This window comes from Sebastes umbrosus, chromosome 1 (genome assembly GCF_015220745.1).
Source record: "Sebastes umbrosus isolate fSebUmb1 chromosome 1, fSebUmb1.pri, whole genome shotgun sequence".
In the NCBI taxonomy this organism is placed as follows: Eukaryota; Metazoa; Chordata; class Actinopteri; order Perciformes; family Sebastidae; genus Sebastes; species Sebastes umbrosus.
Genome location: NC_051269.1, coordinates 5,060,690 through 5,132,778, shown reverse-complemented (window position 1 = coordinate 5,132,778; position 72,089 = coordinate 5,060,690). Strand labels below are relative to the sequence as shown.

General features: G+C 40.1%; 1 protein-coding gene across 1 annotated transcript; it reads right to left on the bottom strand.

Annotated features, from left to right (window-relative positions):
- Positions 1-43,378: 43,378 nt before the first annotated feature.
- On the bottom strand, positions 43,379-48,807 carry LOC119484635 (ribonuclease inhibitor-like). The gene is made up of 5 exons (XM_037763610.1): positions 48,788-48,807; positions 48,302-48,478; positions 45,178-45,351; positions 44,359-44,532; positions 43,379-43,607 (listed from the first exon to the last, which is right to left on the bottom strand). The coding sequence occupies exons 1-5, from the start codon at positions 48,805-48,807 to the stop codon at positions 43,592-43,594; spliced, it is 561 nt and encodes a 186-aa protein (XP_037619538.1). The 3' UTR covers positions 43,379-43,591.
- Positions 48,808-72,089: the final 23,282 nt, after the last annotated feature.

Sequence of the window (72,089 nt, the reverse complement as noted above, 5' to 3'; positions counted from 1 at the left end):
GATGCTTCTGGGCGTCTGCAAACAGCCTGTATACAAGTCTATGAGAAAATGAGCCTACTTCTCACTTGATTTATTACCTCAGTAAACATTGTAAACATGAGTTTATGGTCTCAATCGCTAGTTTCAAGTCTTCTTCAATACAGCATGATGTTCATTTAGTAAATTATGATCCCATTTAGAGTCAGATAGACCATAAAGCAGGGGATGCTTTAGGGCGGGGCTACCTTGTGATTGACAGGTCACTACCACGGCATTGTAGTATTTTTGTCGCCTATAAATGTCTTATTCAGCGTTCGGTTGTACTGCACCCTCTCGCGTTACTTCTGGTTACAAAAACCAAGGTGGCAACAGCCAAAATCAAAATCAATCAAAGTCATGATAATGTAATGTAAAAGTATGGCTTAAAACTGGATAAAATGTCAAATTTTTGAGAGCTGCTGACGGAAGCTGACATTCACCACTGCCACCACTGTAGGATGAGTAGAATAAAGAGTAAAGGGTAAAGAGAAGCTGTAAACGTAGAAGTGCAGTGTGTGAAGAAATGCAGTATCTTTCATGTGGACTGGAATACCAGAATGAATGGATGCATGTACACCAACATTTCGTGCTGAGTGGATGGCCTTTACAAAATCCTCTGGGACTATCTGTTGCTCCACTCGGTCAATGCAAACAGTATCTGGCACGTGTATCATATTGGTCTCTTCAATATATTAGCTGCTGTTGAACACCTGTGAAATCACCAATTGCTTTGGATTCTGATGGTCGATATCAACGATCAATCATTTCAGTCCACGAGCAACTTTGAATACAACCCGCTGGTCCTGTTTTTCTCAAGTAATGAAATCAACCTTTGTGGGGAGAAAGTGTGTGTGTGTGTGCGTGCGTGTGTGTGTGCGTGTGCGTGAATTTCTAACATTTTCTAACCAAGAAATTCCCTGCAGAATCTGACCTCTGAGGTTTGGACTGTGTAAATGTTTAATTAAAACAAGAGAGAAGTAAAATAGAGCGGGGAACATTACACTAGATCCTGTGATTTTAATTTGCTGTGATCTCATTCATGGGGTTGGGGTGGGGGGGTGGAGTGGGGGGCTTGCACTAATTAAAAACTACACTGATTCATCTAAGAGACTGATACATTTGATGGAGAAGTAATTTACATCATACAAGATGTCTCCATACAGAATGCATAAAAATGTATACTCAGATCCATCAGGGAGCTGGCGTAATTTAAGTTTTCTAATTTAATATTTGTCCTTACCTAATAATAACCTTACCTGAAAATGTATCCAATCACCTCAACTTTTCCGCAAATTTGACCAATTATAGCAGTCCCCCCGCACCCCACTTGTCACCAAACTCACTTCCTCCTTCTTTCTGGTTGTGAAGATCGGTCATATATCCAATTTGTTGCCGCTCTCATTTACATACATGTGCCATCACCTCAAGATAGTTAACGTCGGCACACGACGGCACCGATAGCAACGTCACAGCCACACACACACACACACACAGGTCGTCAGTGTGAAAGTTCTTCAGCGTGAGTGAAGAAGACCTAAAGCTCGCAATAACTGCAATATAAGGAACAACTTATTATATTGTAATTAGTTCCTATGATGCTGCTCAAAGTCGTTACAGTGACCGACTCGTCTGCCGGCAGCACGGAGCTGAGAAATTCCGTTAAGGTAGGGTCAATTGAGGTACATTATGATGCATTCAAGCTCTGCTAAGTAAAAATGAGTATTGAGCGAAGGTAAATAATAACACTTTCATGATGTATTGAAATGTAGTCTTGTAAAATGTAGTTTTTTGCGAGAAACTTGAATAAATCCAGTTGTTTGAAGATGTTTTCACAGCAATAATAAGTAGATAATAGAGAGAGAATATGACCTGTTTAACACATAATAGCGTATATAATCAAAGCAAGTATTTAAATAAAAATACAATAATTTATTTCCTCACCATTTAAATTGTGTATTTTATGCAAATAACTACGATAGATTACAATAACAAAGTTAAAGGCTAATTTAATATTTCTGACGGTTTACACTGACTGTGGGACGATTGGCATTATTTTTCGCGAAGTTCTGGGGGCAGTGGTGAAAAAAGTTATTTTGTTGCCTTGCGGTCAGTTATAGTTCTTAGAAAAACAATCGGCAGGTCAGACTCTTAATATATCGGACATCAGAATATCGCAATCGATGCATCTCTACTTTGAGGTACATTTAAGCTTTTGAACAGGCTCAATGTTTTAGGTTCGTAATTATTATTGACAAATATTATTGTTCTGTGCACTTTAATATCTTATACTGTTTTGACTGTGGAATACCCCCAGCTGCACTTCTTCATTTACAATAAAGCATTTTTTTTTTTGGTAAGGTTACTTAGAACACTCAAAACAATGCGGTTTTATTCTCACTGGAACAAGTTGCCTTTGATTTTTAATGAATTATACAAAAATAATAAAAAAAAAAAGAAATTGCAACTATTTGTGCAATTTTCACTAGCTCTTGTAATTTGATTGCAAAAAATGCTTAAAAACTTTGCAACATGCATTTTAGGCCACAGCAATCCTGAAAAAAACCCTGTGAAATCCTGGAGGGACTGATAAGCTCAGAATTGGCAAAAATATCAAACTATATCCAGGCGTTTCTTGTGCTCTGATCAGGGTTATTTCCAGCAGCAGCAGCAGGCAGCTGTTGTCAGTGAAAAAGCTCTGATAAAAACCACTGTACACCAACAGCCGAGCACCATGGCAGACTGACAGAGTCTGAGAGAGAACATAGTGGAGCGTTAAGAAGCTAAAGAGCCACATATTGTAATATTGAACTTTTTGGACATTTGTAAGGTGGTTTCAAGCATGACTCTGCATGAAAGATAATGATAGTGTCTGCGGGCTGTGTAAACAGGCAACTGTAAATAATAAGGCAACTGATTGCTGACACTTTCACAACAACAATAATGTGATAAAATGTCAGTGTTGTGTTTACAGCTTGCTGTGCTGCTTCCAGGTGACTAAAAATCAGTTCATGCAGGTTTAAAGAGTAACCTATGTCAAGCTGAAAAGCAATGTTTGGTGTTGTGGCCATAGTCGGTAGTCACATGACACCCACTGGCCCAAAAATAATTTTTCATAAACACTCTGTGTGCCTCTATAACCTCTGGTGCTCCTAATGGCATCTGCATGATTTCACAGACTGAAGGAAAACAACCAATCAGAGCTGATCTGGAGTCTGCCGTCTCTGAGCAGCTGTCAATCACTCGCAAACTCCAATCAAACGGTCAAACTAGGCAGCGCTGATCAAATATGAATCAATATCCTGTTACTGTAATGGTTATTTCTCTCCTCAAATGTTTTCAGAAACATCTTGTAGTGTACTGTTTAGCTGTAAAATGAGAAAGTTTGTGACCCAGCAGCCATGTTGAGATCAGTTGAGGAAATACCAAGCACCGCCCACCAGCCGGAGCAAACTTTCTCGTTTCAGGTGCTTTGGAGGACTTTTGTAAGTTATTTCAGGGTACAATGAATGAGAATAGTAACATCATTCAATAGCTGTTTGGGGCCCTTTTATTAGGGGGCCCCAGGCAGTTGCCTTCCTACGGTAAAATCTGCTCCTGGTGCTTTTACCTGTGAACCAGAGTGTTTTTCAGCAGTGTTTCTGACTGTGAATAGGGTGTGTGATGCAACCATGACCTGGCAGTTGTATTGCTCAGGACCAAAGGAATGTGAAGTTGTTTGTATGAGCGGTTCTCCAGAAAGCTGCAAGTAGCAACACCACAGGCCAAGAATTCAGCCCGTTCTGAACAGGCATGTTTTGAACGTGCACTGCACTTGTATGGGAAATGTGGCAATTTGAACGTGTAGGAGGGATACATAGTATTATCCATTATATTATATATACTGGAAAAACAAAGTTCGGAAACTTGTGTTTGGTGGATTATTTCTCTGATGTTACAATGCTAATGGTCATTGTATTTTACATCGTTGGAAAGCCTGTTTATTTACCTTCACAATGATGTCCAACTTGTAAGGATCATGCACAGCTGATTATGTGGGTAGCGCCCAAGAAAAAATTGCCAAAATGCTCTGCCAATGGTAAACAGTGTATTCTCATAAGGCTACCAGGAAGCATGCAATGACTGCCCTTCACCGTCAGGCCCGTTTGCGCTGGTGTCGACAACACAGACAATGGAACCTGAACATGTTGGGGAATGACATGTTTAGTGATGAGTCCAGGTTCTGTCTGCGGAAGTTGGATGGCAGGGTCAAAGTATGGAGACGACGCGGAGAACGCTATGCTGATTGTTGCACCGAGGGAGTAACAGCTTTTGGTGGAGGCTGTGTCATGGTGTGGGGCGGCATCTCCCTCACTGGCAAAACAAGGCTCGTCATCATTGAAGGCCATCTCAATGCAGTGAGATATCAGGATGAGATTCTGCAGCCAGTGGCGATCCCATATCTCCACAATCTGGGGCATAACTTCATCCTCGAAGATGAAAACGCTCGCCCCCACAGAACCAGGGTTATCACAGACTACCTCCAAAATGTGGGAGTAGAGAGAATGGAACGGCCTGCCAAGAGTCCAGGCCTCAACCCAATTCAACACTTGTAGGATCAGCTTGGGCATGCTGTACGTGTTAGAGTGACCAACACAACCACGCTGGCTGACCTGCAATGAATCCTGGTTGAGGAATGGAACGCCATCCCACAGCAACATGTGACCAGGTTGGTGACCAGCATGAGGAGGAGGTGCCAGGCTGTTGTGGCTGCGTATGGATCTTCTACCGCTACTGAGGCTCCTGACATATTGTATTAAATGAATAAAGTGTAAAATAGCCAATATGTCTTGTTTATTCCTTGTTACTGATAGAGAGTTCAATCATCCAATCCACCAAACAACTCAAAACAAAAGTCAATTCCAACAGGAGAATACACTGTTTACCATTGGCAGAGCATTTTGGCAAATTTTTCTTGGGCGTTACCCACATAATCAGCTGTGCTGCTCATCCCACAAATGCGTGATCCTTACAAGTTGGACATCATTGCGAAGGTAAATAAACAGGCTTTCCAACCATGTAAAATACAATGCCAATTAGCATTGTAACAACAGAGAAATAATCCATCAAACACAAGTTTCCGAACTTTGTTTTTCCAGTTTAGTATTATAATACTATTATCTATCTATCTATCTAAGATCTAAAAGTCTAATGCAATCATTATCTGCCATAAAGCCTACATTTATGTGGTTCTTGTTGACACTGTCATTGAGTTGATTTATGTTTTAGCAGTGAGGTCTTAGAGGTGGTGTTTTACTGGACTCCATTCTATTGACAGGTGTTTTTAAAGGTCCCATATTGTAAAAAGTGAGATTTTCATGCCTTTTATATTATAAAGCAGGTTTAAGTTTAAGTAAGTCCTGTTAAACTATCAAAACACTCAACATACAGAGAAATACACACAGCCCGTATTCAGAAATTGTGCGTTTGAAACAGGCCGTTGGGATTTCTGTCCATTTGTGATGTCACAAATATACAATATATAGATCATTACACGGTTTTAAACATAAATGTTCTAAATGTGTCCCAGTTTATTTCCTGTTGCAGTGTATGTAAATAACATCAGCTGACAGGAAGTAAACATGGACCCAAACTGTTGCCTAGCAACGCAATTCCGATGCAATTCTGTTGAAATGCACTAAAACGGAGCGTTTCAAACAGAGGGTGAATACAGGTATATTCAGGCAGACAGTATGAGTAAGATAAAGTTTATTTTTAACATTGCAGCATGTAAACATGTTCTAGTAGAAACACGAAATACAAGTATGAACCTGAAAATGAGCATGACATGGGACCTTTAATATTCTGCCCTCCTCGTGTGTAAATGAAAATAATAATAAAATAATGTATTAATGTAATGTAGTCCACAAAACACAACCTTTACCTGTGACCTAAATGATAAACATATCCAGTAATTGTGTTCATACAGTACATACATACTGTATAAGTAGGCGGCATGCTATTTAGCGGCAGGAACTGGATGCTATATACTGTACTAAACAAATTGGTTATTTTATGAAAAAATTTTGCAATTATTTCACAGTAAACAGAATAATCCTGAGCTGCAGACAGTGGACAGTCCCCTCACTAATGCACCATCAAAGAACAGGCAAAAGCAGGCCTGCTAACAAATACAAATGGCAAAGTAGAGCAGGGTATGAAGTGTGAGATCAGTCTCTTTACCACTGGCTGAGCATTAGGTTTCATGGTACATTTCTCCCTGTCAGGTTTGTCTCTGGCAGATGGAAATGTTATTAAATCCCCCCTGCTCTGCAGCACTGATTGATCTGATCAACAAATAAGACATTACTCAGACGCCATTCATCATCGCACGCCTGCACACACAGCAACATCTCCATTTACCACTCCAAGTAAAGAACCTGCCATGTCCCGGGTGAAAAGGGTGAGAGAATGCAAGTGTGCATACATGCATGGCTGGCTGCATGTCTTGTATATATGTATAGGAGCACTTGCACACATCCAACCTCCTGAGAATCAATGACTGATGAGTAAAACCTTACAGAGATGTGTATGTTGGTAGAGAAAAAACAGTGGTAGAAATCCCACTTTCGTAGTTTTCTATGTGTCACCTTCAGCTACTTTCCGACATCAGGCAAAGAGTCTCACAGAATGATGTCTCAGCTAATGTAAATGTTATCTATTTTGACCCTGTGATACAATAAAGTATAGGCTGTGTTAATTTGTGTGCATGTAACATAATACTGTTGGAGTAGTTTTCTAACATTGTATTCTTTGATTTGGGATTTCTGCAGGTCTGTTTTTACTTGAGAAAAGAGTGAAAAAAATATATATACATGGTCCTCTCTCTATCTATCTGGTGTGGAGAGGAGGTCGTGTTGCTTTGGCTCTACCCATCTGGTGTGGAGAGGAGGTCGTGCTGCTTTGGCTCTACCCATCTGGTGTGGAGAGGAGGTCGTGTTGCTCTGGCTCTACCTATCTGGCTTGATGAGGAGGCCGTGTTGCTCTGGCTCTACCTATCTGGCGTGGAGAGGAGGCCGTGTTGCTCTGGTTCTATCTGTTTGGCGACGCCTGGAAGCTGCTTCATATCCTCCTGGATCCACTTTCTCACATATGTTCACATTACATGTATTTTTTTTTTGTCATATGGATTGTCTATGTTGTATTTTCATTATGCTTTTACTTTGTACACACGACATCTATTGCACGTCTGTCCATCCTGGAAGGGGGATCATATCCTGTACAGATTGTAAAGCCCCCTGAGACAAATTTGTGATTTGTGATTTTGGGCTATACAAATGAAATTGACGTGACTTGACTTGAGTTGGTGCCCAATGGTTTCAATTCATTTTAAACTACCAATAGTCATTTTTTATATTACATAATGAGTGATATGCTTTGATACTGTACACATACAGAGTCATGCACATACAGTCATCCACAGTACCAAAGTACATCAATCTGCAAGTCTACAGTATTAAAGTGCATCGCCGCTGTATGTGCTCTATTTTAATGGGGCAATGACCAGCGCCAAGTGGTAAGTGTTGGGCGCACAGACTGTGTGTGGGTCTCCAAGAGCACCCGCACAGAGTCCTATTTTGAGCCCTGCTTATACGATATGATATGATATGATACAACTTTATTGTCAGTTTACACTGAAATTCATTTTGCATCCTTGGGCAGTTCCGTCGCAAGAAATTTGAATCAAACCGACCAAATTTGAAGTCGATCTGGTGATATCTCTAGGAAAAGTTTGTTAAAGTGCAGTGCCCTGGAAATGGCAATAAAATGCCCTAAATAGCACATTCAATTCAAAATTGCTGACTTCTGTTGGGTTTATGGTATACCTCCAAGAGGCTTCACATGTTACATCTGCCTCCACATACATCATCCAAACACCTTTAGCCTTTGGCACCTTTGGCAATGAAAATGTTGGGTCTCAGGTACCCTTCAATAATGCTCATTAAAAATGTATACGTAAAAAAGGAAAGTCACACAAGTTAAAGCAAAATGAGAATCAAAGACATCAAATAGTGCTAGTTAAAATATAGGGCTTAAATATTAACATAGATAAATATATAATAAGTAATGTAAATATAAATTTGTGGAAGGCAGTATTTCAAATGGTGCAGGGTTTGTAATGGCACCGCTCTTCCGACATGCAAGCAAATGGGACATGTAGTTGTACATTATACCACATTCAGGCATGAATTTGAAAAATAAATCCCCACGGTTACATCCACCGTCCTCACTGACACCCCAACAAAGAGAAGAATAAAAAGACATCAGGGCATGAACCCCCCCCCCACCCCCCTCCCGCCGTTGTCAGAATCAATATTGGCATGTATGACAAAGACGGAGGGTCTCTAAAGAAAACTGCTCGATTGAATATGGCGCTGGAAATGACAAGTGACAAGTGAGCCGCTGTCTGGGGCTGACAGATGAGCTAACGACCAGAGACCTCCATGACAGATGCTCTCCAACGCGTCAAGGAACGAGCCGGGGCTGGAGACCGAGATGACAGCACCCACAACCACATTAATTCAACTAAAAAACAAAGGACTGGCCTCTGGGAAAAGGAAACTCTCCATTCGCCCCCTCTGGCTCTACAGTTAGAGAACAAAGAGCCCTGCTGCTTTCATCTGGATTGAACCACTTTTTTAATATGACCTCAATGTCTACAGCCAGTGGCCATTCTGGGAATGTTTAACTGAGGTGGCCCAGAGGTGGCAAAGGGAATGTCCAGAAGTGGCCACAATGGGAAGCCAATGTGTGAATTTATTTGATGCATTAATGTTCTACTAATAACAGGCTAAACCATAAATTAACATGAATACATGTAACTGTTGATGGTCCTATTTTGCAGAACCTTTATAGTCAAGTAGGCTAACAATGACAAATATATAGGACATTTCTTCTGAGCTCATTGCAAAAGTAGTTAAATGCTCTAAGCAAACCATCAAACAAAATGCTTTATACAAACCCTGGGTTCCATCCAGCCCAGTTCTGTTCTGTGGACCAAAGTGGCTATTACACATTTTGATGTGACACAAGGTTGGTTCTATCTTCCTCTAAATTAACTTTCTGTTAAATTAAAAGTGAACATCATTTTCACATATCACCTGGATCATAACCCATTCCTACTGAATCGGGGCCTCATCAGTTGAAACATGTTTATATTGACAACGGGGTAAGAGTGGGAACACATAAAATAATGGATAAACCTGGTAAAGAATACGTTTCTTGTTAAAGTGTTTTGAGTTTTTGTATTATTTTGTGTTTCTGCTGCTTAGAAAGCCATTTACAAACTGCCCCAATAACAGAATCCATGCAAAGTTCTGAACCTTCTATCAGATACAAACTGCACAAAGTTACGTTTATTCTGATAAGAAATATTGTTATTGTTGTTAGTCATATAATATATCATTTTAAAGCTATTTTTGTGCTCTTTATGCTGGAACTATCCATGGGCACATCAGATCAATATGAACTTAGTTATAAGGACATATGCAGTGGCATTCAGAATTTGCCTGATTACAGCATTAGAGGTCAAAGGTCAAATGATCTTGACCTCAGTGTCATGAAAATGTGACCGATGGATAGATTACAGTCTAAGCTTTACTATGATATATAACTTCATGATATTGTGTGTTGGTTACCCTCTTTTATACTGGATCTATGTGTAAAATGGCAAAAAAAGATGGTAAAAATTGAAATGATGGAGGGATGCAAAAAGGAGTGATAGCACATAGAAAGCTACCAATGCTGCAATTCTATCATGCATTTTCCAACACTAGGGACATAGACCTTTAAAAAAAATCACCATGAGACTTGGTCCCTCCAAAGTGGCACGACCAACTGGCTCATGAACTAAATGACTAATCTGAATCATATAATTTACCATACATTGCAGTTTATACTGATAGAATAAGACAATTAGCCTGGAGGTTTTTGGATAAAGAATAAAAAACAGGTTCTGACCATATTTAAGGATGTTAAAGTCATGGACTTTATTCTGCAGAACAAACTACAAGGTGTTGAATGAATGGTACACCAACATAACAAGCAATACAGGCTTGTTTTAATCTAAGGAGACTGGCATGAAGTGACTGGATAGCTAAGTAACATGCCTCATTACAGAATTAGTGTGAATGTGATTTTTTCGGTTCATGAGCTTTATTATAACATCATAATTTATCTAATAATAAATAATGCTATGACCTGTAAACCAGTATTTATGGTCATGCATCTATAACAAGCCATTCAAAGAGCTGATGAGGCCTTTTAGCAAACTGTATAGGCTACTTTGAAATAATAGGCTAATAATAATCAACTGACTTCTTAAAAGCTATGCTATAATGCTATACCTCTGCTATAATGAAATAATGACTATTAATTAGAATCACAAAATGTTGTGTTTACTTTCAAACAAAACTAGGACAATAAATAATTAAATCATATTCTACTGTCAAACAGGACATTTGTGGAAATCTGGACGTTTCATTAATTTTGTAAAGATGTGTGTACTGGGGAATTATTGACTTCAGGGGTCTGTGGATGTTTTAGGAACAAGGCTGACAAACTAGGATCTGGCAACGTACTGTATGTCACACACAAAATGGACGGATATCCTTTGGTAGGCAGGACAGTTTTCAGTTCATTTCATGGCAATCTGCCCTCTAGATTTGATGCAGGCCTCTATGTCAAATGTAAGTGGCCTGAAATGCATGCAAGAGGACCAAAAACATTAGGACCCAACTTCTGGAAATATGTTTAGATATCTCATGGACCTTTTGCCACAGTGTCAATTTTAACTGAACAAAAGGCCAGGAATCATTTCCTGGCGATGGATAGCCAAACCTAATTTCATGGTAATCTGGCCTGTAGTCGTTGGGATATGTTGCTCTGGACCAAAGTGTTGGACAGATGGACTAAAAAGGTAGAAATAAATGGCGACATTCTGAACATTAATATCACAGTAGTAGCAATAGTTCTTAAATGTATCCTGTGAAAGAGTAAAGAGAAGTCTAAGCTGCCTTTTGCGTATACTTTTGCCACAGATGGGTTTACATTATAGTTAATGGGAAGCTCAGTGCATCTCATACCGACGCTAAAGGGTGATAACGGGTTGAGTTTCGATGATGCCCTGCCGTTAGACTGACACTGTATTTCTTTTACAAGGCTGGACGGAGCAGATTTACAGCTACTGTGAAACTTTTCTGCAAGATCTCCTTCTTTGATCATCATGCCTTCCACGTAAAAAGTGATCCTTCTCTCCAAAGACTGTGGGTCCTTTTCATTATGCTGACGTATCTCATTGATTCCTTTCCTAGCCTCCTCGCCTCGTGTCTTAGTCCTTCGCACGGGAGATGCGAGCAAGGAAGAGATGCGAGCAAGGAAGAGATGCGAGGGAAGAGGAGTTAAGACAACAGGTATTTAACAAAAATGAGGTATCCTGGCATCGGATCCGTCATTTTAGAGCGACGGCAATTAAATATAACGTGTGATAAATAATATATACACACAAACACACATATCTATATGACAACATGAAAAACAACAAATTAGTGCTGAATGTAAGAGAACGTTGTTATTGATCTAATAATTTGACGACAACAGTCGTTTGCAGCTGTAAACGTCATGTCACGATTATAGCAGTTGAATTGGGTGTAGCCTACATTTAAGATGGTAAATGGTAAATGGACTTTGCATTTTTACAGCGCCTTTTTTAGTCTTCTGACCACTAAAAGTGCTTTACACTACTTTCACCCATTCACACACATTCATACACTGATAGCAGTGGCTGCTACACAAGATGCAACCTGCCCATCAGGATCTAATCTAAATACTCATTCACACAACGATTGCTCAAGGACACTTTGACATGTTGAATGGAGGAGCTGGGGATCGAACTACCGACCTTCTGATTGGTGCTCCCACCAATCTACCTCTAAGCCACAGCCTCGATAAGGGCAAGGGTAATATCAAGGTGAAATGTCATTAAGGAATACGGTTGGAACAGCGCCTTACGAGGTGCTACACAAACGGTGAAGGGCAGAAAGTTTGATCATCTTAAAGGTCCAATATTGTAAAAAGTGAGATTTTCATGTCTTTTGTATTATAAAGCAGATTTAAGTGCTATATAAATACTGTTAAACTATCAAAACGGTCAATATACGGAAAAATACACACAGCCCGTATTCAGAAATTGTTCGTTTGAAACAAGCCAGTAGGATTTCTGTCCATTTGTGATGTCACAAATATACAATATTTACATGGTTTTAAATATAAACATTCTAAATGAGTCCCAGTTTATTCCCTGTTGCAGTGTATGTGAATAACATAAGCTGACAGGAACTAAACATGGACCCAAACTGTTGCCTAGCAACGCGATTCCGTTGCAATTGCTTTGAAATGCACTAAAACGGAGTGTTTCAGACAGAGGGTAAATATAGGTATGTTCAGACAGACAGTATTAGGAAAATATGTTTTTTTTTAACATAACAGCATGTAAACATGTTCTAGTAGAAACACAAAATATAAGTATGAACCTGAAAATAAGCATGATATAGGACCTTTAAATAACTACAATTTATGAATACAAAAGGAATAGTTATATTTGTAGAGTTCTGTGATGGTTTGAGATTATTTCAGCTGTGTTTTAGCCTCTTTAACATCGCGGCTGCTGAAAAAACTTCCAACAAAGGACACACCGGTGTTTCCTCACCCTCAGCTCCTCCAGAAGCCTCCTCTCTACTTGCTCCTCGTGTCCTCGAGGTGCATTTAAGGGTTGGAAGATCCTTTAAGATGGCGAAAGGGGAACGATTTCTGGGTCACGGGAGGAGAGAGGACGCATTACCATAATGAAAAGCACCCTGTATGGTGACTTTTTTCTATATTTTTTTGAGAGCTGGTAAACCTCTGAAATGAAATGTCTGCACACAGAAGTGTTGAGTGGCAATTACATTCAACTTGCTAAATAGTCTTCAACCTCAGAAAAGCATGATTCCCATCCAAATTCCCAATTGGCAGCACAGCAATTTCAACTCAAGGAGGAGGACTATTTTATCTAGAGTGGGCATGTTAGAGGAAAAACAACCAGTGCTCTGCTGATAACTCTGCAGATGTTTGGGTGAATATTCAATACTTAATGAAGAATAAAATGTTGTGTTTTTTTAAAAGTACTGAATATATTTCAGACAAATCAGAGTACAGCACCCTTACATTTATCTGACTAAATATGAACACAAAGTCAAACAGCTTTGTTGGACGAGAGTGTGGCTGGAGAAGCTGAAGGTATCTGTATTCAACACATTCTCATCCCAACTCATCATATACCACCGCTATACCACCCTGATTACTCTGACTACACCTTTTTTTGTAACTTGGCCTTCATTTTGATCTCAACTGCGCACCTGTAAAGACTTGTGACTGCGTCTTGAAGCTATCGCGTTGACAAAATCTGTCCACAGACAGACAGACAAACCTACTCAAAGTGCTTGTTAAGGCGAAAGCCAAAATGTTACGATAAGTGATTTTTATTTTATTTTTCATATCTAAGTTGTTCTTTAGATATCATGTGTGTATTGGTAGGTCAATAATGAAATATTGCACAAGAGGGCAGTGCTGAGCAGCTGAGTTCACCTGAGATGTAGGAGGAGATGCCAGGTTAATTGATTGCAATTCACACTTCCAGGGATCCAGGTGGGAAGCTATAAACAGGATTCAGACCTGCTGGGTCTCTTTCGTGTGTGACTCGGTAGACATTCCTGCAGGGAAAATGCGTAAAGCTGCAGGAAAATAGGGCTTGCATCAGCGTACAGATAACCTCAGAGACGCTATTGGTACGTATAGTTTTCTTGAGTGATAATGATAATTTGTAAACAACATGATATAGATGCTGATTATTTATAATCTGTTTAAGCGCTGTCGTAATGCGCAGGTTGCCGGTGATTTATTTGCGGTTGGCGATGTTTGAAAGCGCTGCGCGCTTGTATGTTATATGCGCCGATAAATTTAATTATTTAATTTATTCGGCTTGTGTGCAGTTTGGTGTTTATATTTTGATTAAGGACATTTTTATGGTGTTGGTTACTGGTTGTCTTTGACATTATTATGGCGTTTAATCAGATGGTTGATATATGAGGAATTTAGGTGATGATAGTGTGGTTTGTGGTGATTATTATCTGTATAAATTGCATGTATGCTTTTGGGGATATATTATAGTCAGGATTTATTATTTCTTAGATGAACTGATAATTGACCTGATTTATTTGAGCTTGATTAATAATGATAATGGTAATAATAATACCTATTGGTAAATTACGGTTGATTTTGGTTTGTTTGGAGGTAACAAAAGTAACAAATGTGATGATACTGAGGGAATGTGAAGCAGATAAAGGGAAAGGAAATTATCAAGCAATTGTTGTTCATAAGAACAGGATGGTTTAATTTCTCTCTCTCATTTTTGTTTTTTGTTTTCTTTAAAGGTCCCATATTGTAAAAAGTGCAATTTTCAGGTCTTGTACGTTACAAAGCAGGTTTAAGTGCTTTATAAATATTGTTAAATTATCAAAATGCTCAATATACGGAGAGATACACACAGCCCGTTTTCAGAAATTTTACGTTTGAAACAAACCGTTAGGATTTCTGTCCATTTGTGATGTCACAAATATACAATATTTAGACCATTACGTGGTTTTAAACGTAAACATTCTAAATGTGTCCCAGTTTATTTCCTGTTGCAGTTTATGTGAATGACATCAGCTGACAGGAAGTAAACATGGATCCAAACTGTTGCCTATCAATGGAATTCTGTTGCAATTCCGTTGAAATGCACTAAAACGGATCGTTTCAGACAAAGGGTGAATACAGGTATATTCAGACAGATAGTACGTGAAAAATAATGTGTTTTTTGAACATTACAGTATGTAAACATGTTCTAGTAGAAACACAAAATACAAGTATGAACCTGAAGATGAGCATGATATGGGACCTTTAAAGGTTATCAACCTAACAACCTCCTAACAACAATCTCCTAGCAATCTTCAAACGAATTTCAACATCAAAGAAACAAACTGTTTGCATTGCTATGGACTTTAATAAATGCAAGAGAAAGGAGTGAGTCTGTGGTACTCTAAGCCATTTTCGGGTTCAGCCAGATGTTGAGCAGAAGAAAAGCCCAAAGAACTCGACGGTACCCATGTGGTAGTTCCCACTACAGCATGTGTCTCCAGGACGACATTTTGCCATGATGACACACACACACACACACACACACACACACACACACACACATACACACACTGATACACAAGGTGAAAACTACAGTAACAATTTAATGTAAAAAACACTCTAAATATCCTCTAATAGCAGCAGGTTGACAGGAATCTATTACTGCATAGAATGAGTTACTAAAGCCTCCTCGATCCATCTGTGGAACATATCGAGTGTGCAGCGTTTAAACGGGGTTAAGGTGAGGCTACATCAGTGATAATGACATCCTGCAGGGCACCTAAATATTTCAAAATGTATGGAGAGACTGCAACGCTTTAGTAAGCATTATGTGCAGTGTCTTTTACAAATTCATAAATGTCTGGCCTAACTGAGTCAGGTGAGGTCACACTTGAGGAAAAAAGGGGTGACATTTTTCCCTCTCAATTTAAAGATGGAGGTCAGAGAAATGGAACATATAAAATTCACTTAGTATGCTGATTTGTCTGCATCCTTTCAGGCAAGGCCTTTAACAGTCTCCCCATAAAGGAATTCAATTCCTGGGCAAAGAGAGGCGCTGGGGGGCCGGCAAATAATCACGCTGCTTCGGAAGCCCTTAAGCTCATGTTATGATGAAGGCAAACTGTCAAGTGCTAAATAGAAAAACATTATGGTCTCTCTTTTTCGGAAATGCACCTGTCATTCCATATTGGTTGCATGCATATCCCGGAACAGGCTGGAAACATTATCTGTCACTTTTACTCTCCCAACACATATCTCTTAAAAGGCGGGGAGAAAATAAAGCAGTGCAGTTGAATGGTGTAACGGGTCACAGCTCCTCACCAGCATGGAGCGTGTTTCCCAGCCTCTCTCTCTCTCCCCTCCAGCCACTGGGAAAAGGAGGTTTTGAGTACAATCCATGATTACATGGATTAGATTGGCTGCTTAAAGCTGAATGGCAACTCTTATGCAGTTTCAAATCATACTAGATGGCCTTTCCGATGGCAAAGTGCACGAACCGGCAAAGGGAAGAAAGAACGGGTGATAAAGAGAGGCAGGGAGAATTTTTTGGCATCACATAGGAAGGATTTCGCAGCCAAGTCAACTGTGAATAATATTTGTAACTGCAGGATACACAGCGTTTGGAGTACAGCCCGAGAGCCCTGAAACACAAGCCCTGCACCGCTAGTCCCTGATGAACTTTAAAAAAACAACACACTGCAATAGTTAATGGTGCCTTTCAGCCCATAATTAGGGGCAAAGCACACTCTTCTAATTAAACAAATTTACCCAGCATTAGTTTGAGAGGATCATCACAGCCTCACCGAAAAATCTTCATCAAAAGTCAGCTGAAATTCCTTCCACAGAGTGCGTCCCAAATGGTGACAAATTATTTCAGCGCTTTTCACTCATTAGATCTGGGTCTCTCCACTGCTCCTAGATGTGACATTCTGTATAATTAAGCTTCAGGCAAAGCCAGAAATATTCCACCATGTGGAACAGAGAGCCGAAGCAGTATCTCTGTCAGATGTGGCCGTCCTCTAAGTTTGACTTAAATACACAGACATCAGCAAAAAAACAGCAATTAAGAGGGACAGAGCTGTCATCAGGATCCTTCCGGTGATTTTACAGTGTGGCACGGTGCATTCAGGCTCATTAGTGGAGCTCACCTGTCTCCATCACAATGCCAGAACAAATTACATGTTGGAGGAAGTCAGGCACTGGCATCCTGTGCCAGGGAAAAACCAGCGTAGAGGAGAGCCGAGCCGCCATGGCATGCCAAGAGGTAGAGTAAAAAAAAAAATAGCTGACAATATCCAGAGAGAGGCATTGAGAGGGCCGGCAGTCACTGTGAATATCATCAATTCAACACTTAATTTTACAGGTCTGCTAATTTCATGGTAGGTAGGATATAATTAGCGAGTAACATATTTGAAATTTCTTAGAAATTACCACTATATTTACCTTAAAATGTATCAAAAATGACCCCAACATTATTTAATAATTATATTCCGCTATTTTTCAAAGCAGGTAATAAATAGCCGGTAATTTCTTTAAAGTCCCATATTGTAAAAAGTAAGATTTTCATGTCTTTCATATTATAAAGTAGGTTTAAGTGCTTTATAAATACTGTGAAAGTATCGAAGCGCTCAATATACAGAGAAATACACACAGCCCGTATTCAGAAATTGTGCGTTTGAAACAAGCCTTTAGGATTTCTGTCCATTTGTGATGTCACAAATATACAATATTTAGACCATTACACGGTTTTAAACTTAAACATTCTAAATGTGTCCCAGTTTATTTCCTTTTGCAGTATATGCAAATAACATCAGCTGACAGGTAGTAAACATGGACCCAAACTGTTGCCAGGCATCGCAATTCTGTTGCAATTCCGTTGAAATGCACTAAAACGGAGCATTTCAGACAGAGGGTAAATACAGGTATATTCAAGCAGATAGTATGAGGAAAGTAAAGGTTTTTTTGAACATTACAGCATGTCAACATGTTCTAGTAGAAACACAAAATAGTAGTATGTAAGTATGAACCTGAAAATGAGCATGATATGGGACCTCTATTACATTTCCAGGAAAGTAATACGAAGTTAATTGAGAGGCATTACAAACGCTTTATTTCCAGGTTGCTGTTTACTGGGATTAGTAGATGATAATTCTTGGAAATTACATCCAAATAATTGTATAATTATGAAGACAATGGAGTAGAAGCTCCACTGGGTCTTTGTGGTGATCACATACAGGTGCTCTTTGGATCCTTCAGGGCTGGAATATGGTCTCAAAAAAGTACAAAATGCGATATGTAGATAATATGTGTTTGTCGCCATAAACAGAAATATTTATGAAATATCACTTCAGGAACAATATAAAATTGTATTTTAATATATTGAACTATTGAAGGGTAAGGTCATTGTTTAGTCAATATGTGTTTATAGGGAGAAAAATGTGGATCACACTAAAGTTATAGATTATGGAATTCATCATGTGTAGACCTACATATGAAAGTACTAAGTCCACCTTGACTTAGTAGTCACATTTTATCATATTTGTCTTTGTGATAATCATTTAGGGTTACCTCTCATCTCCTCTTTCCTTCACTTCCTTTTAATTCCCCCCCTTGTCAAGTAAATTTTATTTGTGTAGCCCAAAATCACAAATCACAAATTTGCCTTAGGGGGCTTTACAATCTGTACAGGGTATGACAATCCATGACAAAAATGAATATGTATAATATGAATATAAGTGAGAAGGTGGATCCAGGTGGATGTCAATCAGCTTCCAGGCGTCGCCAAACAGATTGAGCCAGAGCAAGGTCAGTTGCTAGAGAGGCTAAATCTCCTGGAAGACGGAGGTCCACCTTACCCTTTCTTTGCCCCGTCCCCTTTTTTCTCCTCCCTATTGATGATGTGTCATTTCCTTGTTTTTCTACCAATAGGCTTGCACATTGATGGAGAACCAGCCCTCCGCAAGTTGTCGCGGTGCTCTGTCGTGCACCTCTGAATTTGTGTAACTACTCTTTTGTAACTAAAAGACATGTTTTGAGTCACCTTTTAAAAGAAGACACTGTTGGAGCAGACCTTAATTCAAGTGGATGAGAATTTCAGATAGTAGGACCATAATGACTGAAGGCACCATGAACAGTCACAATCACAGTTGAGTATAATCCTTTGGTGGAATATGCATCTGTTCTTTAGCCCACTGTATTCTACCCGGGTAAGCATGCATGATCTAATAGAAGCTTATCTGTCTCAAAACAAGTTTCACTGCGGGTGACAGCAGGGAAGAGGAAGCAATGTGCTGGACGTTCCTCTTGCTTGTTGGATGGATGCATTACTACGTAACGTCCACGTAGTCCATAATAATTTCCGACTCTCAGCAAAAAACAACATGGACAGAGCAAGGGGAAATATTCATCATTAATACTGGTATCACTGGCTTAAGTCATTCTGAATTACACTGTGAAATAACGGCAACTTTCTGCAGCTCAACCAAACACAAGAACATCCATCACATCTAATTAACAACTGTGAGTGTTTACCTCACAACTCAAGTGCTGACTCCCTGGTGGCTAACCTTGGAAAATAAGTGCACCTTGTGGAAGCATTACTCTGGCATGACTCAATTTACAGTTACAAAACCTATCAGACTATCATTTATCTCCAGTCGGGTTTATGATTTGGTACACAAAGAAAACTACTGCAGTGAGTAAGGTTAATGGAAAGGGTGACTCATGTGGCGGTATCACACACCGACGGCCGTGACAAAGCCTCGTTATACGATACCCTGGGAATGAGAAGATGCTGCTCTGACACCACCACCACCAAAGAATCAAGCTCCGACCCCCAGGACAGAGCCAGCCTCCCTGGGCCCTGTTAAACGAAGCGGGATTTGGAGTTAGTGAGGTAACTTCAGAATTAACCCTTCAGGGTTTTCAGTCCTATGACGATGGTTCACTTCTTACCAGGGTAGATCGCCATGGTAACTCATGCTGCACACTTGTCCTGCTTAGCAGCAGGTTATGTTCCAGATAACAGATCAACTCGTATTAGTCCAGGTGATATGTGAAAATGATGTCCACTTTTTCAAAAAAGCATGAAACTTGGTATGTTTTGATGGTCAATAATTACAATGATACCATATACAACATTGTAAACTGTTCAGGTGAATAGTTAATGGTGCATTCAATGTGATGAAAATGCATGCATGTTGTGTAGAGCTTTATCCCTTTGTTCATTAACCCTGACAATACAGTGACTGTAAACAGTAGAACACTATTCAATATGACCTTAACAACTTAGCTTAAGAAGAATGCGTCAAACACAAAGATTTACTTCAAACAAATATATTCCAGAAACATGTTTATTTCAAGGTTTTGTTGTTGTTGTTGAACTTATTTTTCACAGTCTCCTTTCCAGTCTCCTCCACATTGACACAGAGCTGTGCACTTTATGGAGGCTTTTTTTGCATTTGCAATGCCCCTGGTAGCCACAACTTCAAGGATTCAGCGTTCAAGGATGGACTGGCTTGCTTGTGAAAGAGTTGACCACAATAGTCTCCTCCTCCTCACACTGCTAGTTTGAGGGGCTGCACCAGTACATCCTTAGTTGGGGGGATTTGCTCCTTACTCTAGACTTTTTTTTTTTTTTTTTTACATTTCTTGGATGCCCCTGTGGTAGATAAAACAGGATGAAGTTCCCTCTTGTTGCCCTTAAAATGAAAAAAAAATGATGCCCTCTCGGGTGGCCGTAAAATTGAAAAAACAGATATGCCATATATGCAGCCCTATATGCAAGAAGACCTTCAGTGTGCTGGTGCACCTTTTTTTTTTTTTTGACCCTACCCCTCAGACAGCCTGAGTCCTTCACTGCACCCCAAAATGGAAATGACCTCCTCTGGAATGCTTTTTGGAGCCTTTGACAGAGCCATGAAGGCCTCTGTTGCCATGTCATTGGCATTCCAGGTGTCCCATGCTGTCTTCCTGCTTCCTGGTTGCAAATGTAGAACTGTCACAGTCAGTGAACGCATGTAACACAGGTAGGGCCTTGGATTTGTCAAAACACAGAGAATTGGCATAAGTAGGTATATATCTAAAGTTCTTGTCAGTCCCAAATGTCAACTACAGCTCCTCAATGTCCAGCTCTGGCACATGTGCAAGGACCACAATATCCGTGTCCACAATGCACAGGGTGATCTTCTTAAAGCCTTTTCTTGCACCATGAGTAGCATCTGTTTATCTGTCTCTTCATGCGAGTGCAAGGGGAAATCAGATCTGTTACCTGTGGGTGAGATGATAGAACACGAACAACAGTGAAGAGAAGGATGCTACTCTGTGCTCATGCTTCTGTCAAAGGCTCCAAAAAGCATTCTGCTCTATGATCGCAGCAGCCAGGTCAACATCGATCAAGCTCGTCTCGAGTTGTTCACAAAGAAAGGAAGAGGAATGGAGCATATCCACCCCCCCTCCCCAACTAAGGATGAACTGGTGCAGCACCTCAAAGGAGAACTGTATCTAGGAGGACAGTATTGGAGACAAACACTTGAGGTGGCACCAAATATGTCATCTCCAACAGACTGGGGTTGGATGGAGCCAGGTGATTGGAGACCATCGTGGTCAACTCTTCCACAGGCAAGCCAGTACATCCTTGAACTCTTAAGTTGTGGCTACTGGGGGCATTGAAAATGCACAAAAAGCCTCCATAAAGTGCACAGCTCTGTATCAATGTGGATGAGACTGTGAAGTAGACAGTGAAGAATAGGTTCAACAACAACAAAACTATCAATGGTATGACCCTTGGTCATTTTGTATTGTGGTGCCTGACTAAGGTGAATGGTCCATTCAAGGAGATTGCTGCGTGGTGATTGGTCCATTGGATGACATCTGCCTTTTTAAGCTCCAGCTGCCAGCCTCTCTGCCCTCTTCACCTCTACCACTCCCAACAAGCCAGCCAACTGGTCTGTGTATTTGAGAACTGTGATCAGTATGAACTGTGGCTTAGTGTGTTTCTTTTGAGAGTTGTTAGTTGGTAATATAAATTGGTAAATTGTTTGTTTAGCAAAACATTTGATCATTTGCTATGGTTTGACATTTGAAACTGTGTAGTTTTCACTAATTTGTGAATATTTAATTTTTTTTTGTCACTGTAAATATAGAGCACTTTAAAGCAGTTTTGGTAGCAGTGAGAAGCTCTTTTCTTTTGTTTGCCAAGTGGCTGTTTCTCTCTTGTTTTTATGGTAGGAGCTCAGGTTAGAGACTTGTCTTTTGTTTAACTTTTTATTTTGGTTTAGGGAAGGTTGGATTTAAACAAGTGATATTTTGTTTGTTGTTTTGGGCATGGCTCAACTCTAAAGTTGCAAATAAACTGCTCCTTGTGTGTTTTGAAATCCTGTGTAGCTGGCCTTTCTTGAGAATGGGAAGAGTGGGAGTCGCACGTCGTGTTATGTCTAGGTTCCCCTAGACCGGGAGCATAACAATCAAATAAACATGTTTATGGAATACATTTTTTGAAGCAAATATTTGTGTTTTACACATTCTTTTTAACCGCTTCCACTCCCCCCTCCCTACCATAGAGCCATTTTTGTCATTTTTAGGGGGGCGGGGGGTCAACAGTATATGCAACATAGAAGGTGGGAACCTGAAGATTAATTTGAAATGCAGCTCAGCTCTGTGTCAACTTGTTTGTGTCATAAATCTGTAATAAACATTGTGTTTTTTTTAGGCACCTATTCAAATGTTCAGACTGAATAAGGGCTTAGAACGTTATGATAGAAGTATATGTGCCATTCCCGTCCTCAATCATGTCTTATAAGTTGTTGAAGCAATTTTTGGGTTGATACCGTTTGTTACACAGATTTGATGCACAATTTAACCGTTTTTGACCATTTGAGAACTTACATAAAATGATCAATAATCCCTCAAAAATACCATATTAAGACACCAAGACCTTGAGGAACACCATAGAAAAGGCCATGCTGTGATTTGGTATCAAAAACGTTTGACATTTTGAGATTTCTGCAAGAATTGCATTTTTTTGGCGATTGCTGTTGTTTAAACTGCTCAGAAACCCCACTATTGTCAATCTAGCTAGGAAAGCCATCCATCTTCTGAATGCTCTAGGTCTTCAGTTTGTGACTGTTAAGTTTCATGAGGCTGTGATTATCCTAGAGGTCACCACAGGTCATTTTATACAGTTGCACTCATTGGATCCACAAGAGTCTCAACTTTACAGTGATACCCAATTAATGTAATTCAAGACTGTTTAGGGACCCCAGTATGCAGAAATATTAAAATACACCATTTTAGAATAGGAGAAAATAACACATTTATACTGAATGAAAAACACTGCATGGTTTTTGCCCCAAATTGCATGTGATTATCATAAAGTGGGCATGTCTGTAAAGAGGAGACTCATGGGTACCCATAGAACCCATTTACATTCAAAATAATAATCATTGAAAATGTTTAATGTCATTAAATAAACAGTCCCACCCTTCAGGACTTCAGGGGCTCCATAGAACGCGGTTAAAGTGTTAAGGCTTTCTTTCTGGCAGCACTCTGCTTTGAGCTGCGACTGAGGTGCAACATTTCACTCTCCATACAGCGTTCACTTTTAACTGACAGCGTCTGAAAGCAGCATGAAGCAGATGGGAGCAGGTGGGCCGGGCTTCCTCTTTCCTTTATCGTCATGGCAGGAATTGTCTAAAAGGTGCTAATAACACTCGGAGCTGGTGGGATTGAGCAGCTTGGGGTTCCAGATGGAGCTCTTTAACCATACTGACTAAACGCTGATGGTGATAAAAATAGTCATTATAAAAAACAAAAAAAAGGCATTTATTTGCATGAGTTTATTTTTCATACCACAAAACTGATATCATCTGAATTTTAAAACTTTAAGTCTTTTAAGTACGCCAGTTCAAACTATTACATGATTATATAAGCCAATAACTATAGAATCCGAGTGTCTATTTGCACCCGGGTGAGAAACGTCACACGGCAGCTATTCGGCTATCTACGCCCGGTAATAGTAGTAGTAATATGAAGAGCAACAAACTACATGCAAGGAGGTTTGAATTATTATTGTCAGTTTTCATGTACAGTTTGGTTTATGAACCAAAACTAGATGGTTAAGTTTAGGACAAATATACGTACAGTACATATACACATGCATTAGCTATATGTGCCAAGGTCGGGTGCAAATATGGTAAATGTACTTGCATATATAAACTGGAAAAACAAAGTTCGGAAACTTGTGTTTGGTCGATTATTTCTCTGTTGTTACAATGCTAATTGGCATTGTATTTTACATCGTTGGAAAGCCTGTTTATTTACCTTCACAATGATGTCCAACTTGTAAGGATCATGCATTTGTGGGATGAGCAGCACAGCTGATTATGTGGGGAGCGCCCAAGAAAAATTTGCCAAAATGCTCTGCCAATGGTAAACAGTGTATTCTCCTGTTTTGACTCTTGTTTTGAGTTGTTTGGTGGATTGGATGATTGAACTCTCTATCAGTAACAAGGAACAAACAAGACATGTGGGCTGTTTTACACTTTATTCATTTAATACACCGTCAGGAGCCTCAGTAGCGAGTGGAAGATCCATACGCAGCCACAACAGCCTGGCACCTCCTCCTCATGCTGGTCACCAACCTGGTCACACGTTGCTGTGGGATGGCGTTCCATTCCTCAACCATGATTCGTTGCAGGTCAGCCAACGAGGTTGTGTTGGTCACTCTAACACGTACAGCACGCCCAACCTGATCCCACATGTTGAATTGGGTTGAGGTCTGGACTCTTGGCAGGCCGTTCCATTCTCTCTACTCCCACATTGTGGAGGTAGTCTGTGATAACCCTGGCTCTGTGGGGGCGAGCGTTGTCATCTTGGAGGATGAAGTTAGGTGCCAGATTGTGGAGATATGGGATCGCCACTGGCTGCAGAATCTCATCCCGATATCTCCCTGCATCGAGATGGCCTTCAATGATGACAAGCCTTGTTTTGCCAGTGAGGGAGATGCCGCCCCACAACATGACACTGCCCCCACCAAAAGCTGTTACTGCATCGGTGCAACAATCAGCATAGCGTTCTCCATGTCGTCTCCATACTTTGACCCTGCCATCCAACTTTGGCAGACAGAACCTGGACTCATCACTGAACATGACATTCCCCCACATGTTCAGGTTCCATTGTCTGTGTTGTCGACACCAGCGCAAATGGGCCTGACAGTGAAGGGCAGTCATTGCAGGCTTCCTGGTAGCCTCATGAGAATACACTGTAGCATTTTGGCAAATTGTTCTTGGGCACAACCCACATAATCAGCTGTGCTGCTCATCCCACAAATGCATGAACCTTACAAGTTGGACATCAATGCAAAGGTAAATAAACAGGCTTTCCAACGATGTAAAATACAATGACCATTAGCATTGTAACAACAGAGAAATAATCGACCAAACACAAGTTTCCGAACTTTGTTTTTCCAGTATATATGCATTCTTGAATGATATCATCAAACCAAGAACATCATTATAATAGTGTTCACCTCTTTAAACCACAGGTCTGGCCTCTGCATGGTGTGTATGTTTGTGTGTGTGTGTGTGTGCATGTGTGTGTGTGTGTGTGTGTGTGTGTGTGTGTGTGGTGTTACATTGGCACTGAAGGTGAATGCAGACACCAGAGCCCCATTAGCCCGAGCATCTTGCTCACGGTCAAAAAGAACTTGCTCTCCATTTGCAGCTGGGGGCAGATGGTCATACCTCCATGGAGTCTGGGCTGGTGATGGTGTGTGTGTGTGTGTGTACATTATGTTAGTGTGTCGTTGTGGTTGTCCCTGGCCCAGCTGGGTGTATATTGGTGGGGCTTGGCAGTGGCTGTTAGGCAGCCAAGAGGAACATTGCTCATCTATTTATCTGCACGGTTTCACTTCTGCATGTATTTCAGGGATGCCTGAAGACAGTTTTTCTTTCATCCTCAACTGTAAATACGTTTCTATCTCCAGCTACATGTACACACACGTTACCTCTATACAGGTGCAGCTCAAAAAATTAGAATATCACCAAAAAGTTTAATATTCTTTGTCTTTGTCAGTTATTTAAGAAAATGAAAATGTAGTAAATTATAGACTCATTGCACATAAACTAAAATGTTTCAAGCATTTTTTCATTTTAATTTCGATAATTACAGCCTACAGCTCAAAAAAGAAAGAAAAAGGTATCTCAAAATATTAGAATCTTTCATTTTGAGTTTCAGTAAATTGCTATTCATACAGAATAAATACTGTGTATCTCTCAGTCTAGTTCAGTTCACGCAACCACAATCATGGGGAAGGCTGCTGACTTGACAGTTGTCCAGAAGACAATCATCGAGACCCTCCACAAGGAGTCACAGAAGGTCATCGCTGAAAGGGCTGGCTGTTCGCAGAGTGCTGTATCGAAGCATATTCATGGAAAGTTGACTGGAAGGGAAAAGTGTAGTAGGAAAAGATGCACAAGCAACAGAGTTGACTGCAGCCTTGAGGACATTGTCAAGCAAAGCCGATTCAAGAACTTGGGAGAGCTTCACAAGGAGTTGACTGAGACTGGAGTCAGTGCATCAAGAGCCACCACTCACAGACGTCTTCAGGAAATGGGCTACAGCTGTCACATTCCTGTATCAAGCCACTCCTGAACCAGAGATAACTTCAAAAGCATCTTACCTGGGCTAAGGAGAAGAAGAACTGGACCGTTGCTCATTGGTCCGAAGTCCTCTTCTCATATGAAAGTAAATTTTGCATTTCGTTTCGGTGGAGAGGCACAAAATCCAAGTTGCTTGAAGTCCAGTGTGAAGTTTCCACAGTCAGTGATGATTTGGGATGCCATGTCATCTGCTGGTGTTGGTCTACTGTGTTATCAAGTCCAAAGTCAACGCAGCCGTCTACCAGGACATCTTAGAGCACTTCATGCTTCCGTCTGCTGACAAGCTTTATGGAGATGCCGATTTCCTATTCCAGCAGGACTTAGCACCTGCCCACAGTGCCAAAACTACTGCTAACTGGTTTGCTGACCATGATGTTACTGTGCTTGATTGGCCAGCTTACTTGCCTGACCTGAAGCCCATAGAGAATCTATGGGGTATTGTCAAGAGGAAGATGAGAAACATCCAACCCAACAATACAGATGAGCTGAAGACCGCTATCAAAGCAACCTGGGCTTCAATAACACCTCAGCAGCGCCACAGGCTGATCGTCTCCATGCCACGCCGCATTGATACAGTAATTTGTGCATTTATTCACTCAATACAAAGTATTGAGTGAATAAATGCACATACTTTACAGAAGTTGGACATTTCTGTATTGTAAATCCTTTTTTTGATTGATCTTATGAAATATTCTAATATTTTGAGATACCTTTTTCTTTCTTTTTTGAGCTGTAGGCTGTAATTATCAAAATGAAAATGAAAAAACTTGTTTGAAACATTTTAGTTTATGTGTAATGAGTCTATAATATATTACATTTTAACTTTCTTAAATAACTGATGAAGAATATTGAACTTTTTCGTGATATTCAAATTTTTTGAGCTGCACCTGTATGTCTTCACAAAAGTTACTTCACTGAGCTCTGTAGGTTATTTCTCACAAATGTCCCTGTAAAGACAAACGTAAAACAGAGTGAATGAGGCATGCAAACTCATCAGGGGTAAATAAGGGAACAAAGATGTGAACCCACTGGGGGGGGTCCCACCCGCCAGAATTTTTTTTTAAAAGTGCAATTTGGTGCATTGATTTTTATCACTGGCAAAGGCACCAATTTATGCCCGAAAAGATTAAGTAAGGGATAATGTACAGCGAGCCGGTCATTGTTGTGAAAGAATCCCTGACAGGGCAATGCACGCTTATTACACGGCTATTTACTGAAGAAATCAATATTTTGACACAAAAACGGTCCGCCAGAGTCCGACATCTGTACTGCGCCCATAGCAACGGTCTGTTATACATAGCAACGGTCTGTTATAGAGAAATTACAGACCGCAGAGCGCCGTGATTGACCAATCAGAATCCAGTATTCAACACAGCCGTGTAATGAAATAAAATATTTTACCTTCTAAACCTTTTTTCCTTACTGAACAAAAACTTACTTATAAAACGTATTCAACTATTTAACTATATTTTATCATCAAAATAACATATCTGTACTTATTATCTTTACTAAATGTATAGGCAACCAGATACTACATCCCTGTCATTGGTAAACTGTCTCTTATTTTGACTGAACACTGACAATCTTTGCTAATACGCCAGTAGTGTCAAAGACAGACACAATCCTCCTGCTGGGGACTGAGGCAGCACTGCTAACTTTGGTAAACTATTTTCATTATAAAAATAAGGAACTTTTCTTCTTCTGTCTTACTCTGTAGGAGCACTGAACAAACACTTTTCCAAAAAGGCAACAGGTCACTCACAATTGGTTATAAAACTGAGAAGCATCTATAATGCTATGAAATAAAAAAAAAAATACTAAATAAATAGAATAAAAAATAAATAAAACTTCCATTAGGAAGTCTGCACGGTGGTGCAATGGTATACTTGGGTTTTCTCTGGGTTCTCAGGTTTCCTCCCACAGTCCAAAGGCATGCAGGTTCATTGTTGACTCAAAATGTCCCGTAGGTGTGAATGTGAGTGTGAATGGTTGTCTGTCTCTATGTGTCAGCCCTGTGATAGTCTGGAGACCTGTCCAGGGTACCCCGCCTTCACCCAATGTCAGCTGGGATCGGCTCCAGCCCCCACCCACTACCCCTCCCCCCGCGACCCCAAATGGGATAAGCACTTACAGATAATGAATGGATGGATGGATGAGCATTAGGAGGAGTGTTTCAATTAGTTCCACACTGGCTATATGCCAATGTAAATGGTAGTTACTTCTGTCGATGTTTTAATCTTGTTCTGCTTTCGTGTCTAAAGGCTGCTTTAAAGCAGCAGGGATAAGGAGCTGGGCTCTGGGTTGCCTTTTCCTCGTCCTGGTGATCGGCACATCTGGGTGATGCCGTTGAAAGTGCACAGACGCTCACCGACGGCCCAAAACCGTCCGAAGGCCGACCGTGGGCTCAGTGTGTCAGGCCATATACGCTACACAACTCTCTCTCTCCGTTGCTGTAGTAGCTGACCAGGAACTTGCAGGCGGGTCTTCCAGCTCCAGCGTTTCATTTGCGCTCGCCATATTGTGACTGGCTCACACGCCATTATAGCCTAAATAATGCTGATTATTATACACCCTGAGTTCACTTATAAAGTTGAAACTGGCCACGTGTGAAAACCTCATTATTCGATATCTTCTATTAGACCTATCTTTGATCTTTTTTCTGTTTGCTGCATGAACAGAAACATCAATTTGCATACAATTAGTTTGGTAATATGTATAATTTAGTTCATTGTAGATAACTTTTGGTCCACATCGTGATTTTTCAACCGGCGGTTATGTCTTTAATGCCAGCGAGGCAGAATAAAGCTCTGTCTGTCATGACAGTTAGTAGTACGATACTGAAGGCCTTTCCTTTACTCTGGTGATTCTCTTTACAGCAGGTATCTGTTCCAGTGATGACGTGGTTACATTTTGTTCAACCAGCATCAGACTGTTGCACAATAACCACAGAATCCCCCGTGCTTATGTGCACATTATATGTGTTGTTTTGATTAATTATTACAGTTTCTTCTGCTCATCAACAGGCGTGTCGGAGACTGACACGTTGAAAACAGTTCACACAGCTCCATGCCAGCTTATAACTGCCTCAGGACTGTTCCTTCTAATCACACCCTATGCCCAAGTGTGCCACAGGTGTGCCAAGGTGAGCCTGGCCACGGAACTGCTAAAGGTGTGCTTGGCACACGCCTGACACACTTGGCAGGGCGCGCTTGACTGCGATCTGGCCACGCCGCTGGGTTCACGTCGTCCTCTTGTGCGCAGCAGAGTAGCAACTAACCATCAACTTGTAAAGAGGTGAAAACAAACGCTCTGTGCAGAGAAAGTTCTGACAGCTGCTGATGCTGAGGACAGAGAGGCTGGACATCTGAAACATAATGCATGAAAATACAATCCTGTGTGCATGCATGGATTTTTGTGTATGCATTTTATGTACATGTATTGAGTGTGTATTATGTATTAAGTTATCAGTTATAAATATGTATCATGTATATTGAATTGCATGTGATGGTAGGCAGAGATCCAAAAGCACTGCCTGCTTTTAACCATCAGATTAGGGGTGATCTAAAGCTCTGAGAGACTGTAGCTGCTCAACAACACAGGACATTCACTCAGTAGACCGATGTTTGTGTCCCATGCATTACGTTTCACTTTCTCTTTACAATCAGCTGTTGTTCGTGTCATTAAGCACGTGTTTCCTGCAAGCGAAAAGTGACGCCGAGGGGTCTGACAAAGCGTCAGTATGTGACGAGTTGGGATGAGAACGTGTTGAAAAATGTATCATTAAGGGTGTTTTCTCTGCTGTTAAACATAGTGGGGGGACATTTTTGACCCTTAAGACAACACAAGGGAAAAATAGTCGTACATGACTGTAATTCCTATAACACTAGGTTGATAAACCAGTTAAGTGGCACACAAAATCTCTCCCACACACAGACGCAAAACCCATTCCATTGCTTTCAGCCATTCTGTTTTCCCCTCTGTTGGAAAGCCATTCACCATATTACCAAAAATAAACCACTGAGTAAAACAGAAAAGTGCATCACTTCCAAGATCACCAGAATTGCAGTGAAACTGGCCTCTACATGCACAGCAACAGCACTCTAAATATCATCCCTACACACGCAAACACAGCACTGACTGCAGTATTGATTTGCTGCATCAGGCTAAATCTTATTCTAATGTTACAAATTCAAGGGTCATATTTTGCCCTTAGGTATGATCGCATGTAATTAGCAGCAATGATTCCTGTGTGCCTCCTGTAATTAAATTATGGGGAGTGGATAACAGATTTTGCTGCAGCCTACTGCTCAATCATTCCAACCTGGTGATGATTAGGTGTTGATTTCAGCTCGGGGGGCTCACAAAAAAAGAGGGAGTTCTGTGTGTGGAGATTTGCCCACAACTGCCCCAGGTTAGGATACAGCACAGAGGAGCATTCATTTCTCCTGTCTACATATTTAAGTACTTCCAACTTATAGCCTCATGTCAGTCATGCTGAGGGAGCTGGAGGGCCAGTAGTGGGACAGTAGAGAGATGCATATGCTATTCATACAGGCATATTCCAGAAAAAAAGTTCCTTCTACTTTAGAGACAGAGCCATTTACTTTTCACTGCAATATATTGTCTGACTTCGTGCTCATTTCTGTTTGGGAGGGGTATGGGCAGTCTTTTGTTTTATCTCCAAACCAATCAATAGCAAAGTGACCTGTCTGTCCAGCTAGTAGTCCCACTATAACCAGTCTACTTAACCTCTCTACAGTCACATCAATGTTGTCTCACACACCTCTCCGAGGGGAAAAAGCTCATAAATGAATGCAGAAGTCACTGTTGGAGGAACTCCCATGCTAAAACATTAACATGTTAGCCAAACAACATCATGGGCGTGATTGATTTGAGTCACTTATGCCTGATTTCTACTTTTGAGGCTGAGCGCCTATGCGTTGTGTGCAGGCCGGCGTGGGCACCTCTCTCACATGCCAGGCATATACAGTATACCGCCGCTGATTGCGCATAGCATGTAATTAGGGCCCGAGCACCGACAACCTCGGGCCAGCGAAGGCCCTATTGAAACTGTAGGAATTGTTCTTTTTCTCTCAAATTAATCGCCTTTTTTGACGGCCTTAACATGCTCAAAAAGTTGTTAAACTTGGCACACTTATCAGCCGCGGTGAAAAGTTTGGTATTTTAAGGGTCTCGGGCTTGGGTGTTGCAAAATGGCTCGCAAGCACCCCCTAGTAAGTTGGAAAAATGTCCATATTGAGTCACACTCATAGCGCCCCCTACTGGCAACAGGAAATTACATTTTTGATTTGGACCTTCGGTTTTCAAATCCTTTGGTCTTTCATTTATATGATAGGCGTGATTCAATAGTTCCATATAGTTTGGCCCAACACAACTCTATGTCCAGAAATCCCACATCCCAGCTCTGATGTCCAAATAAACCTCTGCGGTACCTAGTCGCATTTTTTAGGAAGTGCGTGTCGCGTCTTTGCATCTTTCTGCAAAGTCCACAAACCATCTCTGCGGCTCTGCGGAAGTATAAATTAGGCATTAGTGTGTTTGCCGGCTGGTGCATTAAATTAGTGATTCATTAAAGTATATGCAACCTTTTTAACGATGCCCGGTTACAATAATATTAACCAAAACCATACCCCATAATGACGTCATCCTTAATTTCATTTAATTGTTGTGCATTTTTCTAGTGTTCACTGACTGCAAGTCCCGATCCAATCAGATCTGCACCTCCTGACACTCAGCCGGTGAATGTACACGTCGAACATGTACGTTTTCCAGAGTGTCACCTCTCTGGAGGCTGATCCTTCTCTGCTGCAGGGTGTAAGCACACGCGTGAAATTTTTTTTTGTCTCTATAGATTTCAAACAATGCTTGAGTGAGAGGGTTTAAAGCTTGCAGCCTTCATAAAATAGTTTCTCATTACACTGATTCTGATTTCAGTCGATAGAGATTGCATTTAGATTTTGTTCATTACAAGCAGCTTTTTGACGACTACAGAGATGTGTCATGGTACGTATAATTTATAATAATGTAAAGACATCATCATACATTGACACACAAAAAGAGATGCATTGGCAATGTTGTCATCAAAAGGATATAGTACTATAACATGAGAGGCAGCGCAAGTAACGTCTCTCAACCAACGAAAGACCAGCATAGTGTTGCATGCTAAATAAGTTATTATATAAATACATCACAGCAGCCTTTTTAAAACAAATATTGTAGCCTATATATACGTATGTCCTATATGTGTGACACATTATAGTCCAAACTCAACAACTGAATTCAAAATTCTAACGTGCTATTCTTTGTTCATTCGCAAGGCCAAGGATTACCAAAGTGAACAGCCGACCATCGGAGAAGACGTGACCCCTGCGACTCCTCACCTGAGCATGGAAGTCGCCCCCACCCACACCCCCTACTATGGCTACCACTCAAAAATACTGACCAGGGGTCAGACATGTTCTATAGGCCCACTGAAAGATGGTGGACTTGTTTTTTTAATTTACCTTTTTTTTTTTTTTTAACTTGGAAGAAACATTTTCTCATGCTTAGGGTGTGACATCCCTGGGGCATCTTCCAGGGCTGGTATTGCAGTGTTCCTGGTCCATGGCAAGGCCTATAGAAAGGAGGCTCGGTCACGCGTCATCAAAGCGTCATATCTTCGGGGGTATAACACATGCGCAGTAAAATCTGGTCTGCCCTCGCCGAAATTGAGCCTGCATGCGTTATACCCCATACCTCAGCGCCTGTGACCCAGCCTCCTTTCCATAGGCCTTGGTCCCAAACGTTGAATTCTGGCCTAGAAAGATAGTAGATAACAGAAAAAGTATTACTCTATTTATGAATAAACAATAATGATCATGATGTGGACATATTATATTTTGAGATACCTGTTCATCCGCTATCCGGCGAGTTTGTAGCAGTTGGACTCGACTGAGGTCATCTTCACCCAGAGGGTCTTCAACCCGACGCTGTCCTCTACCTCTGACAGACCTTCTGCCCTGTCCACTCCTAGCTGGCTGCACTGGGACATATTCAGGATCTGAGTCCGCGGTACTCTGTCAGTAATATATATTAAACAAATGTAAAATGACCTATTGGCATTATGACAAACATCGTCATGGTTTTATGTATTTTCAGATGTGTTAAGTTATCTATACCAACCAAAAACACTAACGTTAGTAAGATAGCATTACTGAAACTTCAAGGAACAACTGGCCGTTGGCTAACGTTAGCCAACTAGTGATGCTATAGATTGAATAAAACATTGTGCTACGTTGTTTCAAGAGTTTGACTTGTCTTTTCGTCTCGAAATAAACAATGGCTTTCATTTGGTCTATAAAGGAAACACTTCCAATGCAGGAAAGTCTTATGTTACTTTAGCTTTTGTTGTCATCGTGTTTTGTTGTCTCTAGCGTTATTTTACACAAGGTATAAATACTGTTTGTTGTTCATTCATATGTTCAAAGTTGTCCGTGGTAGCTAGTTGTGGTCTGTGACAAGTATTTTTCTCACCTGTGATTGGCCATTACAATTATTTATGCCAGTAAAAAGGTACTCCTGGGCTGGCTTGCTGGCAGTAGCCTCCTCAGATATTGCGTGTACGTATGAAGCGTGTGGATGTGGGGCGGTAAGGGCTTCGGACAGATAGGAGACAAGGGTGGAGCCGGAAAGATGTAGTCCACAGCACAGAACTGGGATGGATAGAACCCAGGGTTTGCATAAAGCATTTTTGTTTGATGGTTTGCTTTGAGCATTTAACTACTTGAAAAAAGGTCCTACACACGTAGGCAAAATTGTTGGTACCCTTCCGTTAAAGAAAGAAAAACCCACAATGGTCACTGAAATAACTTGAAACTGACAAAAGTAATAATAAATAAAAATTCACTGAAAATATACTAATGCAAATCAGATATTGTTTTTGAATTGTGGTTCAACAGAATCATTTTAAAAAACAAACTAATGAAACTGGCCTGGACAAAAATGATGGTACCCTTAACTTAATATTTAGTTGTACAACCTTTCGAGGCAATCACTTCAATTGAGTGATTTCTGTAACTCTCAATGAGACTTCTGCACCTGTCGACAGGTATTTTGGCCCACTCCTCGTGAGCAAACTGCTCCAGCTGTCTCAGGTTTGAAGGGTGCCTTCTCCGAATGCATGTTTCAGCTTCTTCCACAGATGTTCAATAGGATTTAGATCAGGGCTCATAGAAGACCACTTCAGAATAGTCCAATGTTTTGTTCTTAGCCATTCTTGGGTGTTTTTAGCTGTGTGTTTTGGGTCATTATCCTGTTGGAGGACCCATGACCTGCAACTGAGACCAAGCTTTCTGACACTGGGCAGCACATTTCGCTCCAGAATGCCTTGATAGTCTTGAGATTTCATTGTACCCTGCACAGATTCAAGACACCCTGTGCCAGATGCAGCAAAGCAGCCCCATAACATAACCTAGCCTCCTCCATGTTTCACATTACACTCTAAAAAAGGATTCATGGGGTCAGTAAATCACCCTTAAAATAAATATGTTTTTCAGCAAAAATAAATTAAGTTTGTTACATGTACTTGTTTTAGTAAGTTGAAGACTTAATAAAATAAGTCGCTCAAACTGAAAAATGAACAACACTGTCTTTACTTAAAAAATATATTAATTTAGAATAAATACTAAGTTAGTGTAACTTGTATCTAGTGAGTTAACGCACTCCAGGTCGGAAGTGGTTAGGGATAGGACAAAGAGGTCATGTGACGGTTCGAACTAGCCAATCAGAGCACAGTAGGGCGGGACTAGGCAGACGACTCTCGGAGACATGTTCGCGCTTGTTTTTTGCTACCAAACCCCATCTATCAGAGCAACAGGAGTTTTACCTGAATATCATCCAAGTTACTTGGTAAGTAATTCATTTTTCTTTGTTTCATTCACAACAGCTGCTTACTGCATCAGCACACACTGTAGGTAGTCGTTTTCATGCTGCACTAAAGGGAAGAACGAAGTCCTGCTAGCTAACGTTAGCTAATGTTAGCTAGCATTAACTAACAGTGTCTTCAAAGTCGTCTTTTATTCTCACATTTTAAACCATGTGAACTTGTACATTGTTAGTTGTAACCCTGCAAAGGTAAATGGATGTGTTTACTTTTGTTCTAATTTAAAGTTGGCACTGGGTTGATAAAGGTTTGGTCAGCAGCTCCATGGGTGGGTTGTTTGACATTTTACTCGGTATACTTCAGTTTAATATCAATTTTGGTTAATTGAGCTGCAGCTAAAAATGCAGTAATGGTGTCTGGGAAGCAGACACCACGTTGTGGAAACGCCATATAAGCAGGGCTTGACATTAGCACAATTCAGCAGTGGTCAAGAGAGTCACTCTTACTATTGAGTTATTGAGAATTCAGAAGGATCACCACTGCTAACCTGGAAACAACGTTCATGGCAAAACTGGACCAGTACTCCCCCAAAATAATGACCTTGGCCTCATCAACAGGGGGGGGCTGCAAAAATGAAGATCCAGCGGATAAGGAACATGCTGCTAGAGGTATGTATGAATGTTGGTTGGTGACGAAAGCTGCCATCATATACTTCACCTGACGTATATGGTACGTATTAGAGCAACCAATAGCAAAATTCAATTGCAATAGCTGGGTTTCAACCAGTATAGGGCAGTAACTATGCATATTTATAACACAATATATAGAATTCAAATACTTTGCACCAAAATGTCAAGATTTGGACCTGAATCCATCAATGGCACTACTAAATACACACACACACATTTTTTTTCTCCTTCACAGGATGATTCGGTGGAAAAGAGGAGAGAGGTCGCTATCCGTTGCCTGGTGGTGTGTCTCCGAGAAAAGGAGGAGGATCTCTTCAAAGAACACTTGGTAGGTAAATCAGATGCTTAAGCTTTGACACACTGTACTTTGTGTTATACTCAAACACATTGCGGTGATGCTGGTTTTGAGTGGGTCCCCAATAAAATTTGTGTTTTGAGTGGGTCCCCAATATTTTTTTATTTTTTTTATTATGGTTATATTCATGTATGTTGAAAATGTATCTGAAAATTAAAAGAAAAAAATCCCAAACCTGAAAACGTAATTTACAACACCATAGACAGCATATGTATCTTTATATACAGTTTATAATACTGTTTTTAAATGTGATGACTTGTTGAATGTTTGATGAATGATTGTTTATTCTGATCTACTCATTCCAGGATGGTGAAGTGCAGGATACTGATGAAGTGATGAAGGTTGTCGTCACCAGGGGTGCCATAATGACTGATCCAGCCAGTGCAAGGATAGTGATTGAGGGAACAGAAGTCCTGGAAAACCTGGATGTGGCAAGAGCCTGTGCCTTGTTGATGGGGCTGATATACGCGCTCAACCTCAGCTACCCAAAACAACTGATGAAAACTTTTGAGGTATTTCAAAAGATACTTCTCGAACTAGATGGACAGAAAGCCAGCCCGAAGGTAATGTCGCTAAAAAATAAACTGCTGTCTTAAAAATGTCAAAAAGCAGACCGCTGTCCTCAAATTCAGCAGGAAATTGTAAGTTATGTATGTAAATTTTGTTAACATACAGCTTGCCTACATCAGCATATCACGTTCAAGGCTCAAACTGCCTCTGTAATTTGTAAGAATGTTTATTATATAAGGGATAATGTAAAGCCGGTCATTGCTGTGAAAGAATCCCCGACAGGGCAATGCTGCACCCCGATGTGAAGCACCCTGAAGGGGATTCTTTCACAACAATGACCTGCTAGCTGTACATTATCCTGCTTATTACACGGCTACTTACTGAAGAAATCAATATTTTCACACAAACGGTCTGCTATACATAGCAACGGTCTGCTATAAAGAAATTACAGAGCACAGAACGCGTATTCAGAATCGAGTATTCAACACAGCCGTGTAATAAAGACATGTTAGGACCTCCAAAAAGTGTTTTCATAGTTGATTTTGTACTGGGATGAATGAGGAAATGTGTTTGTACTTATTTCCTGTGCAGTGATTACATCATCGTCATTGTCTACAGTGGCAGTTTGTTTGAAAGACATTATGTGGACACTGGATAGTCACGCTGGATATTTGTTGACGCTAAGTTGCCAGTTTATTGGGTCTACCTAGCTAAAAGTAATGCAGTTTTAGTGTGGTGCTGATTACACTTTATGATCATTTTGGAGGATGTTTGTGATGTTGAACTAATATTGTGTTATACTGAGGTGTTTCTTATAATCAGTCTACCCTCACTGAGATAAATGGCATGGACACAACATTAGAATCAGGAGGATTTATTGGAGGACTGCTGTGTTAAACTGCATTAGTTTAAGCCAGGTGTATCCAATAAACTGGTAATTGAGTGTATGTTGTTTAAATTCAGATCTGATGTTTGTATTATTTCTCTTTTTGAAGTACAAAGTTGTGAGTGAAGAGCTGCTGGATACATTTCATGATATCTTTTGACAAATTGTTTCCTGGTGAAAGTTTTGGTTACTGCCCTGATCTCATTGGGAATGAGGAACATTGGACATGGTTTTGTGCACACACCATGGTATAATAAATGTTCATGGTTAAAAGAAGCTAGTGGACAAAGTGTTTAAAATGTCTAAAATAAACTGTTTGATCATAAAAACTGAAACTGAAATATGTTATTTATTTTGACTTAAGTGAAATGATTTACTAATACTCAAAAAAATTAAGGTAACAAATTGCATGGATCTTTTCAAGTATTTCCAACTATGGCATTATTGATTTACTAATACTCAAAAAAATTAAGGTAACAAATTGCATGGATCTTTTTAAGTATTTCCAACTATGGCATTATTGAGTAAATCCTATGAGTCTTTTGTAGTGTGACTAACCCAATTGATTAAGTTCAACCAACTTGATTTGCTTTGACCTCTAAAGGCTTAATTAAGTTCAACCAACTTAATATCAACACAATGTTTGGATTAATATCAAGTTGGTTGAACTTAATCAATTGGGTTAGTCAGACTAGACATAGTTGGAAATACTTAAAAAGATCCATGCAATTTGTTACCTTAATTTTTTTAAGTTGAGCCAGTGGATCTTTTTTTAGAGTGTAGGTACAGTGTTTGTTTCTTTGTATGCTTCATTTTTGCGTCTGTGAACATAGAGCTGATGTGACTTGCCAAAAAGCTCCAGTTTTGTCTCATCTGTCCAAAGGACATTCTCCCAGAAGCTTTGTGGCTTGTCAATATGCATTTTGGAAAATTCCAGTCTCGCTTTTTTATGATTTGCGTCCTCCTCGGTTGTCTTCCATTAAGTCGACTTTGGCTCAAACAGCGACGGATGGTGCAATCTGACACTGATGTACCTTGACCTTGGAGTTCACCTCTAATCTCTTTGGAAGTTGTTCTGGGCTCTTTGGTTACCATTCGTATTATCCATCTCTTCGATTTGTCATCAATTTTCCTCTTGCGGCCACGTCCAGGGAGGTTGGCTACAGTCCCGTGGACCTTAAACTTCTGAATAATATGTGCAACTGTAGTCACAGGAACATCAAGCTGCTTGGAGATGGTCTTATAGCCTTTACCTTTAACATGCTTGTCTATAATTGTCCTTCTAACCTCCCGAGACAACTCTCTCCTTAGCTTTCTGTGGTCCATGTTCAGTGTGGTACACTCCATGATACCAAACAGCACAGTGACTACTTTTCACCCTTTAAATAGGCAGACTGACTGATGAAAAGTTTGAAGACACCTGTGATGCTATTTACAGGACACACCTTAGTTTAATATGTCCCTATGGTCAAATTATTTTCAATCTTTTCTAGGGGAACCATCATTTTTGTCCAGGCCAGTTTCATTAGTTTGTTTTTTAAAATGATTCTGTTGAACCACAATTCAAAAACAATAGCTGATTTTCATTAGTTAATTTTCAGTGAATTTTTATTTATTATTACTTTTGTCAGTTTCAAGTTATTTCAGTGACCATTGTGGGTTTTTCTTTCTTTAACGGAAGGGTACCAACAATTTTGCCTACGTGTGTATATATTTATCATTGTTACTGTTAGCCTACTTGACTATAAAGGTTCTGCAAAATAAGACCATCGACAGTTACGTGTATTCATGCTAATTTATGGTTTAGCCTGTTATTAGTAGAACATTAATGCATAAAATAAATTCTGCACGCTGCGCGCACACATTGGCTTCCCATTGTGGCCACCTCTGGACATCCCTTTGCCATCTCTGGGCCACCTCAGTTAAACATTCCCAGAATGGCCACTGGCTGTAGACATTGAGGTCATATTAAAAAAGTGGTTCAATCCAGATGAAAGCAGCAGGGCTCTTTGTTCTCTAACTGTAGAGCCAGAGGGGGTGAATGGAGAGTTTCCTTTTCCCAGTGGCCAGTCCTTTGTTTTTTAGTTGAATTAATGTGGTTGTGGGTGCTGTCATCTCGGTCTCCAGCCCTGGCTCTTTCCTTGACGCGTTGGAGAGCATCTGTCATGGAGGTCTCTGGTCGTTAGCTCATCCGTCAGCCCCAGACAGCGGCTCACTTGTCACTTGTCATTTCCAGCGCCATATTCAATCGAGCAGTTTTCTTTAGAGACCCTCCGTCTTTGTCATACATGCCAATATTGATTCTGACAACTGCAGTAGCCTATCATTAGTAGAATAGTAATACATAAAAAATGTCTGTGAGCTGTGTACACACATTGGCTTCCCATTGTGGCCACCCAGTTAAAAATTCCTAGAATCGCCACTGCTTGTATCTGCAATCTCATTCTTTCGGTCACTACCCAAAGCATTTGTATAGTGCCTTTCATGATTACAAAGTGCTTCACAAGTAATAATAAAAACAGAATCCAATAAAGTTAAAGGCCTTGTAAAAGAAATTCAGAGATTTGGTTCTGAACACGTTATAAATGTTGTAAAATAATTACTGAAAACATGTGAAAAGGCTGTGAGCATTGTTGTACTGGATTGTGGAGTTAGACCGTTAAACTGTTTTGCACCATTTTTGTGGTCAGGATCTTTTGGGCGGGGCTGAAACCATAGCTCGATGACGCAGGGGAGCCATCCACATGACCCCACCTGTCTTCACAAACCTGGTTTTCAAAGGCAAAAGAGAAGCCCAGGAAAATGACAAAGTGTCAGAGTATGGACTACCAGGGCCACGAATGTCTTTGAGACTACGAGGACCACAAAAGCAGGAGCCGGTCGCGGCGCAACACCACGGAGGAAAAGCGCCCGGCGGGGGCCGGCCAGCGCCGGGGGCCGGCCAGCGCCGGGGAGATGTCCCACGAGGGGATCCTCCCACACCGAGCGGCCGTCCCTAACCCGCCAAGTTGAATCCCCCGGGCAGACTGCGCGGACCCCACCCAAGCGGTATTCCATACGCCACATTTCCCCAATCCGCCCGTCGGACGGGGATTCGTCGCTGGGGTCTTCCCTCTTCGCTTGCAGCTACTGAGGGAATGCACCTTCCCCGCTTGTAGGCATGGTTTCAGCGCCTTCAGCGGACACGCACCCAGCGTTTCAGAGCAGAGAATACTGCTTATTTTTCCATGATTTTGAAAGCTAATTCTTTCTGTTTTGTTTTCTTTTACAGATTTTTACAAAGAAAATTCTTCTGAATATCTGGATGAAAAATTATTCTGTCTGTTGCACAATAAAAAAGTAATTTCAGCCATTTTCCTGCGTTAAAACTGTGCAACTCTTTTTCATAATCCAAACACAGATGGTAGCTAGAAATGACACATTTTATTGCTCAATTAGTACAATGTGGAACACAATTTTAAAATGTATTATATTATCATACAAGTTACATTTCTTTATATTGATGTTTCTTCCAATATCATACAAAAGGTGTGAAAGTTTTACTTGTGTTTTACAAAAAAAGAGTAAGGACGTGCCATTTCCAGCAACCTGGATTTAGAAATACAATCACAACTTGGTAAAGTGATTAAAATGCGTTTTTATTTTGCAACAGATGTTCAGAAGAGTCTTTGTTGAGTCTTCAAAACAGCTCTACGTGTTGCTGATGAAGGACTTTATCAGAAAATAGTCTGCTTAGCTCTGTGACTTGAGTTTAAAGGTCAGACATGAGAGGCACAAACTGTAGCTACTGGGACTGTAACGTATACTAGAATATACTCCTGCACTTATTATAACATGTGAGCATGCAGTTTTCTCTCCCTGCTGAGGAACACTGTCAACTTTTATTTATTGTGTGAGATGTTAAAGAGGTTGAATACTAATATGACGAAATAGATGCAGTCTCATCTTTACTACAATGATGAGTTCACGGTCCAGTGCAGTAACAGATATTTGTTCATCTTAAAATGTGGACAGAAAACCACAGAAACATGTTGAAGTGTCCGTTAACAATAACGTTAGCTACATTTCTTTGTTAATATTGCAAAGTTAGCTAACTTATTTAAAAAATTAGCTAACCTACAATACTTAAACATTGATGAAATACATAAACTTGTTTTGTCTTTGAAAAGAAAGAAACTAGAATTACCGCCTCATGGTTGTCTGCCTCCCCCAACCAGTCAAGTTACAGTTTACATCCACGTCTGTCCAAAATGTCATCATTTCATCATTTTATCATTATTAACATTCGTGTTAAATTGTCATAATTAGCTGATGAATTCTTGAGTTATGGCCATAAATGTGTTTTGTGAGGTCATAGTGACCTTTGAGCACCAAACTCTAATCAGTTCATACGTGAGTCCAAGTGGGCGTTTGTGCACCTAGTGTGCTGAGTTTAATTTCAAATCCAGTTTCCATCATTTTAAATCAAGCTTAACTTCATCATGATGACACTTAACCTTTACAAAACCAAGTCAGTCAGAAAGAAAGCATTCACATCATCAGTTCAGTGTTCACTGCATCCATTCAGATAAACCTCCTTTGTGGTATAACAGAGGAAATGGCGACATCTGCAGGCAGAAAGCAGCTCAAGCAGGAACAAAAGAACATGAACGGTGGTGATAACGGCTGCTTCAACACAGATTTCTGAGGGGAAAAAGCTCCACGGGGGACTTTATGTGTCTGTGTTCAGTCATGAAACGTGAAAACTAGCAGAGTCACACATAAACTGGAATTTTCCTGTATGTACATGATTAGTGAATATAAAATCTAGAGTACGCATGTTAATTAGTTCTGTTTGTTTATTTGACATCAAACATTATATAAAATATAAAGGTGCTGACTTTACACCAAAAATCCAAACGCAATCTGTTTGTAGTCAGTTGAGAAACTTAAGTGAAGCCTCGACTGAATTCAGAGTTTATCTAATTCTTTCTGATTGTTAGAAGCAAATATTTATCTTCTATAATATGAGAAATGACTGGAACTGGTTTTAATCATGGATGTATAAAGAGAACTGGATACAGCGTCGGAGGCTCCCGTTCATTCCTCTGAGAGTGTCTCAGTAGAGCGTGAAGCCAAAACGGCTCCACTGCCGAGTGATAAAGTACCCGGATCATCCGGTGATCTTCGTCATCCATCGGGCCCATAGAGCAGGAGCAGTAGCGTTTCCTTTAACTCCGCCTCCTCCTCCCAGCCCTCGCTCCAGCCTCGGTCTGGGTCTCATTCACATGAACATAGGAAGGGAAAACACTTACAACTTTTAGGACCTATTGATATAAATAAGGGCTATTAGAGTGTTCATACCGGGAAGTTTCACCTAAAAAAAAAATCATCCTCTGAGTTACAGATGTCTCTTTCCCAATGTAAGTCTATGGGAAAAAGTATTTTTGGGCCCAACGGCATCACGTGACAGACAAGGAAGTTGTAGTACCGCTGTTTAGCCACTACAAAAATGGGCATCAAAGCCTGGCCCTCTTCCTGGAGGGCTCAGTTTCAAAAGCGTAACTTTATTAACTTATTTAGAAAAATGTTGAAATAAACAGCAAAACTCCATCGTTCCACAGGGTGGAGCTGCGACACAAAGCAAAGCAGAAAGATCTATTCAAATGTGTTAATCTAGAGGTTAATGATGTCATAAACTGAACTATTCTGCAGAGGCATTTTGGATTCAGAATATATGAATGAATGAATAAAAAAAAAAGACAAAATAAGATGCAGGTCCAGGTGGTGAACCTCTGTGGATCATCAGGACACGACTGATCCTCTCAACACATCCACTTTTTTGATCCCTCACTCTGACAGAGATCACCACGGCTTCAATCTGATGAGAGAAGAAGAGAACAGAAGTCATGAATCAGTGTTTACAGAGACTCCCTTCATCAGCTGTCTGTCACTGATGCAGCACACAGTTCATTTATAAAACTATCATTAACAGAACCAACCTCCATATCTCTGCTCACTACTCAATATCTGCAACAGTAACTGCAATTTCTGTTCTAGTAAATTCATTAGTGTGGTCGTTCCTAAAGTCTGCACCTCCTCTGGTCGTCACTCATTCCAGTTTGCGGCTCCTTGTGAGTGGAACGAGTTACAAAAGACACTAAACTCCACACCCTCATCCCGTTACTCTCTTTTAATAGCTGTTTTGGCAGACCACATCATGGTTACTAAATGAAACCATGGTTCTATGAAATAAGAGCCTGTGATTTGAGGCTTCAGTCGGACTGTTCTCAGAGCTGTGACAAAGATGAACTGATCAATGAGAGAATAAAGACTTTCTGATCAGATTTGATGGTTAGACATTTGTTTGATGGATGAAGACCACTGTCTCTATACATGTTGTGATGCTATCAGTGGTAATCCAGCTTTATTTCCTGGAGACGTGAACACAACAACAACATCTTCTTCACATCAACTCTAACACATGATCACAACAAGCTTCTGTCTGATCTGATTGGCTGACTGTTCTCTCTCTCTCTGTGTCACCGTTCTCCTCTCACAGCTTAACTGAGGAAACGCATCACAACAATACTGCTGGAACCAGCATGGACCGAATCCGACCCTCTACTGACCTCAGAGTCGCCAGTCTACATTGTGGACTCTTCACAAGATCAGACATCAGCTTCACTGTCGAATCCTTCAGCTTGTTTCCGCTCAGATCCAGTTCTCTCAGATTGCAGGGGTTGGACTTCAGAGCTGAGGCCAGAGAAGCACAGCCGATCTCTGACAACCTGCAGAAACTCAATCTGAATAAAGAATAAATGATGAAGATAAAAATCACTTTATAATCCAATCAGATGTGTTCAGGTTTTAAATGTGTAGCTCAACATTACTATGTCCTAATCAATGAGCTTTTCCCTAAAATGAGAAGAGTGACTTTGTCATTGTGTTATTGTGGATCATCATAATGTCAGCCTTCTACAGACATCATCCAAATGTCACCACAACATTCATACACCTATACATGTCAACACACATCAATAACATGCTGATGATCTCTGTGTTCATCTATATGTGTGTGCTGAAGGATCAATATCAATGATCAGACATTATTTGTGGAATACGTTGACAACCAGAGAAATATTTCTAATTCATGAAGTAAACTTGATGAATTTAGAACCAATATTAGTTCAGAGGATCTTCTGTATCCAGATGTGACCATTTGCCAACAATGATAAACATTAATTTACTTTAACAACTAACAGTGGACATTTTCTACACTTTCTTTAAGAAACACAAGTCTTTTGTGACTGCAGACTAAATTTAGTTCAAGAAACATGAAAATATGAAGAAAAGGACATTAACATCTATGAAGTAATGGATGTAATCAGGTTCAATTGTTAATTAAACATATAAGATCTCTAATAGTAACAGAGAGTCAGTGAACTGACCCCAGAGTCTCCAGTCTACAGTGTGGACTCTCCAGAAAACCAGACAGGAGCTTCACTCCTGAATCCTGCAGCTTGTTGAAGCTCAGCTCCAGCTCTCTCAGATGTGAGGGGTTGGACTTTAGAGCTGAGTCCAGAGAAGCACAGCTGATCTCTGACAAACTGCAGCCCCACAAACTGAATAAAGAATAAATGATGTAAGTTTAGAAGACAACGTTCCTGCTGGAAATCATTAAATGTTTAATAATGTGTTCAGAGCTGAAGAAGGTTTAGAATGTAGAAGTTTAGAAAATGTAAACTCCAAACACCTAAGGCCAACAGGATGCAGGTTAAAAACTGTAAAATACAAACAGTGAAACAGAGCTCTCATTAATATTAATGAAAACGTGCTGCTACTCGAATAAAGACGTAGTGACTTCACCTCTTAAACTCTGACAGCTCCACCAGTGGATCCATCTCTACAAACTAATGTTGAGCAGCCAAACACAAATAAAAACCACAGAAACTGAATCAAGATTCAAGTCAAGATCTCAAAGTGTCTAAAGATGTCGAATATGTCAGGATGGATTTTGGGTAAATGTGAACAAAACTCATCTACAATATATATTTCAGGAATAGTGCAATTATAAAATCAAAGCATCTTCAGTTCAAACTCTTCATAAAATGTATAGAAAATACAAATACTGAATATATTTGTTATTGTCTGATAGCTGAAATAGAGATTATTTATTTATTCTTCATGTTTTTTTATAATTTATTTTAGCATGATGAAAGTCAAGTGTTGTGATATATGAAGGTTTTAAATGTGTAGCTCAACATTTCTCTACCACAGTCAATGGACTAAACCACTAAAGAAGAAAATGGACTTTAGCATTAAGATACTCAGTGTGGATCAGTATAATATCAGCCTTATATCTGCAGTTTAGTGTCACCACAACCTTCACATCATCTTAATCTTAGTACACAAGTAAATATTGGTGTCTGACCTCAGAGTCTCCAGTTTACAGTGTGGACTCTCCAGAAAACAACAAAGCAGCTTCACTCCTGAATCCTGCAGCTCGTTGTTGTCACTCAGATCCAGCTCTGTCAGATGGGAGGGGTTGGACTTCAGAGCTGAGGCCAGAGAAGCACAGCTGATCTCTGATAACCTGCAGAAACTCAATCTGAATAAAGAAGAAATGATTTAACTTTAGAAGACACGGTCCTGCTTGAAATCATTAAATGTTTAATAATGTGTTCAGAGCGAAAGAAGGTTTAGAACGTAGAAGTTTAGAAAATGTAAACTCCAAACACCTGAAGCTAACAGGATGCAGGTAAAAAACTGTAAAATACAAACGGTGAAACAGAGCTCTCATTAATATTAATGACAACGTGCTGCTACTTGAATAAAGACGTAGTGACTTCACCTCTTAAACTCTGACAGCTCCATCAGTGGATCCATCTATACAAACTCATGTTGACCAGCCAAACAGAAATAAAAACCACAGAAACTGAATCAAGATTCAAGTCAAGATCTCAAAGTTTCTAAAGATGTCAAATATGTTAGGATGGATTTTGGGGAAATGTGAACAAAACTCATCTATAATATATATTTTAGGAATAGTGCAGTCATAAAATCAAAGCATCTTCAGTTTAAACTCTTCAGTCAGTATAAGCATCATATAACTTCATAATATTTATAGAAAAAGTAAATACTAAATATATTTGTTATTGTCTGATAGCTGAAATAGAGATTATTTATTTATTCTTCATACTTTTTTTTATATTTTATTTTAACATGGTGAAAGTCAGGTGTTGATTCAGATTCAGACAACTTTATTGATCCCAAGAAGGGTAATCCAATTCACAGTTTACCCCACAAACACACACAGACAACATCCAGACAAACATCCAAAATGTTATGTAAATCACAGATCAGTAAAACTGACAAACAGAGGTTGGTGAAGGACAGCAGATAAGTTAATACAAATAGAATAAATACAATAAATAGCAATAAAATAGATAAAGAGAAAACAAATAAATAATAAATAGACATTGTTACATTATTTATCATGTAAGGGAACTGTCAATAAAAATCTCACATGAAATGACTACTGTCTGAGTTTAATAACCTGATAGCAGAAGGAATAAAATAATTGGAGTAAGGGTTAGTTCTCCTCAGAGGTGCCTGATAAGGGCGGCCTGAAGGCATCAATGAAAATTCAGGAGACAGAACATGAAGAGGTTGGCGGATAATATTCTTTGCCTCCTTTACCACCTGATTCTCCCAGAGGGAACACAAGTTGATTTGGACATCTTTGACATTTGTCCATTCACGAAAACCTGCTGGACCCTCAAAGTAAGAAAATTTAAAATCAGCATGAGAAGTTGTGATATATTAAGGTTTTAAATGTGTAGCTCAACATTTCTCTGCCACAGTCAATGGACTAAACCATTGAAGAAGAAAATAGCATTAAGATACTTCTTCTTCTTCTTCTTCTTCTTCTTCTTCTTCTTCTTCTTCTTCAGTTTAAACTCTTCATAAAATGTATAGAAAAAACAAATACTGAATATATTTGTTATTGTCTGATAACTGAAATAGAGATTATTTATATATTCTTCATATTTATGTTTTTTTATAATTTATTTTAACATGATGAAAGTCAAGTGTTGTGATAAATGAAGGTTTTAAATGTGTAGCTCAACATTTCTCTGCCACAGTCAATGGACTAAACCACTGAAGAAGAAAATGGACTGTAGCATTAAGATACTCATTGTGGATCAGTATAATATCAGCCTTATGTCTGCAGTTTAGTGTCACCACAACCTTCACATCATATTAAGCTCAGTACACAAGTAAAAAATGGTGTCTGACCTCAGAGTCTCCAGTCTACAGTGTGGACTCTCCAGAAAACCACAAAGCAGCTTTACTCCTGAATCCTTCAGCTTGTTTTCACTCAGCTCCAGCTCTCTCAGATGGGAGGGGTTGGACTTCAGAGCTGAGACCAGAGAAGCACAGCTGATCTCTGACAACCTGCAGCGGCAAAATCTGAATAAAGAATAAATGATGTAGATAAAAAATAATTTATAATCAGCTGAAAACATTTAATTTATAAAAAACTTCATTAGCTCCAGTCAGTTAACTGACCTCAGAGTCTCCAGTCTACAGTTTGGACTCTCCAGTCCAGCAGAAAGCAGCTTTACTCCTGCCTCCTTTAGGTTGAAGTTGTCCCTCAGGTCCAGCTCTCTCAGATGGGAGGGGTTGGACTTCAGAGCTGAGGCCACAACTTCACAGTGAGTCTCTGAGAATCCACAGCGAGGAAATCTGTCATGATTATATGAAAGAGGACACTTTATCAAAACGATCCCATAATTGTCACTTGTGAACACAGTGACTGCTTAAGCATGAGTTACATAATCAATTTTAATAATAATAATCATTTATCTATACAACACTTTTCAAAAACATGTTTAAAACTTGCTTTAAAGATTGAATATATACAGAGCAGCTACAAAATAGATTACATATAGTGCAATTCAGAAATAGATTAAAAATAGTTTTAACAAATAGACAAAAAAAACAGGAATATAAAGAATCAAATCTAATTAAAGATGCAAGCAGCGATGAACGGACCCTCGCACCTTCGGGAACATCGTCACTAATGAAGACAATCTCCCTGCTGAGTTCAATGATGCCTCCCACAAGACTCTACGACAACCGGTTCATGAGTTATGAAATGGGGTGGGGCTAACGTGTAGGGGCGGGGCCATCAGTCTATATTGGCATGTAAATGACCTCAGGCCTGGACCATCATCATGGCTGAGAAATTTCGGGTAGATCAGACTATGTACACTGGAGTTACAACAACATCCTGTTTCATTTTGAATTGCACAAATCGGTCTTTAGATAGGTCGTTAGATAAAATCTCAGGATTTTATTAACTTTTCATCATTAAGGTCAAATTTCAAGTCAACCTTATTAAATCTGTAGGAGGAGTTTATTAAAGTACACGGCCTATAAAACGCTAAAAATGGGCAAAAATCGCACATTGAATTCAAAATGGTTGACCTCCTGTTGAGTTTTGGGCATACCTCCAAGAGGCTTTTTTGTGCATCTCCACATGTTACATCTGTCTGCCAAATGTCATACATGTAGGCAAAACCTGAACGGGGGGCTCAATTTTTCCGACTTTGTAGGGGGCGCTAGTGAGCCATTTTGCAACACCTAAGCCCAAGACCCTTAAAATAATCAATTTTTCACCGCGTCTGATAAGTGTGCCAAGTTTAACAACTTTTTGAGCATGTTAAGGCCCTCAAAAATACGATTAATTTGTGCTAATAATAATAATTCCTACAGTTTCAATAGGGTCCTCGTGGCCCGACGTTGTCGGTGCTGACATAATTTATGTAATAAAAATGTGGAACACTATTTGAAGGATAATGAGAATTTTATAGGGTGTTTATTTTAATAGCTAAACTACTAATCTACACTGATCTATAAAGTTAATCACATCTGGACTTACAGAGCTTTTCTGCAGTTCCTCACAGCTGGAATCAGTCTCCCTCGTCCCTGCTCTGAAGTGTTGTACTTCTTCAGGTCCAACTCATCCAGAACCTCTTCTGACATCTGCAGCATGTAGGCCAGAGCTGAGCAGTGGATCACAGAGAGTTTCTTCTCTGATCTGTTCTCTGACTTCAGGAACTCTTGGATCTCCTGATGTACCGAGTGGTCATTCATCTCCGTCAGACAGTGGAAGATGTTGATGCTTCTGTCAGGAGAGGTTTTGGTATCATCCATGTTCATCTGCTTCAGGTTGTTGATGATTTTCTGGCTGATTTCTGGACCGTCGTCTGTCCGACCCAGCAGACCTCCTAAGAGTCTCTGGTTGGACTCCAGAGAGAGGCCATGAAGGAAGCGAACAAACAGGTCCAGGTGGCCATTTTTACTTTCAAGGGAATTCTCCATGGCTCTCTTCAGGAAGTCATCCAGGCTTGAATGAACATATTTTTTCCCCAGGAAGTACTTCAGTACCTTAGTGTTCCTGTTTGTGTAACAGTGGAACATGTAGACTGCAGCCAGAAACTCCTGAATGCTCAGGTGAACAAAGCAGTAGACTGTTTTCTGGAAGATCACACACTCTCTTTTGAAGATCTCTGTACAAACTCCTGAGTACACCGAGGCCTCTGTGACATCAAGACCACACCGCTCCAGGTCTTCTTGGTAGAACATGATGTCTCCTTTCTCCAGATGTTCAAACGCCAGCCTCCCCAGCTTCAGAAGAACTTCCCCGTCAGCCTCCGTCAGCTCCTGTGGACTCGTCTCACGTCCCTCACCATACTTCTGCTTCTTCCTCTTTGTCTGAACCACCAGGAAGTGTGAGTACATGTCAGTCAGGGTCTTGGGCAACTCTCCTCTCTGGTCTGTAGTCAATATGTGGTCCAGAACTGTAGCAGTGATCCAACAGAAGACTGGGATTAGACACATGATGTGGAGGCTCCTGGATGTCTTGATGTGTGAGATGATTCTGCTGGACAGCTCTTCATCACTGACTCTCCTCCTGAAGTACTCCTCCTTCTGGGCCTCAGTGAAGCCTCGTACTTCTGTTACCCTGTCAACACATGCAAGAGGGATCTGATTGGCTGCTGCAGGTCGGGAAGTTATCCAGACGAGAGCTGAGGGAAGCAGATTCCCCTGGATGAGGTTTGTCAACAGCACGTTGACTGATGACTTCCGGCTGACATCAGACACAACTTCATTGTTGTGGAAATCCAGTGAAAGTCTGCTTTCATCCAGGCCGTCAAAGATGAACAGAACTTTACAGACAGCGAGCGTCTCTGCTGTGACCTTCTGTAATATTGGATGGAAAACATGGAGCAGCATGAGAAGACTGTACTGCTCATCTCTGATCAAGTTCAGCTCCCTGAACGAAAGCAGAACCACCAGACTGACATCTTGGTTTTCCAAGCCCTCTGCCCAGTCCAGAGTGAACTTCTGCACTGAGAAGGTTTTTCCAGCGCCAGCGACGCCATTCGTCAGAACGACTCTGATGTGTCCCTGTTGGTCAGGTAAGGCTTTAAAGATGTCGTGGCACTTGATTGGAGCGTCATGAAGGGTCTTCTTCTTGGAAGCTGTCTCAAGCTGCCTCACCTCCTGTTGGGTATTAACCTCTTCACTCTGTCCCTCTGTGATGTAGAGCTCAGTGTAGATCCTGTTGAGGAGGGTTCCACTTCCTGTTTCATCACTTCCTTCAGTCACACATTCACATCTCCTCCTCAGACTGATCTTATGTTCATCTACAACCTCCTGCAGACCTCTATCTGCTGAAAGAGAGAAACAAGTTTAAGACAAAACAAAGAAATGTATTATTTCAAATGCCAATATGAAAATAATCAATATAAGAACATATAAAGAAGTAAAGGTTATAAAGTCATCATCCCTTCTTGAAGTCAAAACTAACGTCAACGTGATTCATATATTTATTTTAATAGCTACAGTCTTACTTTGTACAGTGCTGGTCTGACTGGCTGTCTGAGGTCCATGTCTGGTTCTGGATCTGGTCATCAGCTCCTCCTCAGAAGCATGATTCCTCTTCTTCTCTCTTTGGAGACATTACTTTATTACTAAAATCATTTGTTGATTGTTGTTGAAGAATATCAAGACTTGGCCGACACTGAAGCTCAGATGGTCACAGAGAAGAGTTAAAGTGTTGGTACTGAATTCAGCATTCAGTCTGTAATGAAAATATTCCTTTATTTGAACTCTCCTGCTTTAATAAAAAAGAATTAGCTGCTTTTCCTATCTGACTGTCTTATTAAAAAATTAGTGATGTAGGGACCTGCCATTTCTGGTGGCAGACACAGTGAACTGTCTCCCAGAATCCTGGCGGTATGCTACCATTGGCCGTGGACCAAGCTCACTCTCCATTGGCCACTCTAACATTTCACACCTAGGTGTGAAATTCACACAGAACAAAACCAGAGGAATGTCCTTTGTTCCTCCTCTTTCTTCTCATCTCCTCATCTCTCCTGACCTGAGAGAGGTGAGCTGCTGCGCTCTCTTTCTACTCATCTCCTCAACCCAAGCCGACCCACTTGAGGTGAGCCGCCGCTCTCCAGAACCTGCAAAGCAGTTCTGCTTCTGATCTATGGTCTGTTAGGAAACAGACCTAGCAACACAAGGAACCAAAAAATCAGAAGACGCGAGCGCCTGCATTCTCACAGTTAGCACCAAGCTAACCAATCTGCACAGCAAAGACGACCTCTTTGACTTGGAACCACAACTTTAACACATGGAATTACAAACCCTGTTCTTCCATCGGTAACGTACTGGGCTTACCTTAGCATTAGCAATCGCACATGGCTGAGCAAGACAGTTAAACTTTGATTTCTAGAATGTACCTGTATTGATTTGGTTTAATGTTATTCATTGAGTTTGACTGTGGTGATTTATCTGTATTTGATTTTTGGGTAACTGGCTTCGCCACATCTGATGTATTTAGTGTATGCTTCACATAGACAAGGTCTTGCATGCAAACTAACCATCTTTTCTAACCCACTGCATTATCTGACACACATTAAGATCACATACAGAAACTGTGAATTAGTTAAACATAAACATACAGCTTCAGATAATCTTAACCCCCACCCCCCCCCCCCACCCCCCTCTTTGTCCTTCTTGAGCACATGTGCTCAGAAGAACAAAGAGGTCATGTGATGACATGCTGATGGCCATCTTTGATTCCGCCATCTTTGATTCAGCCATCTTTGATTCAGCCATCTTTGTAGTTTTACAGTGCTCGCCATTTTGTCTAGGCCATACAGACATCCTGAGACAAGAAGCCATCTTGTCTAGAGTCACTCTCTCTCTCTCTCTCTCTCTCTCACACACACGCACACACATGCTTACACACTTTGTTTGGTTTGTTTAGTTTAGTTATTTAGTTAGATTAATATTGTAATTTAAACCTTTATTATCTTGTAAATAAATGTTTGTGGAATATACATGCTGGTCTCTTTAATGTTGCACAAGAGTGAATAATGCCAACCTCAACTATGTCAAGAACTCCGATATCCTTCAACCTTTACTATCTATTTTGGTTATAGTTATTAATTTAATTATTAATCAACGTTCGAAATTGATAGTTTAGCATATATAATGAGACTATATTAACGTTTTGGTCATTGGTCCCTGATTCCAGGGTGGTGCCCTGTTTATTATTAATGTTTATTGATAATCTTTATTAATATTAATAATTCTATTATTATTTATTAATTAATTTGCTAATAACCAAAACCTATTACAGTAGAATCCCTACAGTGACCTGGCTGAAGTTTGTTTATTAAAGAGGAACAACGGCCATTTTTATCCGCGCAAATTGCGAGGGCACGCCGGGAAACCACAAGGTGGCAGCGGCACATTTTTCTCCTCTACAGTCCACAGGGAGGAAACTGACTCAGACACTTTGGCAGTAAAGTAATAAAATGCATCAGGCTTCAGTTTTTTCTCCTTCTGCTCTGTTATTCATTTACAGGGAACCTTTGACCTTTGAGTTTATCTATGAGGGCGTATGTATCACACAAATCAGCTTTTTAACACGGTGTGTTCATGAGAATCTCTTTTGGCTTGAAGAGGTTGACTTAAAATGAGTTTTGGTCAAATGTTATCTTATTTTTATGTTTATATCAATGTGATTAAAATCGAATGTGTTCTTTTCAGACTTATACGACTAAGATTCTTCTCAACATCTGGAAGAAAAAACTATTGTCTGTTGCATAATAAAGAATAATTTAAGCCATTTTCCTGACTTGCAACTCTTTTTCATAATCAAAACATAGATGGTAGCCAGAAATGACACTTCTTCTTGCTCAATTAGTACAACATGAAGCTGCATGTTGACGAATGTAAATCTTTTAGCAGAATGTTTAGTCTCCATCCTCAATGCATCATCGTCCACCAGGTCAGCTTACAGTAAAAATAGTCTCTTACTTTGACTCTGAGGGTCCAGGTTCATCACTGAAGTCTGGAGGTCTGGGTATGGACCAGTCACTCTTCATAGACAGACAGCTTGGTACTGGAGACTCTGCTCTCGGTCTGTACTGAACTCTGCAAACACACAGATGATTGAACTCATATCACATGAATCCTTGATAAATTGTCTGATGTTAAAGCCATCTAATTAGCTCTAAATACACAAACTACTGCTACTGTCAATAATTAGGAGGTTTAAAAGTTTGTATCCGTCCTATTTGATCACATCACATCTCTTCTAGGTGACTGACAGCTGTCACAGATACTGAGAGGAAGATGGCACAAATGATTTAGCTTTGTCTGTGTCACAAGAAGTTTGTTAAATTTTAGTTGGCAAATAACCTTCAGTGAAAACTTTAATATACAAACAAAATCAACAGAAAACATTGGCGGAGATGGCTGAAAAATGAGTGATGTAAATGAGTTAGTAGCAGCTCTTACTTTGTGTCTGAGGGTCCAGGTTCCTTACTGAATTTCAGAATAGCATCTTTGGACCGGTCACTCTTCATAGACAGACAGCTGGGTACTGGAGACTCTGCTCTCGGTCTGTACTGAACTCTGCAAACATCAAGATGATTTACTTCATATCACATGAATCTCTTTTTAGGTCATTAAGGTCGCTCTAAACACACAAACTACTGCTGCTGTCGACAATAAGGAGGTCAGCTTACAGTAAAAACAGTCTCTTACTTTGACTCGGAGGGTCCAGGTTCATTACTGAAGAATGGAGGAAGATCTTTGGACCCGTCACTCTTCATAGACAGACAGCTGGAGACTAGAGGCTCTGCTCTGTCCTCCTCTTCCTCCACACAATCACTCATCTTCTGATCTGAAGTCAGTCCGAGAGGTAAAACAGGAACACTGACTGTGAGTATGTAAAGGAAACAAGTTTGTTCAAGAGTCACAGGCTGAGAAAACAGGAAGTAACACACACAGTATACAGTATAATAAAACCACTCAGCACTCCACCTGGTCAGTTCTCTTTAAATCTCTGCTTGTTTTCTTGGGTTACGGCAGGTTTAATGAGTATTATTCAGCCAGTTATGACTTTGTGTTCACAGATGAATCAAACTGTTGAGTTCATTCTAACATTTCTCTCCTCTACAGTCCACAGGGATAAAACTGACTCAGATACTTTGACGGTGAAATAATAAAATGTTGGATTAACACTCACCCTGCTTCAGTCTTCAGTCTTCCTCCTTCTGCTCTGGTGACTCAAAATGTTTTGAAATTTTACACTTTAAGAGTCAGGCTTCCCTTCCTGTTCATGTACCTGGATCAAATGATCAGTGTGGCTCCTCCCCTCTCCATCTATAATAACACAATATAACACTTCAATATCAGGACGCACAGAAAAATCATCACAGTAGTCTAGAGCGTCTGCAGCATTAAAATCAGGTCTGACTGAAATATAGCCTTAAACAAAATCTAAACAGCTTGATGTATTCGGAGAAGCATGGCTCGTAAATATTTTGATTCCCAAGTCTCTAGGACCTTGGGAAAGGCAGGTGCCCATTAGTCCCTTTTTTTTTAAAGTCCTGATATTGTCTATAAACAGGTATGTGTGTGTGTGTGTGTACTTGTTTTCACGAGAAATGAGGACAATTCTATATTAACACATCTTCAATATCAGGACGCTCGGAAAAATAAGGACATTTTTGGCGTCCTCATTTTTCCGAGCTCACCACAGTGTTCTAGAGCCTCGGTAGAATTAAAATCAAGTCTGACCAAAATATAACCTTAGCCAAAATCTCAACAGATGGATGTATTCGTAGAAGCATGGCTCGGAAATAATTTGATTCCCAGGTCTCTAGGACCTTGGGAAAGGCACGTCCCCATTTGTCATGTTTTTTTCAAAAGTCCTGATATTGTCTATAAACACGTATGTATGTGTGTGTGTGTGTGTGTGTGTGTGTGTGTGTGTGTGTGTGTGAGTGTGGTCCACTCGTGGAAAAATATAAGTGATAAAGGTGTTATTTAAAACTCATTACAAATTCATAAACAGCTGCTTTATGATATTACATCAAAATTATATTTATTCAAACATCACATTTGTTAAGATTAATTAAAATAAGGTAACCTACAGAAACATATTCTCAACAAGGACCTGAGATGAACAAATTAATATATTATTCAGCTGTAAGATTTTCATTAGACTGCATATGAGAGTGAGAAGCACTGAAGTGTAAAGTCATTCAGCCTGCACCTTCTTCCCATTTCAAGATTTTGAATACAGTCTGCTCATGGCTGTACTCCACCATTGGTGACAACTGAGTCTTTTGAAATGCAGCATTCCTGAGATACAATAAGATCTGTACCACTGATGAAAGTGCCCATTGCACACTATTCAGTGGAAAATCTCATTATATGCTTTACAGTAATTAGATATTTTTATCTGAATTGAATCACACTCAAACTTTGCCTTTTTTGCCCAAAATTGACTTTTTTTCTCAAAAAAGATATCAAAGTGCATGAAAGATCAGAACCCTTTCCTGTTGTGTGCCGTAAAGCTAAAAAGAATTGATTGAAAAGTCTGGGGGAAATCCATTAAAGAGCTTTCACAGAGTAATTTATTGGGCTTCCATGTTATATTTCACTATTGTTAGGCAGGAGATTAATGTCGGGATGATTTGAGGTCCGTGTTAAATAAAGGTGGTTGTCCAGATTTGTTATCAGAAGACAGAAAAGAATAAAGATATGAAAGGCAGGGTTCAAACTTGATTGGTGTTTATGTTACAGCCGTGACAGTGGACAAAACACAGAGTAGGTTTGTAAATTATATAAGCCTAAACATTCCATCCATTAGAACATCAAGTGTTAGTTTTTAAGCTATACAATATTAGTTTTTCATTTTATGGTATGTGGAAGAGGTCCATGCAAAATGCAAATCTCAAACTGGACAGCCTATACGAATCCAAAGTGCATAAATTATTGTTTGTTTAAAGATCTGTTCTGAGAGGGACCTAAGGGAAGTCAGATACAAATTCAGTGGACCTGAACAGACCAAAATAGAAAGGGAACACCAACACAGGCTATAGCATGATGCTTCATCAATTAACAAGCAGCTGCAGTTAATAAACATTGCCACAGTATACTAAAGTAGTATGCTCTCTCCCCTGTTCCTGGAACAGAGTCAGGGTGGAAGAAAAAGGGAAGCTGACCAGACCAGTCACATCATGTATTGCAATAGTTGTTTATTGCCATATTAATACTCTGGATATCAAAATTAGCACCATTAAAGGAAACGCTAGTGCGCTTGTTCTATGGACCCTATGACATGATAATTATATATTTGGAAGACTAACTTTTTTTTGCTTCATGCACCACTGAGCAGCGTTCACAGGAATGAAAGAGAGCCCGCCTCCAACGCTGTAGCCACTTCTCTTTTGTTGGATTTATTATGTACAAAAGTGCTTACAATGACCTGAAATAACCTGCTTATAAGGGAAGCTGAAAACTGTTGTATTGTTTCATGATTGCTCAATAACTGTCTCTCAATTATTAGCTTCTAAGGGCATAACTCAGGGTGAAGTAATGAAGGACTTGGGGCTGTTCAGTTGTTGTTGCACTGTTTTGTTCCTTGAGGAGGTGATTCGGTGACTGTAGATTTCTATATAGTCACATTGTAATAATCTCCGGCAGCATTTGGAGAGGCTTTGAACTACTCAAGGGTGAGGACAGGGGGGAGGCACACGGGACTGCATGTTCTGTTCTTTTCACAAGGTCACGGGAGGATGGAGTCAGAAGAAGAAACAAAAAAGAAGATATGCAGCAAAAACATCACGTGCCATAAGCTCATGAATATTGATTTGTGTAAAGCTTAAATACGCTGGATCAGGGATAGCTCGGGGTTCAGACTTCGCGAACTGACCCATGCATTGTATGTTGTCAGGGACACGTTGATTGGATCCAGAATTCTGTAAACTCTTTTATTTTACTTATGCAACATTAATTGTTCGGAATAAATTGTATTATTATGCTTTAACCCGTCTGTTTGGAAAATCTCTTTGTCACACAAGATTAACCAGCACGTAACTGGGCCTTGACCTCTCGGAGGTAGAAGGCCAGTTCCTTCACTTTATACATCCATGCTTTCAACAGTTCAGGAGCAGTTTTTCTGTGGCGTGGGCTTTGTAACTTTGAAGACCTTTTTACATGCACAAAAAACTATATAACACACTAAAGGAAAGGAGATGGCACAAAAGGTCCTCTTTAAATCAGCGATCAAGGTAAATGCCTTTTAAATGATTTTTTTAGTCATGCTTAGATACAATAATGCTATTCTTAACCATAGTCCATAATGAGTTACTCTGAGTGCAATGTCACCTCTCTGGACATGGAGCTCTGTGGAGCTCTGCCCTCATGACTTTTTCATGTGTCTTTTGTTGTAACTCTGTAATGGTTCCAACTTGAAATGTAGCAAAGTACAATACTTGAGATAAAAAAATACTTAAGAAAGAAAAATTACTATTATGATTACTATTATTTTTTTTTAAATACAAGTGCACAAAAATAAAACTTTGTTACAGAAACAAGCGTAAATCTAATTTGTTAGTTCCACCCCTGCTTTTAAGTTCAAAACTCCTACCACAAATTAACACAACCATTACAGAAAAAGGTTAGTGAACTCACACTAGATATGTGAATGTTTAACAAGTAGTCAGGCTTTTGATGGTTAGTATAGTTAGTATGGATTACTCTAGGAATTACTCCCATCCATGTTGGTTGCACATACATCATCGTCTTAGTAAACATTTCCATTTCATTTCCACTCAATTTGGACATAGGCATATGTATTTGGAAAAAATAAATTCACAGAGTTATATTTTTGAATGAATGAACAGGTGGAACAGAGACAGACACATCGTTATTAAGAATCTCATTTGGCCCAGCGACAACACAAACATCCAAAGAATAACTGTGTACTTTTCAGTGTGGCACATGAGCCATATCTGACCATCATGAATCCCAAAGTGTGAACAAGCACAAATGCAGCATTCCCTGCCTGTTGTCTTCAGTTTCAGCCTGATGAACACATGAAGCTGTCACCCTTCACCGAAGGGCAGGTAGGTATGTTGGGCCTCCTCCTGTCTCTCAGTGTGGCTCTGTGACATGGAGCAACACTGCCCCCTTCTGGACGAAGGTAATCACAAATACACTGGGATGAAATCACTACTACTTGTGATTATTATGGGCATGTCATAAGCTCATCATAAAATACAGTGACTGCAATTTGGTTTACATTGTGATCATTGGCCCTGTTTTGGTTTCAGATATGAATTGGCAGCCTATCACACAGGTCATACCTATGTAGCAACAGTGCATGTAAATAAGTTAGTGAATGAGGGTTAAATATACTACTATCCATCTATCCATCCATTATCTGTAACCACTTATCCTATTCAGGGTCATGGAGGGGTCGGGGGGGGGGGGTCTGGAGCCGATCCCAGCTGACATTGGGCGAAGGCGGGGTTCACCCTGGACAGGTTGCCAGACTATCACAGGGCTGACACATAGAGACAGACAACCATTCACGCTCACATTCACACCTAGGGGACATTTAGAGTCAACAATGAACCTGCATGTCTTTGGACTGTGGGAGGAAACCGGAGAACCCGGAGAAACACAGGGAGAACATGCAAACTCCACACAGAAGGGTGCTAACCACCGCACCACCTTGCAGCCTAAATATACTACTACTACTACTATTTAATTTGCAAGTGTTAACTCTATATATTATGTATTTACCCAGATTATGTTTTTATTTTATATTATGTCAATGATTGGTTTGTCAAAACTTAAGTGTGATGACGTTTTTACGGTTATATACAGGCAATTCACAGCACTTGGTTAAAGTTAGAGACAGACAGTCCTCTTAGCTAAATATTGAAAAAGTGTGACACCATACATTTACTTTTTCAGTATTTAACCAAAAGTTTTTAACCATCAAAGGTCTCACGAAAATCCATCTTGTCAGGCTCAAAGCAATGTGTTAGTGTCGGGCTCACCAGACAACAGACCAATCAGCATCTTGTGAGGAGCTACTGGCAGCTACGGGCGTGGCTTAGGTGTGTGAGACCTGAGATCCGGTGAACCCATAGTGTGAGATGACACAGAGAGGCGACTGTTCATTCTAAATAACAATTTAGTGAGTGAGCTGACGAAGAGTCAAAACTCTGCAACAGCTGAAATCATGTTACTAATGTTAACCACTTATTTACTCATACTTACTCCTCTTCATCCTCTTTGGGTAATGAGGCTGCAATGAGATCTTAAGCACATTTTGTCCGTGGTAACATGCTGCGTTTCTCGCCATGACAGGAGCATCTTGTCCAACTTAAGACGCACCAGCTAGCAAGGCCGGTTTTGGGGCCCATATGTAAAATCTTTTTACACATAAAAAAAATATTTAAATGTATCTTAGCTGCATTGTTAACACCAAAACCAAAATTAAATCATTGAAAATGTACTGAAACAACTGTATATGTGACACCAAAAGGCAATTTATTATTTTGGCCATTAAAAAATATGTCCATTACGAAAGGCAAACTTAATGTAGAAAGAAAGGGCTGGCAGTAGCAACGCAGCAGTAGCAACGCTGTCGGTGTAGACACCACACATGTGCGAGTTGAAACAGTTCAGCAAGGTAGCTGTTGCATGCTGCACCCACTCCCAGCCACCCTACGAAAGGAGCTCATTTCGACTCTGGCCTGGTGTTCCCGCCTCATTAAACGCACTGGTCTACTTTACATCACTTCCCAACAAACTTTACAGAGAACAAAACTGAATATCCTCTGGTCTAACGCTAGCGTTATGTTCACCACTGACGTTAGTTAGCTAACATTATCAGCCTAAAAACAAGATGGTCATTCCACTGTTCCATTCCACTGCACAGTCATGGATGTATAAAAAGAACGTGCGCAGTGCGTTTGAGATCAGAGCCTCGCATCCATTCGGTCGATAAGTCAGGAGGACGGCCTCTGACCAGCGCTGAGTGGTCCGCATCAAAGGTGAGTTACGTTTGAGTATCTGCCTATAGGCAGGCAGAAGCAGAACTGAGACGTGATCACATTCGCTGAAGGGAGGGCGAGGGAGGGCCTTGTATCCTTCATGGCAAGGAATTTAAACATGGTCGAGTGTGTTACCTCCACGCGTAGCACAGCTGATGCTTTGATGGTATTTCGGCAGGACTATCCTAAGTTTGGCGTTGTTAAAATCTCACAATGGCCACAATGAAAGCATCCTCCGGCTGTGAGGTCTGGGTCCCGTCGATAACTCCATAAAGCTCGTCCAGTGCTTGGGTGGTGTCGGCGTGTGGTGGAATGTACACTGCAGAGAGAACGACCGATTGTAAACTCCCTCGGGAGATAACAAGGACGGCCAAGTCCGGGATCGAGCCAAGTCTCTGTGAAAAACACAACGTCACACTTCTTAATATCCCGTTGAAAAGTCATCCTGCTCCTGAGTTCATCCAGTTTATTATCCAGTGACTGGACATAAGGATACTCGGCAGAGGAGGCCAGTTTTCCCGTTTCCTCAGCTGGACTATAGGACCCTGGCCCGGGACCCCATAGGGCTATATCTGAGAGAAGTTGTCATTTTGTGTGTGTGTAAATCTGTTAATATTGAAGTCCCTGAAGTTTCAAAGAACCTGAAGAGGGATTTAGTGTCTGATAATATAGCTTGTATATTTCCGACTCATGTTCCTATGAATACTATGTTCACTACATGATGGTAGTGCTTTATTAGTATAATCGTCCTTTGTCTGCCTCTGGCCGAGCACAGCAATACTGCTATCGGCAGCATCTCTCATGTAGTAACCAGTAACAGGAGTAACGGAGACCTCCTCCTCTTCTCCTCTACTCATGGCTGAAGAATAACCAGCAGCAATGATCTTTGATATTTGATAAACTGACACTAGAGTATGATGTTGCTTTGGACACTGGCCCCTTGTTGCTGTCTGTTGCCTCTCTGCCTGTCAATTACAGCACCGTTGTCCTCTGTTATTTTGCTGGCATTCAGTTAACAACCTCCCAGTGCGATGTGGACAAATTATACCAATTTCTTGTTGACGGGGACCAGGGCATGCTGAAGCTGAAATGCATTAGCTAGAAAGAGACAGTTTAATCTAATATCTGTTTCTCTGGCAGTGGTGATGCAGTGAGCAAATAATATCGGCAGAGTAATGGACCGCAAAAAAAACATTACAATTACACTGCGTCTCTGATAAAAGGAGTTAACTGGAGATCAGAGAAGTGGACATAAATTGAAGAGTAATCCCTTTGCAGGGTGTCATGCTCAACCCTGAAGAGAGACACAATATATCATCATTCTAACACTGTCATTATTTATAGCTTCATATTATTTGATGCTGATAGCAACATCAGAGAGAGAGAGATAGCTGCAGATTGGTTTCATCAGATAGCATTCATCCCAGAGACCCCCACACTCCACAAACTCGCTTGCTGAAGAATAACGGCCACCGGTGTCACCGGGAAAATAGGAAGCATCGGGGTTATTAAGATGGTAAGTGTTGATATGAGACAAGAAATCTGTCAGGATCTGTCATTATGTGTCTGTGTGTGTGTTTGCTTTGTATCACTGCACTTGAAGATTTTTTTCTATTAGGATGATATATAACATCTGGTTGTCTACACTCCTTTTCATGGAGACAGGATGGATACTTGTGCTTTAATATCTAAACAATCTATTACACAGATGGGTTGTGACACACCATAATGAACATCTCTATGAGGGGCAATGCAAGCCATATTTTATTCTAGGCCTCTCACATATATCCCTTTCATTTTCCTTTCACATACATATATTTTTTACTTTCAAATCAATTTATTTTCAATTTCATACTATGATACTAATAATAACACTAATATTAGTAATAATAATGATGATGTGGCTCTACCGGTTTGGCGTGGAGAGGAGGTTGTGTTGCTCTGGCTCTATCCGTTTGGCGACGCCTGGAAGCTGCTTGACATCCTCCTGGATCCATCTTGTCACTTATGTTCACATTACCTGTAATAATTTTTTTCATGGATTGTCTATGTTGTATTTTCATCATGTTGTTACTCTGTACACACGACATCTATTGCACGTCTGTCCATCCTGGAAGGGGGATCCCTCCTCTGTTGCTCTTCCTGACGTTTCTTCCATTTTATCTCCCTGTTCAAATGTTTTTTTGTTGTTAAGTTTTTCCTTATCCGATGAGAGCGTCATACTGTAAAGGACAGAGGGTGTCGTATCCTGTACAGATTGTAAAGCCCCCCGAGGGAAATTTGTGATTTTGGGCTAAACAAATAAAATTGACTTGACTTGACTAAGAATATTATGTACCGGACCGTTGTGGTGAAGAGCCGGAATGTAAAGCTCTCGATTTACCTGTCCATCTACATTCTGACCCTCACCTATGGTCATGAGCTTTGGGTAGTCACTGAAAGAATGAGATTGTTAATTGATTAAATTCTCACAGATGATAAACTGGAAAAATCTAATATTTGACTTAAATGGTTGACAAAATAGTTTCAGATTAATTTTCTTTCTGTCAACTAATCATTTAATCGACTACTACTACTACTACTACTACTACTACTACTACTACTGATAATAATAATAATAATAATAATAATAAAACAGCACAAAATGTATGGAGAAAAAAGAGACAAATACCATGAATAATCAGTAACATAAATTAGGAGACAAGCAGAGTTCCTGGTTACAGAGAACTATAATGTATAAACACGACAGCAGCTGATGGAAAAACCCAATTTTCTGCCCAACTTTTTGGAAATTTGCTCAAAACTGGAAACAAACTAAGATGAAAAAGTTGCTTCATCGTGAAACTGAGCTGACAGTTCAGTCATGTGACCAGCAGGTGGAGCCAAAGTCAAATCAAATGTTCCTCTTTATCTGTCAAATAACTGATGATCAGTGGTGGGAAGAAAATAGTACATTTTACTCAAGTACTGCACGTTCTGAAGTACTTAAGTATTTAACTTGAGTATCTCCATTTGATGCTACTTTATACCTCTACTCCACTATTATATGTTTACTCGACTAGATTTAACTGCCAGCTTTAGTTGCTTTTCAGATTAATACTATACATAAAATGCACATGAAAAGTTTATATATAACATTGTATATTATATTTAAATGCAAATAAATACAATTAGTTGTAATCATTCCTCCTCTCCAAAGAAGGCCTCTTATACTACAACGGTTTTGGAAGATGAGCACTTGATTAAATGTTCCTTTCAATAAGTAATTATTAGGAAATTACGGATTTGCATGCAAAGGATTATCATATCTTCCCTCTTGGGTTTGATCAGAACCCACAAAACGTTCTGGCTAAAGAATTCATCAACCATCAACCATCAGATCAGATCATCAGCGACCTTTTTTAAAAACATTTGCCAAACAGACAAAAAGATGGATATAGAACTAATTCAAGCGTTATCTTTTGGTTTCACACGAGACATGAACAGCGGTCTCCTGGGTGAAAGTCTGGTGTTTTTTTTACCCACCCATCCACCCCGACCTCCTTCCTATGTGGCGTTTGTCACTGTTTATACTTTCCGGTTCACAATTACTGAACACAAATACTAACACGATTAAATATGCATTGATTTAGTGGGATATATACGAATTACAGTGCATTATTTTGGTAGGTATACTGTAGCTACGAATGGTGCATGAGAACAGTCTGTTTCCAGATGTCTATATTAGGAAGCAGGATTTGGGGTTAGCGAGGTAACTTCAGGTTTAAACTCTTCAGGGTTTTCAGTCCTACAACGGTGGTTCACTTCTTACCGGGGTAGATCGCCATGGTAACTTATGCTGAACACCTAACTTGCACAGGAGCAGGTTATGTTCCAGATAAGAGATCAACTACTGACCAATCAAAGCTCGGTGCGCAGATCGTAAAATAATATCACACAAAGACCAATTAGTTATAGTCATAATCCAGGCGGCTAAAAACAACACAGTTTAAACTGACAAATGCAGGAAGGACAGCTGGCTGGATGAAGCCTGCTTACCGCTTTGAATTCTGTTCTCATTAGGGCTGTCAAAGTTAACGTGATAATAACTTGTTTACTAAATTCACTTTTTTAGGTTATAGGGAGCTCACTTTGAAAACGAGAGTGAAGATGCTGGTATCTTATGAAACTAGAACATTTTATGAATCCATTGGTACCAACCATGTCATACTAGCTTCTCATGAAGGAGGATAAATAATGCTCCAAACTTGCACTACATTTTGGCGCAGAAAAAATAGCATGACCTCTGACCTCAAGATATGTGAATGTAAATGGGTTCTATGGGTACCCACGAGTCTCCCCTTTACAGACATGCCCACTTTATGATAATCACATGCAGTTTGGGGCAAGTCATAGTCAAGTCAGCACACTGACACACTGACAGCTGTTGTTGCCTGTTGGGCTGCAGTTTGCCATGTTATGATTTGAGCCTATTTTGTATGCTAAATGCAGTACCTGTGAGGGTTTCTGGACAATATTTGTCATTGTTTTGTGTTGTTAAGTGATTTCCAATAATACATATATACATACATTTGCATAAAGCAGCATCTTTGTTCACTCCCATGTTGATAAGAGTATTAAATACTTGACAAATCTCCCTTTAAGGTACATTTTGAACAGATAAAAAAAGTGATTAATCACAATTAAATATTTTAATTGATTGACAGCCTTTGTTCTTATATTTATTTTTGATTTGCTCCCAAGTCCGTTTCACACCGCCAGAGTCGGGGACACGGCTGAAAGAAGGTTCAATAGTCGTACACGCCACGTGATCCCCAACAGGAATAATTAAGTAACTTCTCTTCTTCTATTATAAGCATCATATTAATATAACGGAATACAAAAAGTAATTATAGTCAGATCTACTCGTGCTCAAGACTGGGTAGTAATATTATAAGTCTGTTAATTTATTCATTCACACAGTCAGCGATTTTTTTCTTTTGCCAGCTTTCCTTCCTGCATTTGGCAGCTTATACTGTGTTACTTTTAGTCTGGATTATGTGTTTAACTTCTTGGTATGTGTCTAATATTATAGTTTATAAAATGTGCCGCTCTGCTGACGGTAGACTTGTCCATGTTTGTGATTGGTCATATGCTGTAAACATGGAGAAACCCTGGGTTGATTTACCGAGTTGATAGCCAGCGTTGTAGAACCGCTTAGTGCAGGGGTCAGCAACCTTTACTATCAAAAGAGCCATTTTAGGCAAATAAAAAAAAAAAAATATGTCTGGAGCCGCAAAACATTTGAGCATTGTGATGAAGGTAACACAGTTTATAGTCTAAGTATATAAGTCTAATGCAGTGAGGGCCCAAGTGCAAATGTACTACGGAGTATTAGGGCCACATTGAGGGAAAAAACATCTGAGATTTCCAGAATAATGTCATAATATTATGAGAAAAAAGTCGTAATGTTACGAGAATAAGTCATAACTTTACGAGAAAAAAAGAAAATAACACGTAAAATTACTACTTTATAATATTATGACTTTATTCTCATAATATTATGATTTTATTCTCGAAATCTCAGATTTATTTTTTTTCCTCAATGTGGCCCTAATATTCCGTCGTACCGTCGTACCATAGACCTACAACAATGATAAGTAAAATTGAAAATGTAAACAAAAAAAAAAATCCACAGGGAGCAACCGGAGAGGGGCTTAAGAGCCACATGTGGCTCCGGAGCAGCAGGTCGCTGACCCCTGGCTTAGCGGGATCTCGTTTGTGAGGGTTAGATAAGCCAGATAACGAGAAGATACTGTGGGTATGTTGTACTCTCTTCATAGTACAGGCCTCAGATGTCACATCTGCTGAGGGAAATGATGCTGATGACACACAGAGAGGATGCAGAGTAATTATTGGGTTTCTGTGTACAACCACCAAAACAGAAACCAGAAGATTTAGTGGCTGTTTAGATAAAAAAACAAAAAGCGCTGTGTTTCTGCTGTTAACAACAGTTTCCACAACTTCCTGTTTGACAACTCTGCTGAGTAAAAACTACTTCTCCCTCAAATCTGGATCACGATGAGCTGATGTGAAAACAGCTGTTCTGGGTTTTTTAAGTGATTGAGATGCGTCGGTAAATGCCCTGCCTCGGCACCTTCTCTGGTCGTTTGTATCAAAACTTTATGGACTTGAAAATCTCTAACTTTTCTTGCTTTTGTTGAAAATGTTTCTTGATGATTTCTCTTAATATTTAAATGACTGTGTGGGACCTTTACTATTCAATAAATCACTCTTATCACCGCAAACTGCCCTGAAAATGTTTGCGTTCGGAGGGATGGGATTGTATGTGAGTAGGGATGAGCTCACATTGAAGAATGGAAGGACCTTCTCTGAAATTATCTCATGACTAAAAGTGAGTGTAGTCCAAGCTTTGTGCCTTTTTCTTTGAGAACTTTTCTTCTTTAAATAAATATATGTATTTTTTTAAACGTGTATGACTAGGTTTGAACTAGTTTCTGTTTTTGGACTTCAAAGACTTAAATTAGGCTTTTCAAATATGCAGAGGAGGATTAATTAGGATTGAGGTTTAATTAACCTGTATTTGTAGTTTGCAAGACTATAATTACCAAATGCTGGTGTGATATCCATGTAGCTGTGTCACTATAGGATTTTTGCTTAACTTCTGAGACCTTTAGAAATGTGATTTTGAGGTTTTCAGTGTAACTACAGTATAGTAGGTGTTAGTTAAGGGCTTTGCTTAAAAAATATACTTGTGAAATGTAGAGTGAAACTTTAGCACAGACCCCGCAGGAGCTCATCAAGTTTGTTTGTGGTTACAAACTCAAAAGTTTGTTTAAACTGTTGCATGTTGGGAGCTCAGGGGACTACACTGCCCCCTAATGGTCTACCAGTTTCATCACTGTGTGTTCCAGTTGCCACAGCAGCCAGTAAGGAGTGTTAATGTCTCTGAAACAAATGCGATCATTAATGAGGTCCACTGTGAGCTGCTTCCTTACAAAACACTTATCAACAGTTTCTGATGGTAATTAGCCCTCCGGGAGCAAAGAGAGAGGCCCGGTAATAGATGTTTATCGGAGCTCAGAGGATAACACTGATTACAGGCACTAATGAAAGCTCCTGGGATCTACAGGGTTTTCTGGTTTCCACCATCCTCAAAGATATGATCCTACATTACATCAAACAGTAAAAAGGAGCTCCAAACAGGTCAGTGTGATAAAAAAAACACTAAAACACTGTGCTAAAACACCTAAAAAATAACAATGACAACCCTAACAAGTCAATGTTTAGCAGGTATAATCAAAGAGTATAGAGAAAAGAGACGAAACTCTGGTGATTGACAATGGCCATAAGACGGCGCTGCGGTACCGCTGCCGCCATTTTGGACTGAAAAGGCCAATGAGTCTGTGACCATGGATGTATAAAAAGACGTCTGTAAATCAGAGGATCATTTTTTTTAGGTAAATCAACTTCCCAGTAGGAACACTTAAATAGCCCTCATTTAAATCATTATGTCCTAAAAGTAGTAAAATGAACTAATAGCTGAATCCAGAGTTATTTTCCTCGGCATAACGAACGTGCATCAGACCCACGGGACTGCACCGCCCTGCACGCTCATATGACATATCTGGTTCTGCCGGCTTCCTGCTAGCGGTACTGTATGCGGCTGGAATAATGGATATATTGGCTGTAATTCATCACTTTTATTATCTTCTAATACACCCATGGGCTGTATGCTGTAAGCCTGTACCGTGGTGGATGTATTACCGTTTCTGTTCCCAAACAACCGGCTATCGGCCAGTAGCTAGTAGTGCTAGTAGCATGACATCAGCAGAATTTAATGGAGTTGTAGGCTATTTACTCATAGCAGGGCAAAAGCACAGTACACAACCTCTTCTACATCCATGGTCTGTGATCTGTTGGACATCCGTTTTGGATCCTTGACATGAAAAAGTTTGAGATGCTTTATGTGAATCTGTGTGCTGGATTTTTCTAACTTCCATTTATGTCCATCGCTCACTTTATGCTCCTCTGGGAAGCAGCCGAGCAAAAGTTTAATACAAAAATAAGTAAATAGTTATAATAGTATGCATATTTATAATAATTGTATTGTTCAACACGGGACATTTCGGTATAGACATTAAAATTATGACAATAGAATAGAAATAGTTTTGTTTTACTTTTGTGTTACACTTTGTAGGTTTTACTGGCGTCACTTTCAGTCCAAAATGGCGGAGGCGTAGCTCTGCTGCTGGGCGCTGACGTCGCAATGGAACAAACAATTGACTTTCACTTCTTATGCAATATATGTTCTTTGGTATAATGTTCATGTCTATGTTCACCATTTTAGTTTAGCGTATTAGCATGCTTACCTTAGCTAATTATCAGTTAACACAAATTCCAGCTGAGGCTGATGAATCTGGTCTTTAGTTCTGCAGGTATTTGGTCATAAACCAATGTATTGGACACATTAAAATGTTGAGCGGATGATGGCGCTGGATGAAAAGTCAAAGGATCACCAAAGTTGCCAACAATTCATCCTGAGGGTACCTGATTGATGAACCACATTTCATCACAATCCATCCAATAGTTGACCATAATATGTAGGTAATAAGAAGAATTGCATCAATTTGGGAGATACATTTGTTTTTCTGTCTGACACAGAGTCCAGTGATATCAGATAGCTTATCTATCTTAGACTGGAAGCAGTTGGAACTGATAGGTGGATTCTCCTCTTTTGATGGAGCTAGGCTAGCAGTTTCCTCCTGCTTCCGGTCTTTGTGCTAAGCTAGGCTAAACACGTCCTGGACCTGTCTCTGTGCTGGACACACAGAGATGAGAAAACAAGAGGAGTTTGTGGAAAATATGCCATTGATATGGTATAAGACATATAGAGAGTGAAATACCAAAAATAAATCGGTGGATGAATATCACTATCACGCGCCAGAAACACTCCTGTAGGAGATAATGAGACAGACCGAGTGAAGAGTAAAGACATAAGGCTGGTCTGCAGGCTGGTGTCCCCCCTGTCCGTCGCCCCCTGAACGCCTCACTGCAGCTTTTAATTCTATTAACCTGCAGGTCACCGAGACACCTGGGAGCTACGAGGCCTCCAGGACACTCATTACAGCCCAACAATAATGACACAGGTATACAAGGACCACACACATGCATTTGTTTGTGGAAGGAGGCTGTCGTGTTTTTTTTTTAAATCATTGTCCAATATGAACGTACTTCCCGGGGATTCTGGGCTGGATTAAAGGATGGATGTTCAGTTCAGACTGGGGTCACTTCCTGTGATCAAACTGACAACAGAATTTAGTGGAAGGGAGACAATCTGCAGCTGCTCAGTAAGCAGTGATGAGAGGCCGTTTTTTGTAACCACATTTTTTTCAAGCAACTGTAAATTTAAAGGAACAGTGTGTAGCATTTCGCAACCCGTTGTCACTCCCAACTCGTCAAATACTGCCGTTTGGTCAGTGCCCCTCGGCATCGAAAACCGACGCACGGAGGCACCCTTTAGCAACACTGTGGGACGAACCGGACTTTCAGCTAACTCCAATGTAAACCCACCAGCTGGTGTGAAAACCCGACCCGTGAATCACGCAACTGCCACGCAACACAGCCGCCACACGCAGCCGCCCGCCGCCATGCGCCGCAGCCGCCATGCGCCGCAGCCGCCATGCGCCGCAGCCGCCATGCGCTCCTGACGTTCCCAGTGTGGATGAGGCGTAAACCTAACTTATTTTGAAAAAAACTTCGCTGGTCCCTTACTGACCCCCCAACACTCCCTGCACTCCATAATTTGTGTTTGCACACTCTCACCTCCAAGTTTCCATTAAATGTAGTGAACACAGAAGACTATACCTAGCCCTACGTTTCCTATGTGCCAGTTAGTCTGTGCTAATTTCATTAAACACACCTTTAATTAGGAATACAAACATAAAACTGGATAAAAGTAACTACTATTTTGACACACGGTGCCTCTAAAGGATGGGGCCACAAGATTAGCTAATAATGCAGGACCTATCCAGTCGACGTTGTACTTTAGTGGTGAAAATGTCCTAATAAATGTACAATTAATCATATTACCAAAACCAATTGACCTGATTCAACCCATGGGGGTCTGGGGCGCTGGGGCAGTTGCCCTCTTTGCCTTTTTTGCCCAGCTGGCAATACAACCTTGCCTGGGTGCCCCGTGGTACAAATGGTAAATATAGTATTAAATATGGTTAAAAAAAAACACATATTATACAGACATAGTTGGAGAACAAGCATATAAAAAAAGATTTAATCCATCTGTCCTTGAGTCACAGATTGTGCAAAATGTTTTCCTATACACCTGGTGAAAGGCGGGGGAATGAGACTTATGATTATTAAAACATAAACCAAATGTTACGGGTTTAGGAAAAAGCCTCATATAAATATAATTCAAAGTATTGTGTCATTCCGTGATTTTATAAATCATTAAACTGAGGTTTAAAAGTCACAATATAAAGTTTGAAACTGTTTATGTTGTTTGAATGCCTAAAATTCCCCAGGGGCGACCAAAGCTGTATGAGCTAACTGGTGATTTCATGTTATTTGTGTGAGTCTGAGCAGAGAAACTTTCCTCCACAGAGAAGCTTGTTGATTGAGTTCAACTGGTGTTGTGGTGGGAGGTCGGGGTTTGCTGAAGCTTCCCTGCAGAGTTCCTTCAGGTACTAATTAACACATTGTCACTGTAACAACAGCAAACAAACATTGGTGGTGAAACAGTGAGGTCATATTTACATTACGTTACTCAACAGGGAAGCCTCATGGCTCAGACCACACTAAAGGAGCAATCATTTCACAACATCTTTTTGTGTGTTTTTGACCTCCAAACTGAGTCAGTTTTGATTCATGTGAGGTCAACT

What these genes read in the sequence shown, in the direction of transcription:
- LOC119484635 (XM_037763610.1), bottom strand. Translation starts at nt 48,807, where the DNA reads ATGTTCCCGAAGGTGCGAGG. An exon ending in ATGTTCCCGAAGGTGCGAGG is followed by an intron (nt 48,479 to 48,787) that starts GTCCGTTCATCG and finishes TAATCATGACAG; the next exon opens with ATTTCCTCGCTGTGGATTCT. An exon ending in TGTAGACTGGAGACTCTGAG is followed by an intron (nt 45,352 to 48,301) that starts GTCAGTTAACTG and finishes TTCTTTATTCAG; the next exon opens with TTTGTGGGGCTGCAGTTTGT.